The sequence below is a fragment of the Chelonoidis abingdonii genome, chromosome 9 (genome assembly GCF_003597395.2).
Source record: "Chelonoidis abingdonii isolate Lonesome George chromosome 9, CheloAbing_2.0, whole genome shotgun sequence".
Taxonomy (NCBI): Eukaryota; Metazoa; Chordata; order Testudines; family Testudinidae; genus Chelonoidis; species Chelonoidis abingdonii.
In genome coordinates, this window is record NC_133777.1 from 54070496 (window position 1) to 54142584 (window position 72089).

Consider the following 72089-nt stretch of genomic DNA (forward strand, 5'->3'; position numbering starts at 1 on the left):
TAACTAGTCTCTGTATTCCAGTGACATGCTGAGGCTGCTTAGTGGATTTTCCCCCTTTCAGTATCTGATATTCTTTTTATACTTAAAGTGGTGTAATGGACTGGACCAGCCCCCTGAAGGCAGTCAGATATTTTGCTTTAGAAGAGAGTGTCAGGAAATCCTCCTGTATTCAGGAAGTTAATTGAAACATGGTTACACACAAAAGGACTGCTTGTTTGTGTATCCTATGACTGTTTCATTCATTCTGTGTAGACGGTTAGTTCATTCACACTATCAGTTCTTGGTATTTATCAAGTGTGTTTTATTTCTGTCTGCATGTGTATGTAGGCAACCTCTAACCTCTGTAGCACTAGACTAGTAGGTCCATGTTACATAATGAAAGACCAAATAGCTGGGCATTGGTGTTTCAATTTAGAAATCAACTGAACTCAGTTCAGTGTGCTCAGAAAACTCGAAAGCTTGTCTTTAAATATTTATCATAAATGAAGGGCAGTAACATAGGTAGCAAATTGTAGTGCAGTACTTGCCCTGTTTGGTTGGGTTTCATTCATAGTATATATCCTACACTGCGTGTGTAAACACAGTGCTAATCCCACACTGTGTGTCTGTTAGCACTGGACAATCAGCCGAGTAGAATTTAGCCATAATGAGTGAAGCCTGACCAGGAATGGCGACTTTAGCAATGCAGGGTGAACAAAGTTGCCTTGAAACAGCTTTACTTTATTAGCCGGTGTCTATATTTAATAGAGCTTTTTCCTCATTGAAACTGCACCTGTAATTGTAGTCCTACCATGCATGCTTCTTTGGCACCATTGGCAGGTGTTCCTAGGAAGTGAGCAGACCACTCCCTTCCCTTAAATCAGATTCCACTCCCCTGAGACATTACTCTGTATTTATATTTAACTTCATGTGTAGCCTGTGGTCAATTTAAGAGAGTGGCAAATTTGTATTTTTCTCTGGGTCTAAAGGCTACTCTTCCCCCTGGGTTTTACATCAGTTTGGCTTGAACTCCTCTGTTCGTTTGCTAAGCAGATTTCCCTTAAACATCATTCTAAGGGGACAGCTTCACTTTCTCTTAAAGATGTGAATGTGATAGGCTCAATTTGTGTCTTCTTAGTTCTGCAAACTGAACAGAAACACCCAGGGTGGAAAAAAGCAGAGGCCAACTTAACCACAATGGATAGAGTGGAGAGACTTATTACATACAGCATTGGCCACAGCTAAACTAGAGCTGTGATAAAGGCCCTAATCCGTGTGTGTGTGTGTGTGTGTGTGTGTAAATAAGTTTGTGTTTGGGGAGAGGGAGAGAGGAGGATAAATATCTGGAATATACAAACAGGGGTGAGGAAGATTAGAAAAAAAACATATGTTGCAAGGGAGACAAAGACAGTTGGGACAGAGGAGAAAAGTGCCAAGAAGTAAAGGTTAATAGGTTAAATTTAAAAAGATAGCGGCTTCTGATAATGTGATCAAGAACAGGTGAAGAAATATAGAAAAAGGAAACACTAAAGGTATTTCTGTGAGGGGAGTAGTAGTTAAGTGAGAGCTGGCAGTGGATCAAAGCAGAAGTCAAATAGTAATATCAAGCAAATTAAAACAATAGGAGAGTTGGGAAGGTTGGAGGTGAAGAGAGGACTGAGTGAGGTCTGTGGTGACAGGGTAAACTGACAAAAAGGACACCCACTGTACAGTGCAGGAAGAGCTGAACTCAGGGCAACCGAAAGAAGAGGGAGAATCAGAAACTAGCACATAATACAGCTGTTTTTCCATCTGGAGAGCCCGAGAGCAGAAAGTTCTCTCTCTTGGATTTCTGTATTGGCATCCAGGAAGCTGAACGGCACAAGTGGCAAGATCATTGTTTGCAGTCATGGTGGTTGTGGTGAAACAGGACTCAAAATTTGACCTGAAGTGTTGCCTTTTATTAAAGAAATCATGAAACTAAACAACATGAAAACTAAAAACACCTCCTCTCCTGGTCCTCGTAGACTATGCCTGGCATCAGGGAAGGTGCACAGCTTCTCTGATCCAGCAAAGCTCCAGGAGGCAATCTGTCCTGGGGAGTTGCTACGCAGTCTGCCTAAGTTCCTGGGAATCACTGCCATAGTACCATCTTCTAGGCTTTGGGTAAAACATTCAAAAGCACCGTAAGAGAGTTAAGCTCCTAGATCCTATGTTTAGAAGTCACATAGGCATTTAGCCTAACCAGGGGCGGCTCTAGACATTCTGTCATCCCAAGCAGGGTGGCATGTTGCGGGGGGCGCTCTGCCAGTCGCCAGTCCCACGGTTCCGGTGGACCTCCTGCAGGCGTGCCTGTGGCGGGTCCGCTGGTCCCGCGGCTCCACCGAAGCCGCGGGACCAGCGGACCCTCTACAGGCACGCCTGTGGGAGGTCCAACGGAGCCGCGGGACCAGCAGACCCTCCAGAGGCATGCCGCTGAAGACAACCTGCCTGCTGCCCTCCCGGCGACCAGCAGAGCACCCCCCACGGCATGCCGCCCCAAGCACGTGCCTGGCGTGCTGGGGCCTGGAGCCGCCCCTGAGCCTAACTCTCATTGAACAAATGTTACTCCATTCGTTTGGCTGCTTGTGATAGTCTGTCTTGATCCCACAAGTTGGCTATTCCTTCTGCACTTCCATCACCTCACTTGAGCCAGTGCATGTTTTAAGCTAACGGTCTCTGCAGCATCAGGCAGCATCAGTGTTCAGGACCCTTTGATATCAATTTTTTGGTGAACCTACACCAATTTACACCAGCAGCAGGTCTGGCAATACATTTAATATAATATTCAATTCTGTATTATTCTAATTACATAGCTGCTTTCTTCTGCTTTCGTTGCTGCATCTCGCATTTGGGTTCTCTCCAGCATTCCCTGAGTTTCATTTACTTTGGTCTTATAGAGGCCATGGAATCTTGAAGACTGTTTTAAACTGAAGACTTTACAGAAGCTCTTTTACTGAAGTAATGTGATTGTTTCTGAGATCAAATCATGGATATGTAACTAATGTAAAAACAATCACATGCCGATTTACATTCTGGAAAGGGAATTAGCAAAGGATCTCTTCAAAATGTTTTTATGTTGTAGTTAATCTGGATGTCCTAGATAACAATTCACTTCTTCAGAAGAAGGTTTCTTTTGGAAACTGGCTCATATAGAGATCCTAATACTTGCAATGGGTAATAAGACACTCTGCACTTGCCTTATTTGAGATTTTTAAGAGTACTGAGCCGTTGAAAGGGGGACAGGATTCTAGAGAGTAGGGGTTAATAATGTAACTGGCAACAACCTGCAATAAAAGATGAAGATAAGTGGTCCTTCAGTTGCAGGAATAAATTTGGCCCTCCTGGCCAATAACTTCACTGATGGCTCAGCAAACACAGGAATATGGTGTAGTGTGTGTCCTGGTAATCTATTACATATGTGAAACCCACATGCAACACATACAGTATGTATGAGGTTTAACAGGGTTATGCATCTATGCAGAAGCTAGCCAACCTGCCTATAAATGGATTCAAGCTCCCTCAGGATAATCTCTCTCCCTCTTCTGGTATCTTTGGGAGTGATTGAAAATAGATAAGGGAGACAGATTATCTTGAGGGCTCCTGAATCCATTTATAGGGAGGTTGGCTAGCTTCTGCATAGATGCTTAACCCTGTTAAACCTCCTAATATGTATTGCAATATAAAATTACTATTATTCTAAGGACTTGTGGTGTATGTTTGATCTATAAATTATTTTACCAAACTGTCAGTGAGTTTTCTAAGGTCAGATTTACACTACAGAGTTTGGTCAATGTGAGGCAGCTTATGTTGACCTAACTCTAAGTGTCTACACTACAGCATTGTTCCCACCTATATAAGTCCCTCACTACACTTAACTAATAACTCCACCTCCACAAGAGGCGTAGTGCTTAGGTCAACGTGGTTAGGATTACTAACATCATCTGTCTGCTCCATGCAGATCTCACACTTGTGAGCCCCTCTGCCAGATGCTGCTAGTCCAGGCTGTCAGCTTCCCACACTGCCCCACTTAAGTGGGTGCAAGCGCTCCTGGTGAGGACACGCACCATGGGCAGAAGAAGGATAGTGTGGACATGAAAAAATGCAGTAACTACTGCAGTGGTATGTCAACCTAGCATAGGTCGACTTCATTGCATAGTATAGACAAGGTCTAAGCACCTGGGGAAGTTACCTGTATAGCTAAATATTCAGTACTGGGTGCTGATAGAACTGGCACAGAAAAGTTCTTCTTCGAGTGCTTGCTCATGTGTATTCCACAGTAGGTGTGCGTGCTCGGCATGTGCACCGGTGCTGGAAGTTTTTCCTTTAGCAGTACCCGTACTGTGGGAGTGCTGCTGCAACCCCTGGAGTGGTGCCTCTATAGCGTGCTATAAGGGGAGCTGCTCACTCCCCCCAGCCTCAGTTCCTTCTTGCCACCAGTGAGGGTGCATTGGAACTACTTGCTCCAGCTTCACTTTGCTGCAGCTCGTCCCAGAACTCGTTGTTCATTGTTAGTGGTACTTGTATTCGTTAGTTCAACAAGTTTCAGTTCAGTTAGTTAGCGTTCGGGCCAGGGCATGCCCTGTGCCCCAGGGTTTAAATCATGTGACTCTTGCAGGCTTTCAATGCCCAGAAGTGACCCGCATGCCAACTGTCTTTGCTGCTTGGGTGAATCCCACATTAGTGACCGCTGTAAGATCTGCAGGTCCTTTAAACCTAGAACTGAAAAGGAAAGAGACATTAGACTTTGGGCCCTTCTCATGGAGTCGGCACTGGCCCCAACATCGACATGAGCAACAAATCTCAAAGAGTGCCAGTTCCGGAACAGGTAACAAAGCATAGTTCTAATAATGCTCAGTGATTCAATATCATTCCTCTGTCAACTGCCTTGCTGAAGCTTAAGCTAATAAATGTATGACTAATGAAAGTTCATTATAAAATTTATATAACATTAGTAACAAAATCCTATGCCATTTCACTCTCCTTTCCTTCCTTGTCTGCCAAATGACCTCCCTCTCTCTCAATGCCTCTTTAAAAAGACTTTGCAGAACTGTATTTTAGTGTGAATGCACCAAACTTTAACTGGATGATTGTAAGCCTATGTCTATACTACGGACCTTACAGCAGCACTGCTGTAAGGTCTGCTGTGGTGTTGCTCTATGCTGGTGGAAAAGAGCTCTCCTAACAGTATAATTAAACCACTCCAATGAGTGGCGGTAGCAATTTGGTTGGGAGATGCTTGCCTGCCAACATAACGCTGCCCACATTGGCGCTTTTGTTGAAGAAACTTTTGTCCGTCAGGGGTGTGTTTTTTTTTTTCCACACCTGTGACCTACAGACATTTTATTCACAAAAGTGCTAGTGTAGACATGGCCTAAAAGACTTTGAGAATAGAACTTAATCACTTGCATAATGGGCCTCATCATGCTGTTACCTAGCAGCTCTGTGTTCTTGGGGAACCAGGGTGCAGTACCCACCCGGTCCTCTCAGATGTGCTGTTATTGTGTGTTTGTCTGATTGTGGGGCTGGAAGGACCCAGCCCTGAGGAACTTAGGTCCCGCAGGATAGCTCCATGGGGAGGGAACCTGCAGCAGGGAGAAGTAGAGCTTGTATGAGTGAGCCACAAGCAGCACATTGATGGAAGTACAGAACCCCACCCCCCTAAGAGTAACCCTAACAAATGAGCCTACCCCAAAGTAACAGGCAAAGCTGGTAACAATGCAGCAAGTGTTACTCCTATAGCTAAATTATCTGTTAGCAACTTCATGGCCTAGAGCACTGGAGTGGGACTATTGGGACCTGGGTTCTAGTCCCAACTGAGCTGGTAATCTTGGGCAAGTCAGTGTCAATTGTGCCTCAGTTTCCTCATATGTAAACGGGTATACCTAGCCTGACATCCTTTATAAAGTACTTTGTAAGCTATGGATGGAAAGCACTCTCTAAGAGCTGGGTATTATAAAGAATAGCCTGGTCACCCTGTGAACTCCTTGAGGGGGGAGGGAGACCATTTTCTCCGCAGTGCTTCACACAGCAGGCACCAGCTGAGGGTACTCGGTCGTGGTTAAGATCTAGGGGTGACACTGCCCGAGTGTCCTGACTTGCACTGGAGACGTGCCTTCCTGGGAGAGGCTGCAGTGCGCTTGGAGAGATGGGAGGCTGTGCAGCCTGGACACTAGCGATATTTAGCCAGGAACAAAGCGCGCCGATTGCCCGTAACTCCTCTGCAGCCCGAACCAACCAGCGGGCTGGGCAGTAGGAGCGGAGGCGAGGGCTCGACGCTGTTGCTGTGTAATGCCCACCCTGTCTGCGGGCAGCTCTCCCCCGCCCCGCTCCGCTCCGCTCCGCTGGAGGTTGCTAAACCCGGCTGTGCCCAGCCAGCGTGAGTCAAAAGGCAGATGAGTCAGAGTCAGAGGCAGCCTGGGGTGGGTGGGGCGCCTCTCGTCAGGCTGCCGCAGGCTGAGTGAGGGGCGGGGGAGAGGCTGGGAGTGCCAGGGGGTGGGACTAGGCCAGACTGTAGATGTGGCTCTGTACAAAATCCCCACCCAAACTGCCACCATCCTCCCTCTCCGAGTCCTGAGGAGCCCGGCGCAGCCTGTGCCTTGCCCCAGGTAAGTGCTGCCCTCCCCCAGCTTGGCTGCCAATGCTACCCCCTGCGGGGGGTGCACCGCCTGGGCATTCACTAGGGGTGTGTGTGTGTGGGGGGGGTAGTTAAGAAAAGCTCCCCGGGGGACTGCAGCTGAACGAGGCGGCTCCTTTTGCAGACGTTGTTTCTGAAAGTTTTTGTATTTGAAACAGACTCGCTGAGCAAAACTCTCGGAGCAAGAAAGTTTCCCTGCCTAGTATCTGCAGGGGAGCTGGGCAGTGTAGGGCTAGGAAAAGCACAGCAGTTTCCCCTGCTAGGGACACATCCCGCCTCTGCTTCTGATGTGCAAGATGAAACTTATTTTAAGGGAGCCAGGAGGAGATTTAAGGTAACTGTAGCTGGCAGGGAATTCTAGGGTCAGGGAGAGAGGGGCCGCATAAAACAGCCTTAGGAGGCAGTAACTAGCACCTGTAATAAAGTAATTAACACAATTGCTTATGCTGCAAATATCAGAATCTCTGCTAGACTGTTAGATGTCATGGCTGTTGTTCAGAGAATTAGCCAGACTGCAATGTTGGGTGTGGCCTCCAGCGGGTGGAGTGTTTCTTCCTCCTCCCTGCTTTGCTTCTTTTTTCTTTTTAAAATTTTTGCTGCACTATTCTCCCCCCTCCTCCCTTTTTAAGGTGATTCTCAGTGTTCTGTTGCACATTCAGGTGGCTTCAGGTGATCAGATCAAGTCCTGTTTTTAAACTTGTTAGTATGAAACTACCATATTGATATCTCAATATTATCCTTCTCTGGGGTGGAGAAAAAGGAGGTTCGTTTAATAACCCTTACCAGGAGGAGTTGGTCCCAAACTATTAAGAAGTCACTTAAGAACTAACTCCCTTTTCTTCCCCTGTTAAAGTACATTAAGGCTCTTTGAATGAATGAGTGGTTTTGCCATAGGCAAGATTCACTTTTTGACCAGAAGCTTTGCAGAGATTTATTTTAGACAATCAGCTGAGTTTTTAACTTTCAGTTTAAATGCAAGTTTGATTTAGGTATAACTAAGCTAATGTTAGACACAACAGAATAAAGTGTGACCCTGCTGCATAACCTGAGTAAATTGGCACACTTGTGGGGCTCTGGGTTACAGAAAATGGAATACTCACTCTTGCTTTCTCAGGGCGTGGTGGAGCAGTGCTACTGCAGCTATTTCAGCAGTTTCTGCCCCTACACTCTTCCTATATGGGTAGCTTTAGATAATGACTCTCCATAGCTGAGCCTCACTTCTCCTCTTATACCTTCTTTCCCCCACCACACAGATATATGTGCTGTCTGCCATGGAGCACTGTAGTGTGGCTGGGGTGCAGTTCTGTTTTATGCCCCATCCCCCCCCACCGTTAGCAAAATTGCTGAGGTTGTGCTGCTCTTTGGGCCTTGTGGGTAGGCTTTGCACTACCCCTGCTGTGGGTGGGGAAGGAATATAACTGGAGGAATACTGGGGTGCATTCAGGGAGGCCACGTATAGATCTGGCTCATTACTGGACAGTTACAGTGGAGTTTAGGATTCACTATTCATAAAAGTATTGAAACCATATGCATTAGGACTCTGAATAAAGAGCACTTTTGTACGTGGAAATATATGAAGACTGAAAGAGGTTACAGAATTACTCAAGGCTAATGTTCTATGAGACAGAGAGTTCAGTTGAAAGATGCACTTACTCCTATATGTGGACACTGCCTGCTTGTCCATTTACTAAGTTAAGTGGGCTCTGCAGGGTAGGTTTGTGGTAGGACAGAGATTTCCTTCTTGGGTTGATGTTGCAGGATTTGTGTTACTTCTGTTGCTTGGTTTGGTGATACTGAACAGCCCCAGTGAGTGTATTTTTCTAGTTGCTCTTTTATGGAATGTTTTTAATAGGTTTTCCTGCAGAATCTCAGGAATATTCTATTTTAAATATAGATCTAGAGAAGTCCTAGCTTTACTGTTGGTTAAGTACTCATGTATGGTATAGGCAATTGGCATATTCCTGAAATGGAACATCTGTAGCCCCTGGATTATGTAGTATTGACCGCTGGAAAAGAGTGAGTCTTAGAATATTGTGTGTTAATAGATCAAAATTATGTTTTTCACGTGGCCTATGAAAAATTTTCCTTTCCAGACAGGGGCTTCATTTGCCCTCCTAAACTCTGGGGTGTAGCTTGGGGACACAGCCTGACTTGCTGTATTTCCAGTTACTGTTGTGTTCAAATAAATGACTTTCGGTTCTTGTTCTATTCAGTTCAAAGACATTCTGTTCCTTTACTTCTTTGTGGTACTTTTCTTCCTCCTCCACACTTTTCCCCTAGCCCCTGGAGCAAAGCTCCTCTGTTGCCACACCCTGTCTTGGTTGAAAGACTTAAACCGAAGGCTCTTGATTGTAAGAGCTTCTATTCTCTATTTCTCTGCTCCATAAGTCTGGGAACACCCTTCCTTGTCATCCATAAAAGTGGTGCACGTCTTCAGGCTAGGACAATAGGTTAACTGTCTCCTCACATGATGATTGCTGCTTGTTTAGTTAACATCTGGCTTTTTTATTTTTTCCTGGAACTTATGCATGTTTTCTTTCATGACACATCTGAATTGTGCTCAGAAACCACGAGATCTTAGGCTGTGTCTAAATCAACATTAGCTGCTATAGCATTGTCACCAAATTGCCTGATGGTTGTTATGTGGGTGGGGGATCAGACATAGAGCAATAACAGTGTGGGCAATTGACCTGCAAGTATCTGAACTGTGTCTTCTCTCAGCAAAGAATAACTGAGAGCTCTCACTTCTCCGTGTATTATTAAAATAAAGAAAATTGTGATTCAGGGTCATGATAGCCTTCTGAAGAAAAACAGATTCTTCGGCTTGTCTACAAGTATGAAGTCTTGCCTTAAAGGTTTGCGAATAGAGGCCCAGATTCCTTCCAGTTTAAGGAAGAGCAAGACCGTGCATGTGGTTTTTATTTTAAATACATCCAGATCCAATCACTATTAGTCAGAACTTCACCAGTAACAAGGGGAGTTTACTTGAGGACTGCGAGAGTATCTTGACAGACAAGGGGCCAAAATTCTAATGAAGGAATTTGTGACTATCTACACATTTATTCTGTAATTGAAGATCTTTCTCTGCAACCTTGAGTTTACAGAAATCCCCATTATGCTACCAGTTTTCTTTTGATTGGCTTTTGGTTGTTATAGCATTATTTGGTAACTCCACGAACATACCATTTTCATCTGTACAAGAGGGTGAGTTAGCTCAGTTACTGGACTTGGTTCAAGTTTTGTGTTCCAACAAGCCTGATTCAGTGTGGTTTTTATTTGATTTAGAAATGGCAGGCTTGCAAAAAGCTGTCTGGCAACTGTTGCTGTGTGAAAGACTATACTGCAAATGCATTCACTTCAGCTTCCAGTGAAGCTTTTTAGTTCTTTGTGGCATGCAAGACCAAAGAATTTCTTAGTCACATGTCTTGAAGATGCTCTAAAATTGACCGTCAGTACAAAGATCGCCTTGTTTGTAACATTTACTTTTTTTAAGAAATAACAAGTACTTTTGGTTTTCATAATGATTAAGGCTTGTGCAAGACCTTAAGGCTTTCTCTCTGTTTCCTCTTTTTAGATGGTTGAACCTGGATTGTTCTGGATTTCTGTCCTAAGACTGATTATTTCAGTGCAGTTGATGTTATCCCAAACTTCCTCCCTTAGATACCATATCTTGATTATTCCATAGGCAAATGAGTGGAGTTTAAACTTTGTTCTTTTCTCACCTAGATTGCTCCAGACGATTTAAGGATTCTTACTGTTCTGGGTGCTTATAAGCATACAAGCTTTACAGACGCTTAAAACAAGCTAGGACAGGTTAGATAGGGATGAGATTACAGTAGCTATGTTAAGTGAAATAATGGAACAGCGTTCCCACTATTTACTGTTATAACAATACATTTTCTAATGAAAAAAGGACTGATACCTGGAGTACATATTGTACAGCATTCCATTTGGTATTGTTTTATCAAAGACATTGATGGGAAATAAGACAAGTTTGGAAGGAAGGGAAAATCATTCTTTACGGTTACAAAATTGTAACCATCACAATAAGCAGATCTAAGCGGGACAGCTGTAGAACAGCTAGGGCAGTTCTTTTCAGTTCTGTCTTGAACTCAAGCAACGTAGAAGAAAAAGCATTTGGCAAGTAGGCGGACTGAAGAAAAATACACATTCATGATGTCGTCTTAGCCAAATATAATACTGTCGCTAAAAATAGGGTGCTTGGGGGGGATATGGGCAGAGGTAGGTTTTATTTTTGTATTAAAAAAATGTAAAGCCTTATTTCTTACCTTATGTAACTTATTACACCGGGCCCCCTTTTTCAGCAATAACATATAGTACTGCAAAGATACCTAGGGACCAATGCTTATTTTCTTTTGAATGTTTTCCTGAGAAGATCATCATGTTCTTTAGCAGCACTGGCTGATTGTATCTGCTCATCCCATCTTTTGATGATCTTGCGTGACAGAGAGGGTTGTTCTTTGCTTGGTATCGACTCTTAGAACTTTCATCTGCTTTCAAGAGAGCCACACTTGGAAACTGGGTACTATATTGTAAGGGGCTGGGATGTACTAGCTCAAGGATGAGGGAGAGTTTCCAGCAGTTTGGAAATGGATGAGAATTCTTCTAGAGGGAGTCTCACCACGTATCTCTCCCGTTTGGAACTCCTGGACCCTCTCAGCTGAGCTGCCTCCTGAGTGAGGGGCTGGCAGTTGGAAGACTGACTGAAAAGACGTGGGCAGGGTAGGGTGTCTGGGAACAGGGAGATGGATTGGGGAAGTGAGGTAATGGGAAGGGGAGAACTGGCAGTAGGAGGAGGATTGCTGAGGACCCAAGAGGAAGGGAGAGAGAAATTCAGAGTGAGTTGAACCTACTCTCGTTCAGTTTCTTGGTCCGGTGTACTGAGGACAAATATTCTGATCCTATATGTGCTAAATTTGTGCATGTGGGTGATGTACAGGCAATGCTATTGGTCTAAACATGAGAGTGTCTAGTTTCCAACACCTTAACATAGCATAATGCCTAAGATTAGTGGTATTAGCAGGGGACTATTTCTCATCTATTAGCAGAAATGCCTGTCTAATCTAGCTAGTTCCTTTTCCCTGTTTGACATTTCCACTAGATTTCTTGGTGCTGGAGTCCTTAGAAGGCAACCTTCAATTTTAACTGATGAAATAGTTAATGCTTATTTCAGTGGCACCATCAGAAGGTGACACACATGGCTAGATTTCTCTCCTTGCTAGTGGAATTTGGGAGTGCCTACCTTCCTGCCAGAATTTCAGGAATGCAGTGATGTTGCCCAAACTTCTCCCGTTTACACCCCTCAAAAAAAATTCTCCTCCTCCTCTTACTCATGATGATTTAGGACCCTCCCAGTCAAACAATACTACTGTTCAGGCAAAGAAACTAAACTTGTCAGGGAAAAATGGTATAATGGCAACAGTTTGTCCAATTGAAATGTTCATTTTTGTAGTTTATAGGATCTATGCACATTAGGCTTATTTTTCATACAGCTAGAAGTATGATCATATTAGGTGCTTAAAAACCAATAGTCTTTGGAACTTGGAAAATTTCAGCATGCTTAGTTTCCATCACCAAGTATTGCTGAGCCAAGGCAACAACTTCCTTCTGTGTTGTGAAATGGATAAGCTTTTTTTTTTTTTTTTTTTTTTTGTCCACAGAAGCTATGCCCCACAATTATGCAGATTATCCTACTCCATTGCATTGTTCCTTTTGGAGTCTGTATTTTGATGGGGTCCTTAGTATTTGTGATCAGATACTCATGCTGCTAATCACTATTTGTGTCCCTGGCTTGTAATTTTTATTTTTTAGTAGCAATATTAGGAACTGTTAAGCCACTAAAGTAGCAAAGTTAGGAAAAGTGTTCTGGCTCAAGCGTTCCAGATCAAATTACATCAGCTGCTTCTGTAAAGTACAAATAACTTAAATTCACAGAGGCCATTTCAAGACTTGTGATTTGAGGAATTTAGCCTCTGAGTTGCAGATCATTTGCCTAAAGCAGTTGTTTTTAATTGCTTTTTGGCAGTTGTCTGGGCCGAGGGTACGGTTTCTCTAAAAGAAATTTGTTGATACTAAAAAAAAAAAATGTTGATCAGTGTCTCTGTGTTCAAAAAATCATTAATATTCTTAGTGTGATGGTATTCTAGCAAAGCGGTCATTAATTAGTCATGACTCAGATCAGATTTTTAGGAAATGGCCCTCAGTTGATGAGTGGTATTGATTTTGAAATGTCTGAGGTTTTTTTGTTTGGGTGGTGGGTTTTTGTTTTTTTTGTTTTTTTTTTTTTTGTAGGAGTTCTTTGACTTACTGGAGACCTGACAAGTCTGCTTTCTTTGCCTGGGTAGTAATAGTGTTTGACTGAGATGGTCGTCCTAAATCATCATGAGGAGGAGAATTCTTTTTGAGGGGAGGAATTTAGGCAACATCACTGCATTCCTGAAACTTAATGACTGAAATTTAGAAGTGGACATCAGCAAAAGTGATTAGAGTAAAAATAGTCTGCCATATAGGAGAGCGAAGGCCAATTCCTATCCAGGTGTGATACTCCCTTACTTGTTACTTCAGCTCTTGCTGCAGGGGTGGCCAACCTGTGGCTCTGGATCTACATGCGACTCTTGTATAGGAGGGTGGAGCTGCAGGCGCCAACTTCCCAATGTGCTAGGGAGTGCTCACTGCTCAACCCCTGGCTCTGCCCCAGGCCCTGCCCTCACTCCACCCCTCCCCTGAGCCTGCTATGTCCTCTCTCCTGCCCCTCCCCCCCTGCCTCCTGCATGCCTCGGAACAGCTGATTGGGAGGGAGGGGGAGGTGCTGATCAGCATAGGAGGTGCAGGGAATGGGGAGGGGGGGTATTTAATGAGGGACTGCTGACCTATTACTGTGGCTCTTTGGCAATGTACATTGGTAAATTCTGGTCCTTTCTCAGGTTCAGGTTGGCCACTCCTGTCTTGCTGGATTGTCCCAGCTTCGGTGTGATGGTATAACAGGGCTAGTTTAATCTGCTGTAGCATGTTGTTACAAAAAAAATGTTTATGAAGTCTTTCTCTTTTTCCCCCTCTCCAGTTTCCTTTCAAGATGTCCACGGTTCATGAAATTCTAGGCAAGCTCAGCCTTGAGGGAGATGTAAGTATCACTGAGGAGCTAGAAAAGAGAGATGATATGACTTTCTCTTAAATGCCTGTCTTGTTTCTTTTCCAGGACGCCTTTGTTAGGGTTGAGACTGAACTGTACTGATTGTAAGGTGTGGCTGTAAGACTCCACATACTTGAACTGACCCAGACTAAAAGCTAGGTCGGTGATACTCCGTCTCTGGTGCTGGAGACATATGTGACCCGTAGGGCACCACTCACATTTCTTGAGCAGTCCCTGGATTTAATTAAGGCTTCTCCAAAGCTGATGGTGTGGTCCTGGTGCTGCTCGAAACGTTAAACGCAGGGAACACTGAGCAGACAGACAAGAATTGGTGTGACTCCTCCCTACCTCTCCAGATGGACAAGAGCATTAGAAGCAGGAAGGGGAGAGAAATGCCCCCATAGTTTATGCCGTCCAAACAACAAGAGAGGTGGAGAAGAAAGAGAGAGAGACTGATTGGGCCAATTCCAGAGCTGGTGTATAAGTGGTGTGAGTTAGAGCTGGTCCGGGAATGCTTTTTTTCCTGCATAATTTTTTGATGAAAATGGAAATGTTTTCATTTATGTCAAAATGCTCAGCTTTTTGTTGAAAAACTAAAAAAAATTTGAAAAACCTGAAATATTTGTTTTTGGTTACTGAAAGTTGAAGATTAGAAAAATGTTCAATTTTGGTGGGTTCTTTGGTCAAAACACCAGATTTATCTCCCCCCCCCCTCAAAATTTCCATTCTCTCCCCCAAAGTCATTTTCTGTACAAAACAAAACAGTTCCCCTGCCCCCCAGTACAAGAGTTTGGACAATATTCTACCAGCTCTAGCATGAGGCCATGGATGTTAGCTTACCCCATGTCTGCATTTGTATTAGTGGAGCAGTCCCAGAAAGCCACGGGTGGCTCTGTGTGCTTCATGATGTTGCAATGGTACATGATGATATTATCACAATGAACAGCAGACTATTGTGCCATGAATTTGTTGTTGCCTGTGATTGTAATCAGGGAGGACGTGAATCCCAGCTCTGCAGTTCTGACTACCTTCTTCTGGCTGGGTACGTTTTCATGGCTGGTACCTGCAGCGCTGTATTGGGTAGCCACAAACTTTTTTGCCTATTTTTGGCGCTTGCTCCTAATGCAAGTAAGCAGTAGAGCTGGGTTAATATTGCAAAAATATTCACTTGACTCATAAAAAAACTTCCTTTGGCCATTCACATCTAACCGATACAACTGAAATCCTAAATAATAGCAGAGAATTGTCAAGTCAAACCAAACATTAAAATTAACCCTCAACCAGACCCCCCCCCCCCCGCCTCCAAATCAGGTAATTTCAAGTAATGAATACTGTGACACTTCTTGGGGTTGTGAGGCACCTTGCTACCATCTGCCCTTAGTGTGAGAGCCTTGTCTGTGCTTGCTCTGGGTCAGTCCTGACTCCACCGGTCCTGGTCAACACAATGCTCTCCTCCCTACACAGACTCTGCTGTCTCTGTGCAGGTTATGGATAGGATGTTCCAACCCCCAAGCCCTCTGAGCATCTCCATTGAGTGTCCAGCCCCTGGTCCACTGGCTACTCACAATATTCACAGATTTGCTGCTCCCAAAGAAGCAGCACACTCCAGTTTCACTAGATCACTTACTCGGATCACTGCTCCGCTTAATACACTGCACTTTGTAGTGAAAACAAGCAGCAGTTTATTTAACAAAGAGAAAAAATTCAAATGATCTCAAGCAGAAGTAATGGAAACATGTAAAATTCATTGGCTGCATTCTAGAACCTAGATGTAATGAATATTTTAATTTCTTATAGATCAAGGGTCACCCCAAAATCCTTCCAATTTTTTTCATGAGACGAAGTGTGCTGCCAGTTTGTCGCCTACATAAAGGCTCCTGGGTGTCTCTTTGCAACCTCTGATATACCAAAACAGTCCTTTGATCTTTATTCATCAGCCATACACCCTCTTGCTCTGTGCTCCTTCGTATAGATTTCACAATCGCTTGTCGATTTCACAATCTTGATTATCTGTTGGCTCAGTTCGTAAATAGACTTATTGTGAGCCACGATGACCAGACCGAAAGATAACATCTGCTGCCAGAACAGAACCTGTTGAAGGCGGGTCACCTCCTGGTGACCCACTTCTAATTTCAAGGCTTCAAGGACATAATTTCCAGTGTAGATACATAACTTCTTAAATGTTGTCCATACAGATGTTTCACAGTGGTTAGGATGACTAGTGAACTGCTGTCTTTGAGACCTCACGTGCCACCTTTGGTGCTTACTGAGCATTTAACTGACCCAGAGGATCCCTGTAAAACTCTGTGCAACCTCTATGCCCTCTGCCAGTTGGCATCAAGAGGTCTCTGGTTCATGAGGATCTTATGCTGCTCTCAAGTATTCCGCAAGCACTAAAAGAGGCTAGAACAGTTGAATAAATTGTTGAATTTTAATTATTTGCACTGGTCAGCCCAGTAGAGCAATTCAGCCAGTTAGCTCACACTAACAAACCAAAACAAGTCTTTCCTGCACTTATTTCCCCAAAGGGAATTTGCCTCTTGGGGTGTGCAGAGGGCATTAGTTGCACCAAAAGGAATTGAACAGATTGGTCTGACGTGGTCCAGACAGTGATATATGTGCCTTTTGCCTCAGACCAGTAGGGAGAAAAGGTTTTTTTTTATACATGAAAGTTAATCCAGAATAAGGGAAATGTGACTTCAAAGTGAGTTAACTGTTCCTGACTAACTGTGTGGAAATTTATTCCAGACTAAGCATGCCTTATTCCAAATTAGTTTAATCCACAAAACTAATTTAGAATAAGAGCATCTGCGTATGGAGTTAATCAGGAATAGCTATTTAGAATCATAGAATAACTCCCTGCATAGACAAGCCTTCTATGAGGAGACCCCCTTGTTCAAAGGCATAATAATGCCCATTTCTCAGGCAGCTGTTCTTAAGGATGGTCCTGGCTTCTCCTGTGGAACTGGATTCAACTGCTCTCTCCAGCCCTGCAGTATCTCAGTCTTATCCTATATATGCTCTGGAAGGAGGAAGCTGAGCTGAAGTTAAGTCCATGACTGCTGGTAGAGTCTGTGTCCTATCACAAAGTTTTCAGAGGCAGCATTGTCTTGTGGTTAGGGGAGAGCACTGGGAGTCAAGAAACCTGGATTCTCCTCATGACTCTGCCACTGACTCAATGTGGCTTTGAGCAAGTTGTTTAGGCCACAGTTTTCAAAAGTTACTTTTGATTTTGGGTTCCCAGTGTCAGCTGTCTTTAAGAGACCCTGATTTATGACAAACGCTGAGCACCCTCCCCCTCTGAGAATTAGGCTCCTTGAAGATTTCTCAACCTGGGCACCCAAAAACTGAGGCACTCAGTATCACTAATTGCTTCTGAAATGTTGGCCTTAACCTCATTTTCCACTTTGTAATGCACTATCTTTGTGAAGCATTTGGCGAGCCACAGCTGAAAGGCACTGTTTAAGTAAAAAGCATTATTTCATTCTCTGCTTTGGTCTTACTCAAACTGCCCATGTGCTTACACTTTAGGGCTGAAATTCTACCATTGGATGCACAAGCAAGACACCTGTTAAAGTCAATGGGAACTACTTGCATATCCAAGGGCAGCATATGACTTTGAGTGCCTGAGCAATTCAGGAAGAAACAGTCCTGAAACTTGAATGGGCCCTATTTTTCTCCATTGCAGATACCATTTGTCAGCATAATATTCAGTTCCAATGACTCACACAATGCATAGGGAGTGAATGAGATACCAAAGTGCCATCTCACCTTGGTTTTTGAAATCTAACTCGCACAGGCTAGCTGTACCAGGTTGTCCAACTATGCCAAATTAATCAGCTGAAACATTCAAATTTGTATTGTGTAACATATTGGCTTTATGGTAGGAATCTTTCAGGCACACAGATTTCTCCAGGAGTGCATTAAGTTTTTCCGTTGACTGTTGTTCGCAGTTAAATGTATAGATTCTGGGAAATCATGCATCCTGTGGTGTGGCTCTGGGCCAAATTCTGGCTGCTTTGATTGAAAGGGCTGTTAATAATAGGGACAAAAATGTGTGTTTCTTTTCCATAATGTTTTTGCTTCCCTGTCTCTGCAGTGTAGCTCAGATTTTCAAAGGAGGGCACAGTCTGTATACCAGTGTTTTTTATCCTGGGTAGCTAGTTGTGCAGATATCATATCTGTGGACAACTTCAGTGATGCCTTGTATACATGCCCTTCTTTAACAATTTGACCTTAAAGCAGTGGTTCTCAACAGGGGGTTCATCAACTCATCTAGATATTTACCTAGTTTTACAACAGGCTACATAAAAAGCACCAGTGAAGTCAGTACAAATATCATACAATGATGTGTTTATACTGCTCTATTGTACATTTCAGCATATAGCATATATTTATAATCAAGTTGATTTATTTTATAATTATATGATAAAAATGAGAGCGTGAGAAAGTAAGCAATTTATCAGTAATGCTGTACTGCTTTTATATTTTTATGTCCAGTTTTGTAAGCAAGTAGTTTTTTATGTGAGGTGAAACTTGGGGTACGCAAGACAAACCAGATTCTTGAAAGGGATACAGTGCTCTGTAAAGGTTGAGAGCCACTGCCTTAAAGAGTTTGAAGGTACAAAGAAAGTAAGTGTCCTTAAGTGTTGAAAACCTTTGTCTATTATGTGAACCCCCTGCTGGTGAATTTGGGAAGAACTCAGACCTCAGGCATTTCAGAGCTCCCTGTGTGATTACTGGGGTGCTTTCAAGTTGCAATATACCCAGAAAATGAGAGAGGTTTTTTTGATCCTGTAAAATCCATCAACTGTGTGGAGCGCAGAATTTGGTCCACTGTACGTACTTATTCACTACTAATTCTGATTCCTTCCTCCACCATAGTATTGTGAGTGATAGTCTGCCTTTGATTCATATCAGCTGTAAATTTGAATTTTCCAGGTTTTGTCATTTTGATTCAACTCTTTTTTTTTTTTTTTTTTTTTTTTAAATCTTTTCCATACTGACTTTATGGAATGAATTTCTTTGAATTCTAGCCAGCACAATTTGTTAAGGTTTTTAACATTTTAACGTTAATGGGTGAATTGTCCTCAGAATTACAGTGTGATTTCCACCATCAGTGATGTTATGCCTATTTGCATGTGCTTTCTCTAATGCCAGATGCACGGCTGTGGGCAGATTCGTGGAACAATAATACATTTAGAAGATCAAATGCAGTGGCTCTTAGCTGAATTCGTTATATTAATAGGATGTCCACGTGTGCATATTGGGGGGGTGGGGAAATATGACCCAATGATACTTCACCTTTTGGGAATAATACATTAACCACAAGCTAAGTATAAGACTTGAATTTTGCTGCTGCTTTTTTTTTATCTTAGCATTCTCTTCCTCCGAGTGCGTATGCCACTGTCAAGGCGTATGCCAACTTTGATGCTGACAGAGATGCTGCAGCCATTGAAACAGCCATCAAGACCAAAGGTAGGAGAAATGGGTCTCTCTCTCTCTGCCATTATACTTGCGAATGATAGAGCTGATATAATATCAATAGGTGCTGGGTTTCTTGACCTGCCACTTACTGTCCTTAATCCAGGGCATTTATTTTGGGTGTTCTTCTTAATGACTTGTGCTATTGAAATCTTGGCAGGGAAAGACTTAAGACTGCCAGCAGAACAGTCTTAGAAAGAGAATGAAGTTTTGTAATTAAATCTGAATGTTTTTAGCAAAGGAAGTTTGGGCTAGTCTATAAAAATCTGCATTTCCTTCCCAAGGTTTAATCTGAACTTTGAAAAAAATGATTAAACCAATTAAACAGTACATTTAAATCTTTTGCCTTCTAGGATAAGGAATTCATCATTTCTTTTCCATGGAAAAATGGTCTAATATTTTGAAATGTTTCGTCCCTTTACTTTTACACCCAACTGGAAAGTGATATGCCGCAATGGAAACAAGAACATCATTTTATTGTTGCATAATTTGATGATTCATTATTTGCATTCAGTTAGCACCTGGTGGTCCCAACTCATTGTAGGGCCCAGTCATGCTAGGGGCTGCACAACTGTGGGTGACAGCCCCTGCCCCCAAAGAATTTACAATAGAAATTAAAGAGTTACATAGCAGATCTCTGACAGAGCTGAGAATGGAACCCTGTTCTTGTGACTCTGTCTGGTGCTGTGTCCACTGCCTCTACAAAATATTACAGCATTGAAAATGGCCTTTTATGTGGTTACCACATCCCTGCGTATAATTAAATCTCTGCACTGGACTTTTCCCATTCAGATAGTCTAACTTTGATAAAAGGTGACCATGCCTAATCAGAGCGGTAAATAGCAAATGGGCAAGATGCTGAAATGTTACTGTATCATAGGCCCTGCCTGTGCTCCTCCTCCAACTTCTACCTGAGTTAGTAACAAGTTTGTTTGGTTAGCTCTGACCATGGCCACGAGGATAATAGTTGTACCCCAGTCTTACAGTTTGCTGCTGCTGGGTGCGGTGGCATGCACAAACTAAACAGTTTGCAGGATTAGGGCCTTGGTTAGTAACTATGGTAGGTAGCCATGCATCCCCTTGATTAGAGAGCCCACTGCAGTATGATTGTCTTCCAGTAATTGATTACTGTTTTTTGCTGTGTCCTAAGGGTGCCTGTGTAACCAGTTTGGCAGGTTTTCCATCTTCCCTGCTCTCTGTGCAAGAAGGTGTTCAAGGCTGCTGGTTAGGGCTGGTTGAAATTTTTCCATGGAAACTGTTCTTAATGGAAAATTGGATTTTCAATAGGGCTGGGTTTTTTGGAGGTGGTGTTTTTTTTTGTTTTTTTGTTTTTTTGTTTTTTTTCTTGGTTGTAACAAGTTTTTTTTGCAAAAAAATTAGAATCCGTGTCCAAACAAACAGGAAAGGCCTGGAAACCAAAATATTTTGATCTGTAGTGTCTCATCGGAGTTGTAGTTGGGGTGCTTTGTGCCAGTGTTTTCTATGGACCAAGCTCCCCAGCTGCACTTCATCTCCCACAATGTAAAGTGGCCATCTGAATACTGTGGGGAGACTGGTGCATTATGGGAGAAGTCCCACTGGAGACCCCAGTTTACAAAGGAGAATGGGGAGCATGATGCACCTGAACTGCAACTCATGTTGCAGTGGCATTTCAGTGTTGAAATATTTCAGTTTTTGGCTGAAATAATTTTTCAGCTTTTCACCAAAAACTCAACATTTCCCATGGAGAAAAACCCTTTTTCTGACCACCTCTGCTGTTGGTGCCTCTGTGTCTTGCAGGTGCTCTGTCCCTGCTGAGGCCCTGTGGAGTGGTTGCCCAGGTTTTCACAGAATGCAGATACAAATGCAGCTAGGCAGCACGGTATTTTTGTTGTGGGGAAAGAACTGCCTTGTGGACACAACTCCACCCTGTCATCCCAAACTGGTAACAAAAGTATTCCATTGTACCTATAGTCTGGACATGTAGGGCAGTAGCAACTTGGTCTCATCCTCCTTCATAACAAAGAAGGGGTGTGGTTAAAGAGTCTCCTCTGCTCAGGATCAGAAAACAAGGTTGGGTGTGGCTGGAATTGCTGAGGTTTTGCCAAGAAGCCAGAACAGAGAGGCATTAATAAAAGCTGAGCCATTTATCATGTGAAGGAAATGCTGAGTTTCATGAATCTGAACAAAGTCCTCTTTTTATTCCTCCGCATTGTGTCCAGGAAACTTAACGAATCCTGAGATTAAACCATTGCCTGTTCCTCAGCATGATATTTCTATGTGATGGAAACTTTTTAAAAAAGTTACAAGGGTTATTTTGTAATTAACTATGATAAAAAAAAAAAAAAAAAAACGCCACCAGATGCCACCAAGCAGGGAGAAATAATAATTTCCCTTTCTCTAAGAGCTCATCCTACCGAAGTAGGAGTGGATTTTTTTAAATCTGAAATTCACATTTGTTTTTAAAACAAACAAAGCTTCTTGCAAGGGAGGGCTGATGAAGGGTATGTGGCCCTGCTGTGTGTATGTGTAGTTTTGTGTAGCTTTAATCAACAATATTTTGCAGTGCTGATTATAGGGCAACTTTTAACATTTCAAAAGTACTATGAAGCCTTCTGGATAAAGACATTTACTTTAGCATATCAAGCTGTTAACTATTGTAATTTCCATTAATATCCTAGGAAATGGAAGGGCTTGTCTTGTCAAGAAAAGCCAGGCTAATGTTTGTTCACTTTCTTTGAACTAGAATAATCAATTTGCTGAATTTGTTTTGACGATCTGGGGAACACACCTGCTTAACTGTACCAACAGTAGTGCCTGATCCTGCAGATACATAAATAATAAGGAAACATACTCATACATAAGTGGTGTGCAGGATTGGGCTTATATCTGTTATCCAGAAGTCGCTCAAGGTAATAATGTGTGGACTTGTAAATGGAGACTCTCTGGTTTTGATGTTGACTGTTCCATTTTAAGGACAACTACCCAAAGAGAACATGCCTAAGGGAGATAAAGCACAAGAATTCTGAAAACCCTATCTTTAAAGTTCCATTTCTTTGTAGTTTGATTACTTGAATATGGATCTTGGGCTTTTGTTACTGTAGAAGACCAGTAGAATTTCCATTTGCCAACTCTCTAAACATATGTTTGTTTGTTTGCCATGGTGTGTCTGCCAGACAAGAAATGACCTAATAGAAAAACCAGTGTAATGACAAGATTAGGAATTACTTCTGCAAACAAACAATGGAAAAGATTTGTGGGATTTTCCAGATCTTTAATAAGAAAGACTGATCATTTATACACTGATAAACCTGCAGGCACCTATACGAACTTGTTTCCACCAAGTATCACTGATATTTATGTATCTCAGTAATTATTGTTTGTAAAGTGCTTTGAATGTGTAAAATGCTGTATAAATGGATCATGGAATTAAAAGAGAATAAGTCTATATATTCTATTTGGATTGTTTTAAGATGAGCAGAAAGCTGCAGCTTTCATAATAGACTATATAAATAGCTAAGCAAACAACTGGATTATGTAGGTAACCACTCACGTTGTCCAGTTCAATAAAGCATGGAAAGTTAAAGTGGAGATTGCCCGTCATGGTTTCTGGCTTCAGAGCATACAGAAGAGGATTCATTGCAGCTAAAGCCACACCTTTCTTTTTGATCCCAGCCTATGGGCAACAGTACTGCTGTGAGAACGTTGTGATACTTTTATAATTCTTGGGATGCCCTTTTTCCTTGTAATTATTTCATAGCAGTACTATTGAGAGTGCCTCCCTCAGAGCCTGACATATTCTGTTAGGAAACATCTGGGTGTGGTTTTGGCACTGGAGTCCTTTTTTTCTTTTTTTCTCAGTGTTCTTTTGTTAAGGAATTAGAATGCAACAGTAAACCTCTGTCAACTAATCTGAAAACTGACTACAACTAGTCCAGTTGTTGCCTAGAAATCCAAGCAGCATGAATCACATGGCCATAGTTCTCTAATTTGGTGGTAATTTATCCTACCTCTGTCTTCCACCTAAATCAAAAGCATGTGTAGTTTAATGTATAGAATGCATGCACCTTCTGTAGATTACAGAAATAGCATAGCACAAGCATTTCATCTTTCTGATTAACAACTCAGCTTTTAGGCCAGTATATGTAAATCTGGGATTTACCTTCTGATAGAAACGCTGGCATGTATCCCCGGGAAACTGAGCAAATCCATGCAAAAATATGACTGAGCATGTAAGAGTTTGTTGCTCTATATATCTGATTGGCCTTGGATTAAATGCATGGTAAACTATCCACAGTTGTGCTGTGCATTCTGTGCAAGTCCAAAAACCCAGAGAAGAAAAAACCATCTAAAATAGAAAAGAGTGAATCCAGATTACATAAAATGGCTTGTAATTAACTGCAACACAAACCCAGAGTTAGCATAAATGCCAATAAACCGATTACCTCTGGTTTATTCCCATGTGTAATAGGACATGTTTATTATAGAGGCCAGGCTTCAATTTTTTTACAGTATTCATTTCCTTGGGAAAGGACTGAGGAAATCATTTGGGACCTTACATGTGCAATGTAGGTGTTGGCATAGAGCTTCGTGGAAAATTGGCCAAGTACCTCTGCCTGCTGATGCATGGCTGCACGTGTTACATTGGATAATACAGGTATCCAAACCTAGATACCTAGATGTGCATTCAGAAAGTCAGGTTAGAGAAAAACATATAACTTGCACTGAATGTTTAATTAGCAAAGTATGTTTACTATTTGCGTGTGTGTGTGTGTGTGTGTGTGTGTATATATATATATATATATATATATAATGCACATATACTGTTTAATTCATGAAAATGTGTTGTATCTATGCATACTTACAATTCAGAACAGGTAATGGAGTTGGGTGAAAAATTAATAAATTCACAACACAAATTTTGCCTTTTTTCCTTTTGAGAATTGAGCACAGTAACTGACTGTTTCTTGAAAATGTTGCTGAATAATTCTTGTTCTTTGGCATACTTGTGGGCAGTTGGTTTTGATGTTTAAAATTCAAACTGTGACAGACTTGTAACCTAAGTAACATGATATATTTATGTTCTTTTATTGGATGAGCTGATATCTTACAGTTCTTTGTGTGAAAGTGCTCACAGAATAAGCATTCAATACATTCATCTTTTCCAGAACCAGAGGAGTGACTGTGTCCCCTAATACCTAGATTTTTCCATAAGATTGTATTCTGTATGTGGTTAGTTCTGCATGCCTGTGCATGTTAATGGTATTCTTAATGTGTGAGAATAAAAGCTTAAAGGGAATCTCCGTTGACATGGATTTATGAAAATCTAGCCTAGCATGTTCTGGGAGAGACTCCCTGATATCTACAAAACTGCATTGAACAAATATATTTCTGAGTGTTAATAGTAGCAGCAAAGAGATTCAGTGCTGTAATATACCTCAGAGAGAACCCTACAAAGCAAAATACAACAGGAGAAATCCTGGCCATATATATACCTCACCATTCAAATCGGATAGTCCCAAAACAGTTCAAGAAGCCTTGCAGCCAGATTTACGAAAATATATTTAGGTGCCTAAAGCTACAGTCACAATAGTAATGCTTCCCATGCGCTTTGTATGGTAGAGTCATCTGATTGGCATGAAATAACACACTGGAGGCTTAGAGTTAGCACCAACTTAGCTGCAAATCTGAATGAATTTATTTATTTGTTTATAGTATTGTATTTTAGGTTTAATGCCAAAACAGCATCCCTGGCTTCCTTCATTAACATACTAGCTTTCTCATTGGTTCACATTACCCTTAACAATTATGAATGTTATTCCTGTTTGCCCTTATCCTCCTATAAGCTATAAAAGAATGAGAAATTTTATGTTGTTAGTTAGGAAATCACGTAAACTGGGCGCCATCTTGTTGCTATCTGTGGTGCATTGCTAGCTTTTAAAGCCATTTGGCTAACCTTTGTATTTATTTAGTTCTATCGCTATCTGTTACCCCCCCACCCCCCAATCCAACCAGAGTTAAGAAATTGATCTTTGTACCTACCCAAATGAGAGCTGAAACCGTGGTGGCAATGGCTGTGTTTAAACAAGGTGGTTACTGGGAGTGCAATTTCCCTAACTGGGGTAGACCATTTATTTGTTTTGCCTGTATGGCTATGCGGGTGCACAGTTCTCTGAAAAATCATCCCTTCTCAGCACTGTTATTGCTAGCGTGGAGTCAGCCATGGGTTGGGTAGCTGTACAAAGCGCAGTGCCCTTTTTGGATTTGAAGTACTTAAAAGTTGAAGGGTTGCTGTCAAAACTGGTAAGCCTGGACAAAGTCCTGTATTCAAAGACTGCAGAGATACAGTCCCCCGCCATTTCATCCAGGCTGTCCTTGAAAATTAGAGGTAAAACAGATTCATGATAAATAAACTGATGCACTTATGCTGCCTCCTGCTGTAAGTGCCCTACAACTTTTTGCTGGGAGACAATCCAAGTATCTGCTGGCTTTTCTGGTACCTGGATGCTTATCAAGACAAGCCCATTCATAAGTGGCCCTTTTAAAAGCCAAAAAAAAAAGGGGAGGGGGGCAAACATAAGTCAATCTGTTCATTTACACAGCTGAGGTTTTTACTTCCTCCTTTCTTGCTGATAAAGCTGCAATGCTGAAGTCACAATGGCAGCAGCAGGCCCACTTATATGACAGAAAAATTATCAGTAGGTGAAAAGAAAATTTTTTTGGTCATAAAAAGTTAAAATTTTCAACTTTAAAATGTCTGTTTTCTGAGCCTGGAAGGAGTTGTCATGCTAGAAAAAAAGTACAATATCAAAAGTAACATCATCAACTTTGCATGTTACTCACGAGTAGAAAAATACAAGCGAAATATGCTCAGCAAAAATAAGTTTGCTTTTAATGAAGATTGAAGGAAACAAGCTTTAACTTCCAGAGCTTTAGTGAGCAGCAAAGTGAGATCAGCCCTTCTGCCCCACCCTGTGTTAGCAAATGTGAGTCAGTATCCTGTTCAGAGCCGTTATTAGCTTCATATTTCTCTGCGCTGAATTGCAAGCATGCATTTTCCATGAAATGCCAGAGCAATGAATAGACTTGTGTTTCCATCCCCAGAGCATGTGAACAGGAAACTTTAATGTGAATATTTGTGGCCTTTGTTCTGTCACTTTTCTAATGTTTGCAGACTTTATTTTTCCAGTTTCAAATGCTAGGATTGAAGCTGTGTTTCATCAAACAGTTTTAGAGGTTGGTTGAGTGCTGCAGTGAATCACTGGCCGAGCAGAAGCTGATACGGTGTCTGACTGTAACCGGGCTGGGCTGGGCTTCTCCCCAGTTCCAAAGCACATGCTGCTATGCCCAGTCTTGCAAGGAAGCTTATTTTCTTAACTGAGGTTAGCAAACACACAGAACAACAGTCTTTTAACTCACTCCTTAGCCTGAGGCCTCCCGGGGGTCTCTGGCATACCTGCTCCAGGCAGCTTCCCTGTTGGTTAGCTCTGCTCCTTATCTGGAGCACCAGCCCCAGGGCTGCTTCCCTGGTCCCTTGCTCCACTGTGGTGTCACTTTGCACCCTGGGGAGGGAATCTCCCAGTTGCCCATTAGCAGCCCTTTATAGGCCCAGGTGTAGCCCAGCCCTCTTTAGTTGGCTGGATTGGACTGCTCTGTTCTGGTTCCAGGGGAGGTGGGCTTAACCTGTCCATAGAGACCAGCTACCCTGTGACAGTGACTCCTGGCCTAGCAGAGATTGGGGGAGAGGGGGCTTTTCCTGCACTGGGGCAGTGAGTTGCGTTAGGAAATAGTCACGTTTAAAAACACATTGTGGGTAACTCAGGGCTTGGCTACACTGGAGAACTGCAGCGCTGGTGGTGGCTTTACAGCGCTGCAACTCACTCACCGTCTACACTTGCAAGGCACATACAGCGCTGCACCTCCCTGCCTACAGTGCTGGCTGTACTCCACCTCGGCCTGGGGAATAACAACTGCAGTGCTGGTCATGCAGCGCTGCTCCGCCAGTGTGGCCACCAAAAGCGCTGTTGTTGGCCTCCAGAGGTATTCGGAGGTATCCCAGAATGCCTGTTCAGCCACTCTGCTCATCAGTTCGAACTCTACTGTCCTGGCCTCAGATGACCCGCCCTTTAAATGCCCTGGGAATTTTAAAAATCCCCTTCCTGTTTGCTCAGCCAGGTGTGGAGTGCAATCAGTGAATCTTTCCAGTTGTCCATGCCTCCACTTGCCAAACGAGCCCCAGCATGGAGCAATGGCTAGTTGCTGGACCTCATCAGTGTTTGGGGGGAGGAAGCTGTGCAGTCCCAGCTGCACTCCAGCCGTAGAAATTACGATACCTATGGGCAGATATCAAGGGCCATGCTGGAAAGGGGCCATGACCAGGACACACTGCAGTGCAGGGTTAAAGTGAAGGAGCTGCGGAGTGCCTATTGCAAAGCCCATGAGGGAAACCACCGCTCCGGCGCTGCCCGCACGACCTGCCATTTTTACAAAGAGCTGGATGCGATACTTGGGGGTGACCCCACCGCCAATCCGAGGACCACGATGGACACTTCAGAGCAGAGTGGGGGGGAGGGACCGAGAGTGAGGGTACTGGGGTTGAGGGAGACACCCCGGAGTCCTTGGAGGCATGCAGCCAGGAGCTCTTCTCAAGCCAGGAGGAAGGTAGCCAGTTGCAGCAGCCAGTACTTGGTGGAGGACAAACAGGAGCGGGTTCCTGGTAAGTGGCTTTTATTTTCAGGATGGAAATTTTTCGGGAGAGAAGGGAGGGTTAGGGCTGCATGCATGCGTGCCTAGATGTGGAATAGACCACTGATGTGGTCTATCACGTCGCAGTAATCGGCTTCAGTAATCTCTTCAAAAGTTTCAGCGAGAGCATGAGCAATGTGCTTGTGCAAGTTTATTGGGAGAGCCACTATGGTCCGCTAACGCGTCCGTGCCACTGTGCCGCGAGGGGTGGGGGGACCATTGCAAGACACAGGCAAGCTGCATAGGGGCCAGGGAGGAATCCGCATTGCCATAGAAGGCCCTCCCGCTCTTCCCAGGTGACCTGCAGCAGCGAGATATCTTCCAGGATCAACTCCTGTGGAAAATGTTGGGAGTGTGTTCAGTGTAGGTGCCCCCTGCAGCTGTTTGCTTTCCCCAACGCACAGAAACCCCGAGGACAGTACAGCTCTGAAGCAGTCAGTGCCCCTTACTCACCATTTTGGGGCTCCTGTGGGTTATGTGCACTCTCTTTGGTATGGGAAAATTATGCTATTGTGAAGACTGTAAACTCCTTCACTGTGTGGCAATAACTGTCTGATATAAACAATGCTGCCTCTGTTAAGTGTTGCCTTTTTTGCCTTTCCACAGGCAACCTTGAGATCTCGGCTGCCCGTGTTATCAACAGCTGAAAGACTCCAAAACCTCCGGAAGAAGCCGCAAAAAAGCAAAGAAGACATGCTGCAAGCAGTTATGGATCACTCTGTCACAGAGAATCAAAAAGTGCAGGGCTCGAGGGAAAGGGAAAGCAGCATCTGCCAGAAGAGCACAAAGCAGCTGATAAGCATCTTGGTGCTCCAAGTGGACTCTATCCAGGCGCTCTTAGCCATGCAGGCAGAGCACTATCGCACCGCCCCCCCGCCCTGTCCCAAATCTCTTTCCCTTGTGCCCCAATGTGAGCTCAAAACCCCCTTCCCCAGCATCCAGGTTCTTACCACCACCAGCTGCCTTCAACACCTGAATGTTCACCAACCAGCTCTGAGAACTACGACCCTTAGCCTCTGCACTCAATCCCCATCACCATGCAGTATAGACATCCTGAAGTGCAGCAGTCATTGCACAACATTCCAGACAGGACATATTCAAACCTGTGACTGTACAGTTCCCCACCCCACCCCCCTGCCCTTTTTAGGTTCCCAATATGTTATGTGTCTGTCAATAAAGTTATTTTCTTTTCAGTAAATGAATTCTTGGCTTTGAAAACAGTCTTTATTATTGCAGAAAGTCAAAGATACCTTAGCCCAGGAAAGAAACAGGCATTGCAAATCAGCTTAGGAAATACAGATTCCTACTAACATTGTAACCACTGCACTTTACTCCCGTGCAAGGCACCAAACATTACTGTTTGTTTTCAGCCTCAGATTCCTCCCTCAAGGCCTCCCTAATCCTTGTAGCCCTGTCCTGGGCCTCTCTAGTAGCCCTGCTCTCTGGCTGTGCAAATTCAGCCTCCAGGCGTTGAACCCCAGAGGTCCATGCCTAACTGACTCTTTCACCCTTCCCTTCACAAATACGGAGGGTACAGCACATGGATATAACCACGCGGCTGCTGCTTTCTCCCAAGTCTAGCTTCCCATACAGAGAACGGCCAAAAGCACACTCCACAGTCATTCGGCACCGGCTCAGCCTGTAGTTGAACCGGTCCTTGCTCTTGTCAAGCTTCCCTATATACGGTTTCATGAGCCAAGGCATTAACGGGTAAGCGGGGTCTCCGAGGATCACAATGGGCATTTCGACGTCCATCTTTCGGTGCTGGGGAAAAAAGTCCCTGCCTGCCAGCTTCCTGAACAGGCCAAGTTGTTCGAAAGCGTGCGTTCATCATGCACTTTCCAGGCCAGCCTGTGTTAATGTCAATGAAACGCCCACGGTGATCCACAAGCACCTGGAGAACCATAGAGAAATACCCCTTCAGATTAACATGCTCGGATGCTAGGTGGGGTGGTGCCAGAATAGTAATATGCGTCCCATCTATCGCCCCTCCACAGTTAGGGAAACCCATTTGTGCAAAGCCATCCACAATGACCTGCACGTTCCCCAGAGTCACAGTTCTTCTTAGCAGGATGCGATTAATGGCCCTGCAAACTTGCATCAACAGGATTCCAACGGTCGACTTTCCCACTTCAAACTGGTTCCCAACCGATGGGTAGCTGTCTGGAGTTGCCAGCTTCTAGATTGCAATAGCCACCCGCTTCTTCACTGGCAAGGCAGCTCTCAATCTCGTGTCCTTGCGCCACAGGCTGGGGGTGAGCTCCTCACAGTCCCATGAAAGTGGCTTTTCTCATCCGAAAGTTCTGCAGCCACTTCTCGTCATCCCAGACTTCCAGGACAATGTGATCCCACCACTCAGTGCTTGTTTCCCAAGCCCAAAAGCAGCGTTCCACAGTGCTGAGCATTTCCGTGAATGCCAGAAGCAATTTAGTGTCATACGCATCAGGTGACTCGCTATCATCATCGGACTCCTCATCACTTTGGATCTTAAGGAATAGCTCAACTGCCAAACGTGATGTGCTGGTGAGACTCATCAGCATACTCCTCAGCAGTTCGGGCTCCATTTCCCACAGAAATCGCACTGCACAGAAACTGTTGAGAGAGTCAAGATGGCGCCAAACTTGGACGGAAAAACAGGGATCGCTGGGATGTGAAGCAATGCATCACAGGGCGTTGGGACAGGAAGCAGAATGACCCGCCCCCTTCCCACAACCCACAGCACCAAAATGGGACGAGGTGCTCTGTGGGATAGCTGCCCATAATGCACCACTCCCAACACCGCTGCAAATGCGGCCACACTGCAGTGCTGGTAGCTGTCAGTGTGGCCACACTGCAGCACTTTCCCTGCACAGCTGTGCGAAGACAGCTGTAACTCCCAGCGCTGCACACCTGCAAGTGTAGCCAAACCCTCGGTTAGTATGTATTTGTCTCTACAACATGCCAAGAGGTTCTTAATAACCATAGTTAAAATGTGTTAGCACGCTTTTTACTGCAACTCATTTTTCCCAATGTAGACAAAGCCTATGTGAGTAAGAGGAAGAGAACTGATTTTTATCTGCCTGGGCTATTAGCTCATAATAGAATCTGAAAATGATTGCACTGGTTTAGCAAGCCTGGCATCTTGTCATTTGGATCAGTTACAGACTTTGTTCTTTTCCTGGCGAAAAAATGGAGTCAGGAAAAAGAGAGAGAGAGGGAGCCTGAGTGGTCTGAGCTAGACTGATTGTTCAGGTCTGCAGCAAAAGGTGAAATGGCCACATTATCTCTCTCCTAAGGAGCTGAAAAGAGCTTGCCCAAGACTGTCTACATATATCAAACTTGATGTGGAGCAGGTTGCTAAACCTCACCTTAAAGGCAGGCTGCTGGAATTTGCCCTACCCTGCCTCACTTGGAAGTTAAGCCTCAAAGGGATAACTTCCCAGGGATTTTTGTCCCTGGATGTGTACTTAAAAGTAGAAGGGGAGAAAGCAGCCTACGATCCGCAACCATGAACCATTGTCACTCTCTCTCAGAGCCCTGTTGAGGCAAGAGTTTCTTCGCATGTGAGTAAGGAATCAGGGCTGAACAGTGAACAGATCACCTTTTACTGGGACTTGTTAGGCTTAGAGTAAACACAGAGTTGATCAGTTTGAATTACTGCACCAAGCAGGGTAAGTGGTGGTGTAGATGGCTCTCTGTGAGCTCAGATCAAGTGCAGTGCTTGCATCTCGGTCAGTCAAAGAGCTCCTCTGTTAGGTCATCAGTTAAATGAATTCTGGAACTATGCAGTGTAACTGTAGCCATGTCGGTCCCAGGATATTAGAGAGGCAAGGTTGGAGAGGTAAGATCTTTTATTGGATGAACTGCTGCTGGTGAGAGAAGCCAGCTTTTAAGCCATTAGCTCACCCACCTTGGCATTCTGGACCTGTAAGTTTAATCTAATGAGAGTTGACACATCGTGAACTTTCAATGTGGACACTTCACTGAGCTCATTGATTTCAGGAATCGGAAATGAAAAGGCAGGCTTCCTTCTCCCACTGGCGCAGAATGGAGATCCAAGGGAGTTGGGTGGTGGGGTAACAGTAGTCAGAGACGACAGTTTAGCAGTGATGGGCCTTATCTTTGTCATCCTTCAAGCTAGACTGGAAGTGAATGAAGTAGTGTGTAAAGTTTGGAAACTGTCTCTTGCTACCCATTTTTCACAAGAATCTGACTCCTTGGGAATCCTGAAAGATACAGTCATTGCATTCCGCTGGCAAGCGAGGACATTGTAGTGTTACTAAGCTTCAGCGCTGCTATGAGGAAACAAGTTGTGTGCAGGATTCCCAAGGAATGTTGTGGGTTGTTTTTTTTTCCAGTGTAATTTTAAGAAGTAAAACAATGGAAGCAGAAGAAAAGTCAATGTAAGGAAAGTGTCCTGTTTGTTTTGGCTTGTAGAAGTTCCCCTTAATTGTCTTTTGTAGCCAGCAGCATTTGTATAATTTTATTTTCTCAGGCTTTCCCTCTGTGTCAGATGCTGCACCTCAGTGGGTATTTACTGGGTCAATAATTCTGACAGAACACTCAGAGAGTGGTTGTTACCAGCTAGGTTTTCCTGAGAGTGGGTGTGTTCTGTATGTAACTACAGTTCTGTTCTATAGTCTCCTGTTTGTATTACAGACACCATTGTATGCACCACAACGTCCACAGTTATGTAGGAAGCTATTTATAATACTGTTTTGGAAAACTGAGCATAGTAAAGACTTTGGTTCTGTTTTTCAAAGCTAGCATCTAAGTGAGAGCAAGCCAATTCTGAATGTGGGCTCACAAATTGACACACAACTCCCAATAAATACCTATTTTACATATCAAAGATCCGATTTGAGTGTCCAAATGCAGAACTGTGCCCCAATTTTAGACACTTAGGTTTAAAAATTGGATTCTCTGTATATAGATTTGCCTCTTCTAAGCCCCAGCCTCTCAGTCAGACAGTGCAGCTACAAAAGGCATCATTACATCCATGACGAGGATCAAATAATCAGCCACTGGAGCGCAATCAAATGAAAACTTTAGCGTGTTGTTGGAACATAACACTGTGAGCACCTTTTTGACTCCCTTTTTGGCTGTCTGGACGTATATATACTATGCTGCTATGTTCTGGTTGGAAGAATTTGATATCTGGATATTTCCTACAACTGTAACATTCTACTTCTGTCTTTCTTTGAGAGGCAGGTCCAGACAGCTATGCTTAATCACTACTGTACATCTGATATAAATGGACAGTTTATCTAGGGACTGATTTGCAGCTGAATTGTAGTATTAGGGACACAATTAAATGGGTGCTGGACATTTTGGGGGTGGACTGGTAAATATTTTCTGCTTCATACAATCCAGTCCAGGTTGGAACAGGTATCCTTTCTCCTCTGTAAATCAGATGTTCTTATTAAAGGGAGGCGGAATGTGAAAATTAAATTAGAGATGCAAGATTCTGAATTGAAAACAAGGTTTCCCTTAAACAACAATATATCTTTACCCCAGGCCCTGTGAATATTTGACCGCTTACCATATTTGGATCAGAATGCTTTGAACTAACCTAACCTCTGCAGATCAGTTCAAATCCACTCAGCATCAAAAATGTGACTACACCAACTCTTTTTTTTTTTTCTGTGCAAATCTCATTAATCCCTTGTTCCCGGGAAGCTCCAGTACTTTTTGTTAATGATGGTGTGGTGGTGTTTTTTTTTATTCCCAATGACTGGTGGCTAATGTTTTTTAAACAATTGTTTCTTTTGTCCTGTAGAGGTTGGGTCACTGTACACGCAAAGACCTTCGTTTTTACATGAAGAGATCCACCAAAAAAATTAGTTGGGACAAAGGTAGTGCTTAGTGGCTGTAATGTAAATACAGCAGAGAATCCTGTGGCACCTTATAGACTAACAGACGTTTTGGAGCGTGAGCTTTCGTGGGTGAATACCCACTTCGTCAGACGCAGCCACGACCTGCGTCTGACGAAGTGGGTATTCACCCACGAAAGCTCACGCTCCAAAACGTCTGTTAGTCTATAAGGTGCCACAGGATTCTCTGCTGCTTTTACAGATCCAGACTAACATGGCTACCCCTCTGATTCTTGACATAATGTAAATACTGATTTTTCTGTTTGAGTGAAGTATTCAAAGAGTTAATGCAAGGAAGCCCCCATGCATCTATCTGAATACATTAATAATCAATTATTAAAATCCCTATTGATAGGCAACATAAAAGCATGGTGAACGGGTTTAACTGCAGTTCAGTTTCTTCCTCCTTTTTCAGATGTTTAGGGGAAGGGCTAGGGACCTGATCCTAAGCCCATTGAAGTCAGAGAGAACTGTGGCAATTCATTTCATTGGTCTTTGGACTGGGATGTATAAGAGAGTCTGTTTGCAAGGCAGAGGGGTGAGAGCCCTTTGGGAAGGTCAGGCTCCATGCTAACACTGTGGGTTGACTAGCAGACCATGGAGTGTTGGCTGGTCAAACCAGGTGCCTCCAATGTAGGTTCTGTTGGCAGGCAGTGAATCCAGCCCTGTATGTGAAGTCTTGCTGTTAATGAATCCAAATTCTCCTCTGTATTGTACGCACACTGATATGGAAACCTTCATTTCAAATGTTACTAAAACGTCACTGTTTTGTAGCTCAACTGCTACGAAAGATAGACTGGATAACTGAGCATCTGTCCTCTAGGGCAAAACGTTAGCCTGCGTCAGGAAGCAATGTGTGTATATAACGCCATCCAGTAGCTATCAAAGGGTATGAAAATGTTACTAAATCTAATGTTAAAATGATACAATACACAGGTTGAGAAAAGAGTGTCTGTACATTTGGGTATGGTTCTAGAGTATCCACAAATACAAAGTTGGTTTTTAAAAGTCCTAAGATACATACAGTACATAGCAGCAATAACCCAAATTTAGGTGAATACATTTAAGACTACAAGTTAGATATTAGTATCCAAATCTACACTGCAATGTAAACCCCAGGGTAGTAGAACTGAGCAGACCCGGGGCTTTGAGTGTTTATGCTCATTTGTAATCCCAGGTTAGGAATTGTTGAATCCTGGGTCCCAACTTGGAACTCCAGCATAATGCATGATGTGTGCCCAAGTCCAACCATCCACATCCCAGACTTCCTAGCACCTTCCCAAAATGTGGCTGCTCTTGCTCTTTGTGGTGCAGTGTCGGAAAACTTGACTGTCCAAAGGACAAAAGAAAATCAGCCCATAGGATTGTGGGATACTTTTGGTAGACTTGCAGAGTATGTCTACCCTGGAATTAGACACCATGCCTGGCCTGTGTCAGCTGACTCATGCTCGCTGGGCTCGGGCTATGGTGCTGTTTAATTGAGGTGTACACTTTTGGGTGTGGTCTTGAACCAGAACTCTGGGGCCCTTCCCACCTACACTGCAGAACAATAGGCTTGCACTCCGGGTCCCAGCTTGACTTGAGCTCAGACTCTGCACCCCTTTAGGGTCCTGGGTCCAAACCCTAGATTAGTGTGATTTGTGTTTAGATGGAAGGGAAGTTAGGCTTGAGCCTGAGTTTGACCCTGGGCTTACATTGCAGTGTAAACATACAGAGGCCGTAGCCTTTTGAGCCTCTGGGCTGCTAAAAAAAGGGAAGGTGGTGGCCTTTTTTCTAATCACTGTGTTTGGAATATTTGTGAAGTGTCCGGGGTGAACTGGAAAAATAACTGGTTTATTAAGAAGACTAATTGAAATTGCTGAATTGAAACTACATGAGCAGGCTGTAATTAATTGCATTTCACATCACTTTTACAGGAAATACTCTAACATGACTTTTCTAGCAGGAGACTGAGTGACACACATTCAGCCAAGCAGGAGATAGAAGTAGCACATCATCTTTGCATTCCAGGTCCAGTTTTTCAAACAGGTGCATTCTTGAGTGCACCCACATTTCTAAGTCCATGCACAAATAGATTTGCACGCGTTATATGTGCACTTGTTTTGAAAACTGGTACTGTCATCGGCTGCATTTACTGTGAGTGCAGGATGTTTTTGATAGTAATGAAGCCCGTTGTGGGTTGCATACACTACATTTCTAGCAAATCATACTATTTTAATAACCAAGAGACCAGTGCAAGATGGGATTTCTCAGTAATCCTTTGCCTTATATCTTTGTAGGTGTGGATGAACTCACCATCATCAACATTTTGACAAACCGCAGCAATGAACAGAGACAGGATATCGCCTTCGCCTATCAGAGAAAAACTAAAAAGGTACCGAGAGCATCAAGACTGGTTTATGATTGGTACTATTCTTCACATTCGTAGTTAGGTTTGAAGTGATTATACTGTAATTGATTTCACTGGGAGGACCACTTGCTTTTACCATGGCTGAACTTGGATCAAGATAGTTTGAGAAATAGCTGGTGACGGTTGATGCATTACTCCTGTGGGTATTCCAACGTACCAGGAGTGCTGCTGATGGGGATATGCTACCATCGCTCTAAAGCCAACCTAATTGCAGGCAGGTTATGACACTGTTGGAAGCAAAAGTTTTGCCTCTGCTGCCAGATTTCCAGGGTTGCTAAGCATGCACACCTGTAACTGAAATTCCCTGGAGATGGGGTTCTTTGCACCTCCAAAACATCAAGCCCAGTGTTTTAACACAGCCAATCATGTTCTCCTCAGTAACGTAGCTAGGGTGGGAGCGGGACAGTGGCCACTCTCCCACTGAGCACAAGTGGCGCCATTTTAATTTTTACTCACCCGGGTCTTTGCCGACACTTCGGCAGCGGTCCGTTCACTAGCTCCTTGTGTCTTCGGCGGCACTGAGGGACCCACTGTCGAAATGCCACCAAAGACCCGCGGAGCAAGTGAAAGTCTCGCCGCCGAGGTGCTGCCGAATACCCAGAGCGCCGCCCCATCAGTAAAAGTGCTGCCGAATAAGTAAAAGCGCCGCAGCGAGTGGTGCCTTTTTTTGATATCACTCCCCCTGTTCCCTCCACCTGGCTACGCCACTGGTTTTCCTATGTTGCAATAAGAACAGGAGTACTTGTGGCACCTTAGAGATTAACAGATTTATTTCAGCATAAGCTTTTGTGGGCTACAGCTCACTTCTTCAGCCCACGAAAGCTTATGCTGAAATAAATTTGTTAGTCTCTAAGGTGCCACAAGTACTCCTGTTCTTTTTGTGGATACAGACTAACACGGCTGCTACTCTTAAACCTATGTTGCAATGTCATTCTAAGCAGTGTCCATTGTGTGCATAGCAGTATATGTGCTTGGGTGTGTGAAAGTCTTTTTTGTTCAAGTGACATTCTGGGATCCAGTGAAAGAGAGAGGAACTGAGGAAAGATGATGCGTGTTCACGTTGCTTAGCGGAAGGAAACTCTTCCAGCTTTCATTCGCAAAGTCCGTCTATACGGCGACTGCACTTAGTTATGCAGTGAATCGTACAGGTACTGAACAAAGTCAGCTCACCGGCTAAACTATCACCAGCTGTTATCCTGACAAGACTATTCAGTGTACCAAGCTGTTGATGAAAAGGAGCCTATAAAATATGTATCACTGTCTGTAAAATGAGCCTTGCTAGCAGGGAGCTGAGAGATGTTCTCTTGAACAAGTTTTAAAATCTTCCTCTAATTGAAGTTTTATACCCACATAAAAGAAGGAAAAACATGTATAGATTCCCATGGGGTTCTGACAGCTGTATCTCTTTCGGATTTGTCAGACAACAGATTGAAGCCATGAAATCTCAGCTCAAACCAAATACAAATCCAAAGCTACGTTTTCAAAATTCACAAACTTTTGTGCATTCCTGATTTAGACGATCTTCAGAATTTTTATCCAGATGTCAATTCCCTTCACTTATTTTCCACCCTTTCCCAGCCCACAAGCATGCTAAACATACCAGTTAAAAGATGGGATTGCGTAGGTGCCAAAGGTAAAGTGGCCTGTGGAAACAATGGAAACTAAGAAAACAGACCTTCCAATGCAACTATGAAAACAAATGAGTCAGTGTTAAGAGAGCAGGAAACAGCATGTGAATCCATGCATCCTGTCTGATGATTCAGGGCTCCCCCTGCCCAGTGCTTTCTAGGGATATTCTTATGTGGATTTCCTTGGAGACTGCTTATATTGCTAAAGTAGAGTCCCTCCTAAGGTGGCGTTGGTACATTATGCATGCTGTGTCCTGTTGCTTCCAGCAGAGGTCCTCAAACTTCTGTTAATCGTATGGATCTCTGTTTTAAAGGGTGTGTCTCATGAACCCACCTCCTTTCCCATTCATGAAAACGCAAACCTGTTTGGACCCTCTTTCTCTTGGGGACCAGCATCCCTTGCCCATGTGGCTGCTAATGCCTCCCTTTCCAGATGTGTTCTGGAAGTTATCCAAAGCTGCCTAGGGCCTTTTCTGTGTATGTCTTTGCACAGAGCTCTGCAGCCCCTACCCCTTGTAACCCTATAGGGAATCCGTTCGCCAACAGTCGTTTGGGATTGTGCTGCCATATTCTAATAATCTGGAAAAATTTTCTGGTTGTAAGTGTGAGATTTAATAATGAGCAGCTTGGCAAGTGTTTGCTTCCTGCTGTTTCCCTTTGGGTTCACTTCTAGTGGTGGCAGAGAATGGCAGGAAGGATCCCCTGCTGGATATGTAGGAATTATGCTGCTGCTGCTAGCCAATCTTACCACTGTCTCCCTACAATTCCATCACTGCAGTTAGAAATAAGGATGTAGGCAGAGTAATTTCCAGCCCTTCCATTAGCATTTTATCCCAAACCAGGGCTGTACTAATGTATCTTTGGCTCAAGTGAATGAACACTTGTCTGGTTCTCCTAAAGGATCTAAGATGAACAGCTAACTAGAGATCTCTCAAAGACAGACCCCAGACCCTGGAAACTCACTTAAACTGGCACCTACAGTGTGCATAACACACAGTTTTTCTGGAAAAGAGGCTTTCTGGCTTCACAGCAGATTCTCATGGTCAGCTAAAAGCTCTGTTTTCCTGAGCCCAACTGGTCAGGAAATGCCAGTAGCATTGAATGAAGCTCCCTGAGCTAAGGGATCACTTACTGTAAGCAGCAGAGAACATTACTGATACTTCTCTCCACATCTGGCTAGGGAGCTTCACTTATGATAGACTTAGTCCCCAGCACTTCATATACCTAGCCGTGGTGCTCACGACCACTTATTCTGGTAATGACGGCATGTGCAGGGTTATGGCATCATTGCACTTGGCGCACTGCTTTGAAGCTCTGTGTAAAATGGCTGGGAGATGTTTAGATGCATTCTCTCTTTGAGAGAAGAGCTATAAAACGAAATATTAACGCACTTAACTCTGGTCCCCATAGGAGTGTTGATGTGCACTTCACGTGTCAGTGTTATCCTGAAATTGTGCCTGATTTGTTGCTTCCAACACTGAAGCAGAAATTTGTTTAAAGGAAACTAAGAGCATGTGTATATGGTGCAGCAAAGCAAACTGGAAGGGTGTTTTCTAGTTGCCCTGTGTTAACATCTGCTGGTGTCCTTTAATAGTGCTCGTTTGTGTCAGCATAATCCTGTTTGGAACTGGATTCCCATCAGCACAAACTAGGTGCCTTTTAGCGTGCACCAGGAGTGTCTACATGGGGAAATTTATTCTACAAATCACTCCCTTCTAGTGTGCTTTGCCAGTGCCATGTAGACAAGCCGAAAGTTGGAAAGCCGAGGGGAGAAGAAAGAAATAAACACTCCTAAACTCATTTGAATTAAACTGTTTTTTCTAATCCCATTGCATTGGGTTGTAAGCTTTTTAACCTTTACACTGAAATGCAAAGATTAGACAGCACACACAATTAATTGGAATCGATCATACTCTGCTGGAATGGATTAAAGAGGCTCTTTCTCGCTGTCTGAGCTGAGCTTCTGCAGAACTTGACTGAGGTCATAATAACCTTTCTTTTGTTTCCTTTTTACCAAAACTTGTTCATATGAGACATCTAACAGCTGCAATGAACTCAACTGTGTCCTTTTGAGAACTCCAAATTAGGGAGGTTACTGACTGACTTGGGTCCAAAACTGATGATAAGGATTAGGTGTTTCTTAACTGCATGGCAGTGCAATTAATCTGTGTAATTTAAAATAAGACCTGAAAACTATAAGATAATGTGAACTCTAAGCTGTAGCTCCCGGAGTTTCACCATGTCCTAGGAAATGGACACATCTATTTATTATTCTCTCTAGCAGCGAGGATTAGTGCAGACTGGTGATAATTTCCTTTAAAGAGGTGAAGGAAACTCCGCTTGCCCCATTTTTCTTCTCTCGACCTCACTGAAGAAAGACTCTGTCTTCTGTTTCCTTGTCCATTCTCCAGGAAAAGCAGTAACAATCTTAGAGATTCACAATCACTGAAGGCAGAATTGTCTGGAGGTCAAAAGTGAGCTTTAATCTTTTTCTCCTTTTATTTTTGTGAAGGAACTTCCTGCAGCACTGAAGTCAGCTCTCTCAGGTCACCTGGAGGCAGTGATTTTGGGCCTGTTGAAGACACCGGCTCAGTATGATGCTTCTGAACTGAAAGCTGCCATGAAGGTAAATGAGCACTGAAATAAAAGTTGCTCCAAGTCTGTCATCATCCTTTGGAATTGCCACCTAAGACCATGATTTTAAAAAATGGCCATGTATTTTTAAGTGCTAGAGTTTTCAGGTGTCCAATATAAGGCACTCAAAATCGGTATCCACTAGTTAAATTCTTGGGCCAGGTGAGATTTTTCATCTAAATGTTTGTCACTTATGTTTTTAAAATACCTTTGAAGAATGAACATACAGTTAAGGACATAACTGATCAGCTGCTTTGAATAGGCACCTGTACAAGAACATTTGGAAAGCAAACTACTTTCCTGATTGCATTTCTACATTTTTTTAAAGTGTTTACAGTATTAAAAAAAACAGAGAAGTTGTTAGCGAAAGTCAAAAACTCTGGTGGTAGAACATAAATCATTTCCAATTACTGGGTCACATCACTGATAGTGAGAGAGTGTCTCATACCTAGTCCTTTCCCTCCATAGAATCTGAAGACAGGGACACACAAGTCATATTTCGTATGCACCCTTAGGAGCCTCTGAAAGGACGGTTTTGAAAACTGACTCTAACTTCGTGCACATGCAAAAAAAATTGTGAACACCTACCAGTGCCAGGATTTGCTTTTAAAATCCTACAAGAAAACTCATGTTTTGGCTTTCATATTTCTAAATGTCACTTAAATTTTTGTATGCAATGTAGTTGTAGCCATTTCGGCACCAGGATATTAGAGAAACAAGATGAGTCAGATAATCTCTTTTATTGAACAACTTCTGTAGGTGAAAGAGACAAGCTTTCGAGCTACACAGAGCTCTTCTTCAGGTCTGGGAAAGGAACTGCCAGCATCACAGCAAAATGCAAGGTGGTGCAGATTGTTTAGCATAAGTAGTTAGAACCTATTGAGAGAATAGGTGCCAACTTTGCCTGGCATGGGTGGGTGTTCTTGCCCCCCTGCCCCACCTCCACCCCTTCCCCGCCCCCATTCTAACCCCTTCCACAAATCCCCAGGTCCACCTCCTCCCCTGGGCACGCCGCATTTCCCCTCCTCCCCGGCAAGGCTGGGAGGGAGTGGGGAGGAGTTGAGCAGCGGTGCACTCAGGGGAGGAGGTGGAGATGGAGTAGAGGTGAGCTGGGGGACTGCGGGAGCTGCACCCACCAATTTTTCCCCATGGGTGCTCCGGGGCTGGAGCACCCACGGAGTCGGCGCCTGTGGTTGCAAGGGACCATTCAAGGCAGAGTGGCCCTTGCTGGGAGTTCATTTACTAGGCCTGAAGAAGAGCTCTGTGTGGCTTGAAAGCTTGTCTCTCTCACCAACAGAAGTTGTTCCAGCAAAAGATGTATTACCTCACCCACCTTCTCACTTAAATTTTTGATATTCTTGGTTAGGTAAATTTGGGGTTTTTTAATTTATTTTTTTCACTAATTAAAAAAAATTGTGTGAACAATTTATATTAAAGTTGGAAGCAAGAGACTGAACTAGTTAAGACATCCTCACTCATAGAAAAATGTCAGGTACAGGTAATAACAAAACCATTTAATAAATCAGTCAAAAGTTGATTCTTTTGGACAATCAAATGCTGCCCTCTGCTGGCTGAAACAGATACCGGTCTGTGTTTTATTCCACATCGTATATATATAGAGCAGGGGTCAGCAGCCTTTCAGAAGTGATGTACCGAGTCTTTGTTTATTCACTTTAATTTAAGGTTTCACGTGCCAGTAATGCATTTTAACTTTTTTAGAAGCTCTCTTTCTATAAGTCTATAATATATAACTAAACTATTGTTGTATGTAAAGTAAATAAGGTTTCAGAATGTTTAAGAACTTCATTTAAAATTAAATTAAAATGCAGAGCCCCCGGACTGGTGGCCAGGGCCCAGGCAGTGTGAGTGCCACTGAAAATCAGCTTGTGTGCCGCCTTCGGCACCCGTGCCATAGGTTGCCTACCCCTGATATAGACGCTTGGTTTTCATTCTATCTTCTGATTATTTATGTGTCTCTAATTATGGACAGTCACTGTCCCAGTACTATATTTGTAGCCAGAAGATCAGGCTGCGAAGCTGTCACCAGAACCACTGCTTGTAGCATTGTGTAGTTGTTATACTTTCAGTGGATGACTGAGTACTTGTGTCCTCTTCATAAACTCATATGTCCAGCTCTTCCCCTGATCCAAAGCTTATATCCTGAGCCTGCTGTTAGAGTTTTCAGCGGTGGTTGTTAAATGCTGCCATTCATGTAGGAGCTTTAATTTGGCTTGAGTCATTAAAATTTTTTTATTTGAAGCTTGCTTAATAAGCCAAATCCAAGGAGAATTTTAGATGAGGAAAGAAGAAATCCCCACAGAATTTATTCATAAAAAATCATTATCATGTTCATTGAAAAATATTTATGGGGAAATAAAATACATAAAATCCCCCATAATAACTAGCACAGAGAAAAATGACCACAAAAGAAGAGAGGATGAGAGCAATTTTTGGTATTAATCCTCATATTGGACCAAAAATCACTCAGCTGTTTCTGTATGGGGTCTTGGAGACCCCTCGTATGTCAAAATTGGGAAGAAAAAGCCCCACATGGGATGCAATTAAAATGGACACTGGTGTAACCAGTGAACTGTGAACAAGTTAAAACTCTCCTAGATTCAACAGCACACTGCACAGTGCTTGTGTTGGGGGGCTAAGTGTCCCCATGATCAAATGCATTCTAAAGTAAACCACATATTTCACAGGTGTCAGAGTCTAACTGACTCCATGTTTAGACAATAAAAATAGATAGCAACAGTAACAATATAAACGCCACAAAAACATTGAAGAGGCATTAATGACCTAATACTTTGGACAAATAGGTGACGTGTTCTAAACATACAAAGTTTCTACCCTTTGCACATTTTGATGTGCTTTTCTGTCTCGTTCTCTGGAACAGATGCAACTGTTGTGCTGTCTGGAGTGGCTCATGACTGTGTATGCCTGTCTCAGGGCAGAAGATAGTAGTGTGTTCTATAAATAGATTTCACCAAGCCATTAACAAATATGAGCTTCTTTAGTGACTTCTGGTTTTCTATAGCCAAAACCCCAAAACAGGTAGGGTGATGAAACCAGTGTGGAAAGCTCGATCTCATCCTACTTTGAGAATACCTAATGTATGAAGAGGCAGAGGTTTGGCACCGGAATTTTGTGTTTACATTTGTATGCATTGGGATCAGATATACTCCAATACATTAGAAGGGCTGATCTAATACTCTCATTTGGATATGTTTAGCTTTGGATATCACTATCTTAAAAACAAGGAGCACCAACAAATTGCCATGCACAGGGCCAAATGTTCAATTCTGACTTTAAATTAGCCTTAAAATGCAAGTGTAACTCTTTTTGTATGGATGAAATCCACATTTGTCCATGTAAACAGGCATGTACATGCACAGATCAGGCAGATGGGCCTCAAACTCATTTATTTGTGATGGCACATGCAGGTTTTGGGTTTGTTTTTTTTACCCGTAAATAGGATGCAACCAAAAATTAAGATGATTTGTTAAGCTGGCTGAAGATTTGCCCTACACAGTCTCCTGGAGTTTCAGCATTAAGGGTACTTTTTCTAAAGATCTTGAGGGTTTGAAACCGGGTGGGGTGGGGGTGGGGGGAGGAGAAGGTCTTGTTAATATGTATAGCCTGTTTTATTCCAGAAAAAGACTAATGTTGAGGATTAGTTTGTGGTAACTACAGTATTATCACAATTCCACCCCCCTGAAAAAGAGAATGTTTATATGAACATCAATATATCTGAAAGCAAAACAAAAATATAATAAGTATTTTTGTTATAATCTCTACTCCTTCCCCAGACATTTATTAGAACAAACCTAGTGAGGAGATTTTCCTGTTTCTGTTGTGTGGGCCTTTTTGTAATTTGTTTGGTATTAGATTCTTCTTGTTTTTTTCTATTATTAAAGTTGTGCTTACAGAATGGTAGGTTTCTTCATAGTTTACTCCATTTTTTAGATGTAAAATGATGCAGTGTGAGAAGTCTCTTCCTGGGGTTGTGACCTGTAGACAGATAACCTTTGACTCTTCTGCGTGGCTCAGGCTAGAGGTATACCCTGACTCAGAAAAGGCAGTAAGAGGATCAAAAGCATGCCATCTAAGTAATGGAAGCTGTTAGAGGCAAAAAGGCATCCTGTAAAATTGTGGATGTCTTATCCTAATGAGGATAGTAGAAAGGTGCACAAAGTCCAGCAGGTTCAGTGTAAAAAATATAATAAGGCAGGACAAGAAAGAATTTGAGAAGCAACTTGCTAAAGATGCAGAAACTGATGGTAAGAATTAAGTTCATCAGAAACAGGAAGTCACTAGATGACCAAGATGTTAAAGGAGCACTCTAGAAAGACAAGGCCATTGCAGAGAAGTAAACAAGGTTTTAGAACACATTGCTCAATTAAATGATAAGGCAAAGGTGGTGGAGTAGCCTTGTACATCAATGATGAGGTGAACTGTAATGAAATAAGAAGTGATGGAATGGATAAGACGGAGTCTGTCTGGGTAAAAATCACGCTGGGTAAAAAAGCTACTAGAGCTTCCCCTGAGATAGTGCTTGGGGTGTGCTACAGACCGCCGGGATCTGATTTGGATATGGATAGAGACCTCTTTAATGTCTTTAATGAAGTAAACACAAAGGGGAAATGTGTGATTATGGGAGACTTCAACTTCCCGGATATAGACTGGAGGACGAGTGCTTGCAAGAATAATAGGGGTCAGATTTTTCTGGATGTGATAGCGGATGGATTTCTTCATCAAGTAGTTGAAGTACCTACGAGAGGGGATGCCATTTTAGATTTGGTTTTGGTGAGCAGTGAGGACCTCGTAGAAGAAATGGTGGTAGGGGACAACCTTGGTTCGAGTGATCATGAGCTGATTCAGTTCAAATTAGATGGAAGGGTAAACAAACGTAGATCTGGGATTAGGGTTTTCGACTTCTCGAGGGCTAATTTTAAAGAGTTAAGGAAATTAGTTAGGGAAGTGGATTGGACGGAGGAACTTGTGGATTTAAATGCGGAGGAGGCCTGGAATTACTTTAAGTCGCAGCTGCGGAAACTGTCGGAAGCCTGCATCCCAAGAAAGGGGAAAAAAACCATGGGCAGGAGTTGTAGGCCAAGCTGGATGAGCAAGCAACTCAGAGAGGGGATTAGGAAAAAGCAGAAAGCTTACAGGGAGTGGAAGAAAGGCGGGATTAGCAAGGGAAGCTACCTTAGTGAGGTCAGAACATGTAGGGATAAAGTGAGGAAGGCTAAAAGCCGCGTAGAACTGGACCTTGCAAAGGGAATCAAAACCAATAGTAAAAGGTTCTACAGCCACATAAATAAGAAGAAAACAAAGAAAGAAGAAGTGGGGCCGCTATACACTGAGGATGGAACGGAGGTTAAGGATAACCTAGGCATGGCCCAATATCTAAATAAGTACTTTGCCTCGGTCTTTAATAAGACTAGTGAGGAGTTTAGGGATGATGGAGGGATGACAAACGGGAATGCGGATATGGAGGTGGATATTACCGCATCTGAGGTAGAGGCCAAACTTGAACAGCTTAATGGGACAAAATCGGAGGGCCCGGACAATCTCCATCCGAGGATATTAAAGGAACTGGCGCGTGAAATTGCGAGCCCGTTAGCGAGAATTTTTAAGCAATCGGTAAACTCGGGGGTTGTACCGTACGACTGGAGAATTGCTAACGTAGTTCCTATTTTTAAGAAAGGGAATAAAAGTGATCCGGGTAATTATAGGCCTGTTAGCTTGACGTCTGTAGTGTGTAAGGTCTTGGAAAAAATTTTAAGGGAGAAAGTAGTTAAGGACATTGAGGTCAATGGTAATTGGGACGAATTGCAACATGGATTTACTAAAGGTAGATCGTGCCAAACCAACCTGATCTCCTTCTTTGAGAAGGTGACGGATTACTTAGACAAAGGAAATGCGGTAGATCTAATTTACCTCGATTTCAGTAAGGCGTTTGACACGGTTCCGCATGGGGAACTGTTAGTTAAATTGGAAAAGATGGGGATGAATATGAAAGTTGTAAGGTGGATAAGGAACTGGTTAAAGGGGAGACTCCAGCGGGTCGTACTGAAGGGTGAATTGTCAGGCTGGAAGGAGGTTACTAGTGGAGTCCCTCAAGGATCGGTTTTGGTACCGATCTTATTTAACCTTTTTGTTACTGACCTTGGCCCAAAGAGCGGGAATGTGCTAATAAAGTTTGCGGATGACACGAAGCTGGGGGGTATTGCTAACACGGAGAAGGACCGGGATACTATTCAGGAAGATCTGGACCACCTTGTAAACTGGAGTAATAGTAATAGGATGAAATATAATAGTGAAAAGTGCAAGGTCATGCACTTAGGGATTAATAATAAGAATTTTAGATATACATTGGGGACGCATCAGTTGGAAGCAACAGAGGAGGAGAAGGACCTTGGGGTATTGGTTGATAGCAGGATGTCTATGAGCCGCCAATGCGATATGGCCGTTAAAAAAGCAAATGCGGTTTTAGGATGCATCAGGCGAGGTATTTCCAGCAAGGATAAGGAGGTGTTAGTACCGTTATATAAGGCGCTGGTGAGACCCCACCTGGAATATTGTGTGCAGTTCTGGTGTCCCATGTTTAAGAAGGATGAATTCAAACTGGAACAGGTTCAGAGACGGGCTACTAGGATGATCCGAGGAATGGAAAATCTGCCTTATGAAAGGAGACTCAAAGAGCTTGGCTTGTTCAGCCTGGCCAAAAGAAGGCTCCGGGGGGATATGCTTGCTCTATATAAATATATCAGGGGGATTAACGTTAGGGAGGGAGAGGAATTATTTAAGTTTAGTACTAATGTAGGCACGAGGACGAATGGGTACAAACTGGATATTAGGAAGTTTAGACTTGAAATTAGACGAAGGTTTCTAACCATTAGGGGAGTGAAGTTCTGGAACAGCCTTCCGAGGGAAGTAGTGGGGGCAAAAGACTTATCTGGCTTTAAGACTAAGCTTGATAAGTATATGGAGGGGATGTTATGATGGGATAGTTTAATTTGGGCAATTGATTTTGGATTATCGGCAGATAAGTCTGCTCAATGGTCTGTGAGGGGATGTTGGATGGGATGGGAACTGAGTTACTGCAGAGAATTCTTTCTTGGGTGCTGGCTGGTGAGTCTTGCCCACATGCTCAGGGTTTAGCTGATCGCCATATTTGGGGTCGGGAAGGAATTTTCCTCCAGGGCGGATTGGCAGGGGCCCTGGAGGTTTTTCGCCTTCCTCTGCAGCGTGGGGCATGGGTCGCTTGCTGGTGGATTCCCTGCAGCTTGAGGTCTTCAAATCTCAATTTTGACGATTTCAATAACTCAGTCATGGGTTCGGGGTTGTTATAAATGTGTATGGGTAGGGTTTTGTGGCCTGCCTTGTGCAGGAGGTCAGACTAGATGATCATATTGGTCCCTTCTGACCTATGAGTCTATGTCACCAGGACCAGATGGCATTCACCCCAGAGATTTGAAGGAACTCAAATACAATATTGAAGAGCTACTAATTGTAGTATGTAGTCTATTGCTAAAACCAGCCTCTGTACCATTCTAGCAGTCTGCTCATTCTTAGTGTCAAATGAAAATTTATCTGTGTTTCAGGGTTTGGGGACTGATGAAGATACTCTCATTGAGATCATTTGCTCCAGGACAAACCAGGAGCTTTGTGAAATTAACAAAGTCTACAGGGAAAGTAAGTATGTGTTAGTGTTTTCAATGCAGTGAATTTTAGGCCCTTCCATTTTCTCTTTTTGGATGAGTGAGGGGAAAGTTTGGCTTTCCTGGGGATTCTCATTATCCCTAGTGTTTTGGTCAAATACAATGGGCAAAGGTATTTATGCTGGCATAACTGATGAAGTTTTCAGTGTAATTAAACATGACCTGGACAAACTGCCTACCATAAATACTGTATCTAAGACCTTCTGATGTGTGGACCCACAGATGTCAATGGAGCCCAGGATTTCACCCGCTGCCTGCCCTTTCTAATAACCAACGATGCACAAATTAAGGTGCCATGATGGCTAGCTGGAATTATGGCTTCCAAATGTTGTTTTCACTTAACCTTTTTGCTTTGAAATTAACTTGAATTCCAGAAGCATTTTCCATGGAGAAAGAAATTTGTCTCTAAAGGTTTGGTGCCTTGGAATTAACTGCAGACCTTGTGGTAAACAAGTATCCACCAATCATTTCTCTCATGTGAAAACAGCTGCAATAATCTGTTTTCTACTTTTATTGTAAGGAAAACAGAATCAGAGTAAGTGAGAGCAAAAGCTTAGTCATAGTTTCGGTCCATATCGAGCAGCTGATTTTGGAATCTGTCGAAGAAGCCTTTTTATCACCTTAATTGGTAGAGCTGCCAAAAAAAAGGCATACAATGAAATCTGGATAAGACTTGATAAAAGCATGGATTCTCCCCCCCCCCCCCAACTTTGCTGAAGGATATTATTCATTCCTAGCTGCATTTCTCAGTTGACAGTAACCAGATTTAAGTGATTTGAATGCAAGTTTAGTATCCAACTTACATTCCTTAGTATTCCTTAAGATTTCTTACGACCCTTTCATGTTTCAAGTCACATTCATCACAAACAGTAACAAAGATGTCCAGTGTGTTCATGGGTAGCAGCAAGTGTCTTATTTAGTTTTAATTGGAGAAAATTGTCATACATTTTGTTCTTTGATAGCTGCAAACAATTCTGTAAAGTAGCAGTGGCTGAATCAATAAAGTATTAACAAAGACAGCTGTGTGTTAATGGCATAAGATGAAAATAATATAGTGACGAATTGGATGAAACCACGTAGATGGTATAATAGAGGGATCCAGGCATAGATACCTGTAGAGCTCCAGAGGGAAAGTAGCAATGCAGAAAATTGCTACTCTAATAAGAAATAAAATGCTTTAGTGCCAGCCAGAAACACAGACAGCACTCTTGTATTTAAGCATATTTATTTAAACTATGGCTATTTTGCATAAAATTGTCTCTTAGCTGCAAGCAGTCTAAAAAATCCATGATTGATGATCTGAATCTGCTGTAATAAAACACTTACCCAAGAACCTAGGTGTGGTGTGGTTGTATTTAAATAATAAGTGCTGGCAAAACAAGCCTGGATGGCATCAGGGATCCCACAATACCACCCTTTGTACAGCCTCTTGCTGTGTTTTAATAGACTAGCCGGTTATTCGTATATGTCTTCCTAATACAGTATCTAAAGTAACTTGCAGCTATCATCCCTCCAGTTAACCTTGATAAGGTGTGGGGTAATGTTTGTGGGTCAGCAGTAAATAGAAAAATATTTACTGTGTTCTAGTGTACAAGACAGAACTGGAAAAGGACATTGTGTCTGACACCTCTGGTGACTTCCGCAAGCTGATGGTTTCCCTGGCAAAGGTAAGATATTCTGAGTCGGTATGTGTTTTTTCTCTGTCTAGTTTTCCTTATTCTGTCATGTTTCTCAGTCTACTCACCAGTTGTGAAAGGTCATGTACATTGATTGTGACTAGCTGTATCAGAAATCCAACCACCTGACTGATAGCAGATTTGGATTCATGTGCATCATCACTGCGTAACTGACAATTTGAAAGAATGTGATGCAGATGCTGAATGACAATGCAATTTGACAAGAAAGTAACTAACATAACTGCTCTTTGTAATGGAGATGGGACATGTTGTAATGCTCATTTGGCAAATGTTGGCTGACATGAACCAAGAGAAAAAAATGTAAATAGCAGCTTGCACTGTTTCAATTTGGATACCTTTGCTAAATGTTTGTTCTTCTTGTTTGAAGGGTAAAAGGTCTGAGGACACTTCTGTGATTGATTATGAGCTGATTGACTTAGATGCTAGGGTAAGTGCTGGTGATGAGTGGTAACCGAACTCCCCAAAGCATACTATGTCTTTAAAATAAATCTTGGACAACTCTGAATAGACGATATAAAAATGTTGCTTACTTTTTCACATAGAGAGAGGTGCATGTATTCCCTAGCATACTATGGACATAATATTGGTTTCAGCATGCACTACTCATGATCGAGAGAGCTCAGCCATTTCCATGTAGGGTCTTCCTTTCCCACCGACACCCATACACAGCTGTCTTATTGCTTCCATGGATACGTTGACAAAAAGAGACTTCCTAGTGGAGTTTCATAATAGGGCAGTGGTCCTCTGCTGAGATTCAAAAATGATGATGCCCAGACGATTCCGAGAGAGAATCTGGAGAAATCTTTCTTTTAATAAATTACATTTATTGACAGTTTTATATAAATGTCCCATTCACCTGTCACCATTATACCCAGGACCTGACTGTTCTATGGGAGGTCAAGAGTAACTTCACTGATGTCAATGGAATTATAGTAAAGTAAAACCTGTATTAGTTGAGAATCAGGTCTGTAAGTCCATTCCTTCTGTATGCATTCCCTTAAGTGGTTAAGTGTCTACACTTAACCTCCCCCTCTGATTTGGCTCTAGTAGGACTTGAGACTGTCTAGTAGGATAGTGGCTCCTTCATTTTACCCCTGGTAGCTAACATAGCACTTTTTATTCTAACCACAGGACCTCTATGATGCTGGTGTGAAGAGGAAGGGAACTGATGTTCCTAAGTGGATTAATATTATGACTGAAAGGAGCATTCCCCATCTCCAGAAAGGTACTGTTGAAAGAAAAAGAATTCCATAGCAGGGAGTTAGAAGGAGATGGTCATTGCTTGGTTGCAATAATGATTTCATCAAGCTTAAGAACCCAGGAAACAGGAAGATGTTTGTGAAAAGTTTATCTGCTGAGCCATGACTACTTAAAAAGAAATGCATTTGTATCTCTAGAGTAAATACATTTTATGCCCCTGTTCGAACATGCATACACACCCAGCAGCAGATCTTAAAAGCTACACTTCTAAAATTGGTCTCTAAATTCACGCCTGCAATCTTGTGCAAAGGCCTACATTTAGGCACACAATTGCTGTATGTAAACATCACACATGTAAAGCTTGTGTCAGTGGATCCCAGGAGTGGCCTCTGGTGTTTGCATAACTACCATCCAGGAAACTCCTTTGAGAGGTTCTTTTATTTCTGAGGGCCTAAATTCTACAGTGCTAAGCAGATGCAGATTGGACCAATATCTATCTGATGGACGGTCTGTCACAGTGATTTTCATATATCCTAGTGAGAAAACCAAGCTAATACATGGTGACATTTTCCCAAATCATTGATTAATTGAGAACTTCCTGAAATGTATCTGTTCCTTCACGGATATGAAAAGGAGGTAGCGTAGTATCTAGATATTGGTGGTCAAACTTCTTAATGTCCCCTGGCCCCTCTGTAGTTACACTGTGCAGTTTTTTGTGCACACAATCTTTCTGCTCCCCAACTCAGGTACACTTCTGTTCTTTTAATTGTTTTCTTCCTTATTATAGTGTTTGAGAGGTACAAGAGCTACAGCCCTTATGATATGTTGGAGAGCATCAAGAAGGAGGTCAAGGGAGACCTGGAAGTTGCCTTCCTTAATCTTGGTAAGTAAACCATCGTTAAGATTATTAAGAGTGGCTTTCAGTGAAACCTTTCCAAGGTTCTCACAGTCTACTTACTGAGATGAGGCGGAACCCAGCTGTTTAAAGTGGATGAGCTGCTGTTACTTCATCTCCAGTTTATAATCTTCATTGGAGACTGAATTGTTCCTTCAGTTCTTTGTAAAAAGGGGGTATTACAGCTCCAAACTGATGCATTAAATATTTGCTTGGGGTTTGTTCTTTGGAAACCTGGAGAGCTGAAAAAGATTGGAGAGGGTGGGTGGCTGGAAGGGGGGAATGTGTGTGTTGTGGTGAAGCCAGTTCATAGATTTTGGAGACTAGAAAATGGAGGTTGATTTGGGACTAAAATTCTATGAAATGGACAAGAATGTAAGGGTGAATGTGAGGTTTGGCGTGTGGAATGAGATTGAGGTGGTGGCATTTTGGTGGAAGGAAGTTATGGCAGTGAGATATTTGTTTCAGATACACTGAGTTGTTAGAAATTATAGTAGACCCAGGCTCTAGTTTAAGACAAGAAATGAAGAAAAGCCAAAACCATGAAGAGGAAATCTATTTGGGTATCATCTGCATTAACATTTTCAGAGAGAATGTGACCAGAATGTGTTAGACAAGTAGAGTATGGGTCAAAGACAATCTTGGGGGGACACCACAGTGAGATGTGATAGCAGTTTGAGGAGAACAAATACTTTATTTGGTTTTAGGGAGCTAGGGTTACATTGCAAACCTTCCTTGGTACAGTTACTTAAACATATTAACTTCTAGGTAACAAATGTTTCAGACACAAATCATTTGTCTCTGGGGTTTTGTTGGTTGGGTTGGTTCTTTGGGATTAGGAAGCCATATCTTCCTGAAAACCCTCTCCTAGTTCAACTATCCGATCTATAAAGGAGGAGTCTAAGTCATTTTAGTTTGCAGATCTGAGTGTCTGCAGTATGTTTTACCAATAATATGTTCTTCACTTTGCAGTCCAGTGTATTCAGAACAAGCAGTTGTATTTTGCTGACCGATTGTACGACTCCATGAAGGTACGGTGGACTAAAGAAGGCCTTGTTTCTTAGTACTGAATTCTTTTACTCCTCTTCATAGTCTAACTCCATTTTAATCTTTAGTCTTCATTACATCTGTGATTGTTTAGATGGCACTGGAATGTCGACTGATGGCATCATGTCTGGCCTTCTTCAAAAGAATGCTTGAAGAATTATATGCATAGAGAAACTAATCTAAGGCATCTTGTCCATTCATGTCAGCAGACGTATTCAGTGCAAAAAATAAGACTAATGGCATCTGCTTACAAAAGTAGAACCCGCAACAAATGTTGTTTCAAATCTTCTATTGTCATCAAAGCGTAGAGCAGTGGTGAACATCAGTTAGTTTTTCCACGCTCATCTCTTATGTGCATGTTTTCCCTTAGGTCAGGAATGTATCCCTTGAAGAAATATTAGTGTTCACTTTTTCCAGAATAAACTTAGTCTGGAGTTTCTGGGTTAAACAGCAGTTAACGTAGAGGAAAGTGACAAAGCTGGAGTTACTTAGGTAAACTGAGAGTGCAGATGAACAAATAGAACAAAGCTTGACACTCAAATTAAGTACAAGCTATAGCGCAATCCAGCTCCCACTGAAGTGAATGAGAAATGTATCTGGCCCATAGGTAGGTAGGAGTCAGAAGAGACACCATGCACAGAATACATAGCAAGAGAAAGTGAGCATAGGAATGGAGTAATGAAATTTTGGAAAGTGCATGACTACAACCCAGCAGTTACCAGAATTCTGGGATGTTAAAATAAAGGCAGTGAACACAAGTCACAAGAAATTGTTTTAGAGCCCCATTACATGTTAGATCACCTTTGTGTCCTGGTTCAGTCACCACACTGTAGAGAAGGTGCCCTAGGATGAAACAAGATAGATTAATAGAAGAGGAATATTGTTTTATATAAGAAGGCTATAAAAGCTCTGTTATCTAGAGAGAGAATTATTAAGCAAGTATGAGTGAAACTTTCCAGATGCCAAAGAAATTAGCGATGAGTCTCTTTGACCTGATGGTTTAACCTTAGGACTGTCAGATCCATGTGCTTTAAATGGGTTCCATGGAACACTGTCAAATGGTTAGGATTCAGACTGACTTAGCTGTAACTTAAAATTGTTCTAATGTTTGGGGGGATGCCCTTTGGAGACTAAATATTTTTTTTAAATTGCTCCACTGAATTACAGTCACTATCGTCATTTTGGGGAGGTGACAATGAAGGAGAGTGCTTTCATAAGTTCTAGAGTAACAGTTAATTAGCCTTCACTGAACAAAGAAACTGGGAATTAAACACACATCCACACCCCAGAAATAAAACCCTATTAAAACAAAGCGCTAAATTGCATGCACTATTCTCCCCGTGGGGAGAGAATGAGAGACCACATGGGACAAATGTTAGCCATATGGCATAATGCATTACTGGAACGTGCTTAGATAAGATGATGAAACTATAGACTAGAATGACTAGAGAGCAAAGCCAGTACCCGGCTACAGTGTCAGTTCCTGCACCAGCTCCTGGTGTCCCAGTGCTGGTATCTAAAGAGATAAATGTACTGCTTCTGCTGTAACGGAAAATGCACAGTAATATATTGACTAAATGGAGGACAGTATTGTTTGGAAAATAAGCTTAATCCTCAGGTTTTTAGGAGGGTGTTGTGAATGCAGAAAGAGGTAATTGATTGTGACCTTTTCCTGCAGCAATGTACAGCTCATCAGTAGATTCCCTCCCTCCTTACAAGACACTGGTTCTCTTGTTTTCTCACTTCACCGTACTCCAGCTCTCAATGTAAATCTGCTTTTAGGGCAAAGGAACCCGTGATAAGGTCTTGATCAGGATTATGGTCTCCCGCGCGGAGGTTGATATGCTGAAAATTAAGAGTGAATTCAAGAGGAAATATGGAAAATCCCTCTATTATTTCATCCAGGTAAATCACAAGGCTCCTTTTTATAATCACTGTATGGAAAAATCCCACCCTTAGTTTTTAGGTGCTGTACACTCAGAGTCTAGCCAGCAAAATTATATGCAGATTTTAGGCTCCATATGCTGACTGTGCACCAGTGTGGGGGGAAAATGTCCACATCCCTGGGGAAAAGCTGAGTCTTCCCAGAAAGCCAAACAGATGGGGGGGAAAGCCACAGACAGGCTTGCTCTGGAGCTGCCCAAGGAAGAAGAGGTCATGTAAATTCCTGCCTGATTCCAGGCTGTGCTGTCTGTGGAAGTTACCATAGGCCTAGAGCTAGAGTAACCGCTGTCTGTGGCCCATGAGGAGTGGGGGAAGATAAGTCTCTAGCTATTTTTTCCCTTCATAAATATTAGATGGAGAACCAGGAACTTTGTTTCCCTGGTTACTGGCTCACAGCAGCAGCGGCTCGTGCCTCTGATCACCAGATATGTTATGGACACACACACACCTGTCACCATGTTATGGGGACACACACGTCACCATGCAGGAGTCTCAACTTCCTTCCCCCGCCCAATATTTGTATGAGTGGTGCCTGGCAGTGAGGTGAATTGAAATCAGAATCCTGAATCCAACAGGCCCATTCTTTTACCCTCAGTGGAATGCTGAAACAAGATGTCCGTTCTGGGTGAAGTGGCACCTTATAAGATGACTTCTGCTACGCTCCATCCATCCATGCACCACCCACTCCTGCACTATTAGTGCACTCTCCTACAGCATTCTCTGAGACTCTGGCCCTGGGAAAGAGTTAGTCCTGGGGGCAGCATAAAGCTGAAATAAGTATGTGGGTGCTGGTTTCCAAAAGGGGAAGTACCCTCTCAGAGTAGGCAATGGTGGTCCCAGCTGTGGAGCCGCCCCAGAGACAGTTTGGGTCAGATGGTCCTTTACATGTTGTTGTTCAGTGCCCATCCAGTTTTCACTACAGAGTGAGCAGCGATGTGGCTGACTACATCTTATGTTCTTGGTTCATATACAGGAGGAGTTTCCCTGTCCCTCTTTACTGGCAGAGAGAGCAAACATCTTTCATTTACACTGAGTCTCCTAAGAAAAGGGCATATTGTTATATTGGGGAGTGACATGCAATGTATTCCATTAGGGACTAGATGGATATTAAACTGGTTCACACAAGGATTCTAACCACCACTTAAATACTAAACTTTAGCATTCTGTTATGGCTGTGTATTCTGGCCAAATGCCCGTAGCAATGGAACACAGTCTGCTAAAACTCGCAGGTCACCCAACAATAGGGCCCAAAATATTGTTAGGCTACTCCAGCTCTGCAATAGACTTACTGGGTTGCCTCAAGCAAATCATTTACTTTTTCTGTGCCTCTGCTCCCCATGGAGCTACAGGATCGGAAAAAAGGAGGTAACACTATCCATCTGGTCTATTTAGACTGTAAGAATGTTAGGACAGGAACTGATTCTTACTATGCATATGCAGAGTAAAGATCAGTTCCTGTCCTAAAGCTCTTACAGTCTTAGAATCTATGGGATTGTCTATGCTTTAAAATCCTGTAGTGTCTCAGCTGTGCCACTGGAGTGCTTCAGAGTAGAGACTGCCTGCTCTGACAGGATGGATTCCACCTCCCTGAGAGACAGTAACTAAATTGATGGAAGAATTCTTCCATGGACCTAGCACTGTTTACACAGGGAATTAGGTTGGCTTAACTGTGCTGCTGAGGGGCCATCGATTTTTCACACTCCTGACTGACTTAGTTTAAATTACCTAATTTTTTTGTGTAGACCAGGCCCCTTTCATGAATGCTACATTGTTTTCTTATTGATTGTATTCCAAATAAGACCAGGGCTCTATCCAGTATTCAGGAAAAGGGAAGAGCTGTGCAATTCCACATCCTTTGACTTAGAATGGTAGAAATGTTTTTTGTGTTTTGCTTAATTGAACCAAATTGGAGAGTGGGTGGGCAGATGAGGGTTTGATAAAGAAGCCTTTCTGCCAGGAGATTACTGATTCAAATCTACCCCAGGTTGGCAGTGATCAGAAGAGGTTAGTGAATAGCCAGTAGATGGTAACCATAGAACAGAATTGAACCATGTCCCTTTGTGCTCTGCCCTTAGGTTGTTAATTTTATACCAACATTCCCCTTACTAGTCCCACTTTTATCATAGTACATGCCAAACACTATGGAAAGCTTCAGCCTACAAATAGACTCCAACTTGAACTTTGTCCTGCAAGGCCATGGTAGAGTGCAGTCACCCTGGGACATCATGTAACCTTCATTGCTTCATAAAGTTTCATTTTAATTTTTCTTCCCTCATTTTGCAGCAAGATACAAAGGGTGACTACCAGAGGGCGCTGCTGAACCTGTGTGGAGGAGAGGATTGAAAACTGACCAAAGAAATCCATGTCCACAGATGTGCTTTTCTCCTCTTCATCTTCCTATAATCCTCGAAATCTTGTAATCCTCGACTTGCCTAGCTAACTTGAATTTGCCTCTGTATTTGCGAGACTGATGGTATTGTTTGCTTTCTTGCACTTCTCTAGATGACAGTGCATTGCTTGGCTTTACCAAAGTTCTTATAAGCGAAAGGTCAGAGAAATGACCATTCCAAGGATAAAGAGTTGAAATGTGTTTGTGAAAGACTCTGCCTTCTTATTATAAAGTTTCTGTTAAAATACAAATAAAACTGAATTTTTACTTTAAGAAAACAGGTCTTTCTCTTGGGTGCCTTGTTTCATAGCCTGGGTTGGTGTGTCAACAACCATTGTTCTCTACCTGCTTTATTTGCTCTGTGGAATCTTCTCCATGTTACCCTGGATGAGCAATATACATTGCTAGACCAGAGGCAGTCAGTGTCTCATGATGATGTTGATCTAAAACCAGGAGCTTTATACCGTGAAGTATTGGCGGGAGGGGCAAGGGGGTTCTAGAAAATATTTCAGAGGAGGATCCAACAATCCGCAGAGGGTCAAACCATGTAGGAATGAAAACTGAGGGGTTTTTTCATTTGGTTTCAAATGTCCCTCTTGAGCTGGGAGCATTCAGTGAGTAATTCTAATCTTGGCATTTTTCATTTTCTCTTTAACATGTCCATGTCTAATTTTAAAGGGGAGCATGCCCTATTTTTCAGATTATTCTTAATTCATTTAGGAAGAAAACTGTCCCATACTGGATTGTAGGCAGAGCTACAGTCAGTGGTTAATTTCCTGGGTATTCTTGATCTGGAGGCTCTTTCTAACCTTCCTTCTGGTCCCCTTTGACACACTTCAAGTGGTAAAATTAAATCTAGTAGTGTAAACTGCCGAATGAGTAGGCATCAGAAACCAAATCATTTTATCAAATCTGACTTGTAATTAATTAATAGCTAACTTTCCTCTCTCTGTTTTCATAAACGTTTGTAACTCACTTCCCCCATCCAGCAGGCTCTGCTTTATATCAGTTCTAACATTTTCTAAACTGTCGGTGTTGCAACCCAATTGTCAATAAGGGCGATGGGTTTCCAGTCCTGAGGGAGATTCTGGACCAGATTTTCTGAGCAGGGAGCAAGGACTACTTTTGTCAGAATCCAGGCCCTCTCTACGCCTCTCATTTAGCTCTGACCCCAACCTCAGATCCTTACATTGATGCCCTAACTCCAGGAATGCAAAGTAAAACATTTGGCAGGATGCACAGTTCTAATTCGGGGAGAGGCGTGTGTCACTGAGGGGGCGCTTTGGAATTGGGGTTACTGGCCGTCCTGCTCCTGACATCTGGGCATCATCCCCTCACCCCAAGTGGGACCGAGCCCAGCTGAGCCCAGAAACAGAATGAACAGTCATGTGGCCCCCCACAGAACAACTGCCCCAATGGTGGGGGCAAACACTTCCACCACAGGGAACCACTCTGTAAAGCAGCCACCATGCTCACATGGACAAGGGGGAAAGTTGAGGGGTCAGGGGAAGCATCGGAGGGGCTGTCGGTCACTGCTTGGGTGGGGGTATCAAGGACTGGAAAGGGGAGAATGTGGGGGATTAGGAATAGAACTCTGCATGGAAAGCAAGGGTTGCTACTGAGACTGAGGGCACAGCTGGCTCCAGACTGGGAACGGGGGTCCTCATGCTTCACAGCTATCTTGCCAGGGGTAGCTGCTCTCAGCCTCCAATCACAGGCGCAGCAGTGACCACTCTAGCCTCTCCAGCTCCTTCTCTTGCCTCCATGCCCAGCAGCCATGCGGGGCCTGAGTCATCACCCAGCGCTGTAGCACTCGCAGTCTCTGTCCTGGGGCACAAGGGAAGTTCTGAGCAGCACATTGTGACGTGCAGTATGTGGAGGTTGCTGCACAGCCGCATGGTTTGCAGGGAATGCTGCTGTGATGTGAGGGGGCCAAAGCACAGCTGCCTGGCACCTTGAATATGACAGACCTGAGCTAATGCCTAAAAGGAGCTGGAGCCCTGGCCTGCCCTCCCGCTTATCATTAGAAAGGGGCTATTTCCATCTTCCCAGTGGGAGACGCGGCACTCTGCCAGCCTTGGAAGGGCCTACGATAGCAGACTTTAAAAACAGAAACACTTTGGGGTCAGAAAAGCTATTTTCTAGCACTGTTTTAAGGTTTTCATGACACATTTTGGGCCTTATTTTATCCCTCCATCCCCAGGGCCTGATTCCTTGCTTTGGATGCTTCTCTTCCTACCAGCTGGAGTCTTTTGTCCTTTATACCAGTATAACTACATCTATGCTAGGGAGCCGTACCACTGTAACTATATCGGTAAAAAATCACAGCTCTTACCCACCCTGTTATACAGATACAAATCTGTGTAGGCAATGGGCTCCAACCCTGCAATGATGCACTGGGCCCCTTGTGGCCACAGGGAGCTCTATAGGGAGGGGAACCCCAGTATCTCAGTTCAGGCTCAGGGCTTAACCCTGTATACTGTTTGGATGCCGTTATATATAATTACACAGTGCTCAGCAGAGAGGGCCCAAGCCTTGTGTGTGTGTTTGCGTGTGTGCCTGGGGCAGGGAGGGGGGTGTAATACATATATTAAATAGTTGTAATAGCTGCTAAGGGAGGACATAGGCTCTCCTGTGTCCCTCAGATGTTACCTGACCTGTAGCCTTACTGCAAAGGCTGTTCTACCTGTGGGAGATATAATTTAAGATTTTTTTTTTTTAAATCGACTTTTCTGAAAGGCGACGATGCACCAGAAACAGTAGCCTGGTTCACGTTGCTGTTAAAGCATGAAGCGTTTTTTTTTCTTGCTGACTTACAGTCAGCTTTACACAGAGCTGAAGATTTGGTGTGGAAATACTGTCTGCAACTGCCAAAATTCAACTGCAATCTCGGCATCCGCATGCACAAATGTAATAGTTTTTCAGGATCACTTCCAATTTAGTGCTTGATGGAGCATTGTCATTGACACTTGTTTACAAAAACACCTTTCCTTCTAGATTTGTACATTAAAACTACTTGCTGAGACAGCAATTCATTAACTTAATATAATTAGATAAGTCAGCTCTATAAACTTTGCTTTCTCAAATGTGGTCCTTTAAAAGAAATCAGATGGCAGACATTTTTCCAGTCGATGGAATGAGCAACTAGAATTTGATGGCTAACATGTTCTGCTTCACTGCAAGAGGATATTCAAAATTCCCCTCTCTGGAATTTCCATTAAAGTGGTTAATGAGAAGCAAAGTTAAATAAACCTATGTGATTTAGAAAGCCAGTGTCATTTTGTCTGAACATGGAGCAGAAATAAAAGCAGCCATGAAAACAAGACTCCCCCCATTTCAAAAAGGCTAAGAACCAACTGCCTCAAGCATCTTTAGTTTAATGCAGGTTTTCTTTTTCCTAAAGCACTTTTCTCAGTGTTTGCGGGGAAAAAAAAAGTTCAAGCACAATCCGACTGTAGTATAAAAAAGCTTTAATTAAATATATATAAATATTTTAGCTTCCTTTTAAGTGCTGGCATAAGTACAAACCTAAAATGTTTGTTTTAAATCATGCTGTTCATACCTCCACAATAGTTCCTTGGTGAGACTCCAATATCGGTGACAAATTTGCAAAAGCTGTTCCTCATCCTACATCTGATCCATGCAATGCAGAGTGGGTCTCTGTCCCTAACGGACTTATTACAAGATTAGGCCTCTGTGAGATTTGAGAGTTAGCGTTGTAGGCTGGACAATGCTGCAATACTTCACTAAAAATTTCACGCTCTTCAAGTCCGGTACCTAAAACACATGTATAAATGCAACTGCAATTTTTTTAAGCAGTATAGTTTCAAGCCCTATTTTATCAAAACTGGCCACTAAAACATTTGCCATCCACTTTGCTTGGAAGAGACATTTAAAATATATCCTTGCAAATCTGTGCCATCCCAAGCATAGACAAGGCCTGGCTGTCATGGCCTTCAGCAGTTAGTCAGCAGGGCATTCACGCTGGAGTTCCCCTCCCAAAGGCCACAGAGAACCCAAAACACTAGCCTAGCAACTAATAGTTCTTTGCAGTTCAACAGCCCAAACTGCAGCACAATGAGGTAACATCTTCTGGGGGGTATTAGACTTTTGATGAGTAGGGAAACTGAGGACCTCCAAGAGTAAGTGGGTTAAATGGAGATAAGGAAATCTCCAGTGCTCTTCATTCTGCCCTGTACCTGTCTCTGAAGGCCATCCACCCCTCTAGCTAGCCACAGACCTTACCAGTCCCTCGTACTTTGAGAGCTGAGCACGTCACAGTCGTCAATGTGTTTATCCTCCCAATGCTCCTGTAAGGAAGGGAAGTGCTAGTTTCCTCATTCAACTGAAGGGGGATTGAGGCATGGAACGACTAAATGATTTGCCCAAGGTCCCACAGGAAGGCTGTAGAGGAATAGAAAACTGAACCTGGCTTTCTGAAGTCCAAGGTTAGGGCCTTAACTGTGGGGGGCTAGCCTTCCTCTCCAATTAAAATACCAGTTTCCCTAAAACCCCAGAGGTGAACCATCCTACCCCTCCCCCAGCCAGAGGACAGATGAATGGATTTGAAATGTACGGCAGGAAAAACAAGTATATTGTGACCATGATACAATGTATTACGTCACAATGATCATATTCACCTCGAGAGTCTTGCGTTACGTGCTTTGTCCACAAAGCCAGACCGCCAGACCCAGAGCTCCTGAATGAAATTGGTGGGTAGCAAATCTACGACTAATCACCAACCAACCTACAGGTCCCATGGAATAGGCAGGGTTACAAACTGAAATGTGGTAGGGCTCCTCAGAGAGTGAGCCACATGGGCAGAGCTCTGTGAGTGTATAAAGGCTTTCACAGGCAGGTTCAACCATCAGTAGCCCTTTCCATTGTCTTAAAATATTCCTCTCGCTCTTAAAATTGAGGTAACCATATGATGTCCTACTCACAGCACATAGTGTACTCAAGAACTTGTTACGCAATAGAGTGTGTTTTGACTATAACATCCTTGGGACAGAGCTAATGGCATCTTATGTGCTGGTACAGGGCTGAGCACAACAGTGTGCGAGTCCTGCCAGGCCTCTGGTAGTGAATATAACATGTTTACTAATAATAATGATGATGATGTAGCTGTGTAGGCAACATGACTCTAAAGCAGTGGCTCCCAAATGTTAACAACCCGAGAACCCCTTTCACGAAAATAGCAAAGCTCATGAAACCCCACCTAAAAATGAATATTTCCAGGGATTTTTCTCCCTTACCGGACTTAAATTATAGAGGCAGTCATCTTGGAAAGAATTTGTTTTTTTAATGACATGCTTATTACAAACTATTTATTATTTATCATTACATTATTAATTTTATTATATTATGAAAATGGCATCTCTGCCAAGATTTCACTTTTGTAGCTCATATCACTTCAATTAAGCATCCTACATGTTTCATCAAGGAGTACCAGACATGAACCAGCACGAAGCCAACTCAATTAAAGTGTTCCTGCCACAAGCATTTGGGTCTTAAGCAGTCTAGGCAAACAACACAAGACTACAACAAAGCTTAAACTTGTTCTGCCAGGAAGTCATGGGCCATGGGCTGCCAGCCCCCACAGAGCTTGGGCTGTTGGTCCCCAACTCCAGGCGTCCCTAGAGACGGCTCTTGTCATAAACAGATAGCTAAGGGTTAATGTTTCTTTTACCTGTAAAGGGTTAACAAAGGGAACCAAACACCTGACGAGAGGACCACTCAGGAAACCGGATTTTTCAAAGCTCAGGGAGGGAATTTTTGGGTGTGTGTCCTTTGTCTTCTCTCTGTTGCTCTCTCGGCTCTAAGAGTGATCGCTCTATCTTCAGGCTTTCTAATCTTCTGTTTCCCAGTTGTAAGTACAGATATAAGACAATGTAGGTTTTTATATTGTTTTTGTATTTACATGTGTGTAGTTGCTGGAATGTTTTAAATGTATCTTTGGATAAGCTGTTTATTCATTTTTTCTTTTAAGCCAGGATCCTTGATACAGAGACCATTTTATGTTTTTTTCTTTCTTTTTTATAAAGCTTTCTTTTTAAGACCTGTTTGATTTTTTTTTTCTGATAAGGCTAAGGAACGAAGGGAGGGGGAAATCTCTTTGTGTTAGAGTTACTAAGTTTGAATTTGTATAGCCTCTGGGTGAGGGGGAGAGAACTTGATCTCTCGGTGTTTGGGTTTCAAGGAATTGAAGCAGGGTAATCTCCTAGTGTACCAGGCGGGAAGATCTGGGAGGAGGTAAAGAGGGGAAGGGAAGTGGGTTATTTCCCTATGTTGTGAGACTCAGGGCATCTGAGTCTTGGGTCCCCAGGGAAGGTTTTGGGGAGACCAGAGAGAGTCAGACACTGGAATTTCTGGCTGGTGGCAGCGCTATCAGATCCAAGCTGGTAATTAAGCTTGGAGGGTTCATGCAGGCACTCACATTTTGGACGCTTAGGTTCAGAATTGGGACTTATGCTTATGACAGCTCTGTCCACCATTACAGAATTTTTTCCAAGAACCACCCTGATACATTTTGCCAACTCCCAAGGGTTCATGAACCTCAGTTTGGGAACCACTGCTCTAGAGGCACAGGCGGGGCCAGACTAAAGCATTGCACATTGCTGATATAGCCCTTCCTTAATATGGGCAGTTGTTCTTAAGTCCTATCTAGGTAAAGACACTGCTCTATAAGTAAAATTTAAGCATTATTGGTTGAAATCCTAGAAAAACTCCCATTGATGTCGATGGGGCCAGGATTTATCCGTGATGGCTGTTTTTTTTCTCGCTGTGTTTCTTTCACAGATAAACAGTCAGGCCAATTTTCAAAGGTATTTAGTCACCTGAAGATGCCGCTAGGCACCCAATGAGATTTATCGGTATTTTTAGGTGCCTAAGTACCTTTGAAAATCTGGCCATCAAGCCTTACTCTTTCAAGCCATTGCTCAAGTGACCAAATGCTTGTCTACACTGGCCTGCAGGAGTCTGAATAGCAGGGCGTGGCAAATCACTGCGCTGTAACTTCCCCATGTGGCTATTGGAGGCATGAACTAAAAGGGTTCTTGTTTGCTTTAACATAGTTCTCATCAAACATGATTACATTAATAAAATATGGAGTAGGACCCTTTCAGTTTGCACCCAAGGGTGTTACAGCGCAGCATTTTCATGTGCACTGCTATTCCCACCCTGGTAGTCCCAATTGCAGGGCAGTGTAGACAAGCCATTAGCCGCTTGAGCAAATGGTTGAAAGAAGGCAGGGCAGTATAGACATGGGCTAATACACCTTTCTCAGGTGACGTGGTCCAGTGAAGTCAGATCTCCTGCAGGTGGACAGAGTGGAGTAACACAGGAGATTGATGGCCCAATCAGGCACTCAGGGCAAATTGGGGAAACTAGATAAAAGAGCTAGCTGGGGTTAGGTACAGGCTGGAGTCATTAGAGGCTACTTGCTAGAGGGAGGTTTGGGGAGAGAGAGAGAGAGAGAGAGCGAGCGAGCGAGCACGTGCACGTGCACGTGCACATGCGTGTGTGCATGCGTGTGCATTTGTGCACGCCAGCCCCCCAAAAACAACCACCACCACCACAACAACAACATGTTAGGTTTGCTGCTTAGATTATCTCATATTATCATGAGAAATATGGGTTAGTTGGTAACTCTACAGTCTTAGGTGCTAGTCTAGCGCCCCTGTATGCAATGAGCATTCTGTCTTTGATTTCAGCATTCTACTGCAATAGCCCACTGCTGTTAACGTCCACTTTCTCTGGTGAGGTACCCAGTGCTGAGGCAAGTGTTTTTCACTCTTATTTTTCTTCTAAGTGTTACTCAGGGTGCTGTTAGGTTAAGAGTGCTAAAATACTTGTAAGGTTTTTTTTTTATTGGTGTCCAATCACAATGGTGTGTCACCGCTATTTGACATAGATGTGATGGGGCATCTGCCCCAAATTGACCTGTAAGGGTTAACAGAGTCTTAGGGAGGCTGCCTGAAAAAGCAGCCAATAGGAGAGGGCCTGTCAGGGCCTAGCAGATCCATATAAGAAGAGCTGCAGGACAGAGTAGGATCAGTAGCTACCTGAAGCTCAAGGAGGGAAAATCAGGCTCCTAGTAAGAAGGAAGGTGCATCAACACCTTGGACAGGGCAGTGCTACTAGCAGGGACTGGGGATGTTAAAGAGAGCTCCTGGCTGGCTGCTAAGACTGGCATTCTGAGGTAAGGGGGAAGAAGATACTATGGCTATGGCTTAGGGAAATGTACTGAGATGTTGGAGGGGATATAGCACATAGCTGCCACCTACCGAGTCCCTGGGATGAGATCTGGGTGTTGTTCCCCCACCCTTTGCCACTGAGAAAGTGGCTGGTCTGTTGGACTACAGAACTGGCTTCTCGAAGAGGGGCAAGCAGGCTGTGGCACAGCTGGAGGGCTGTGTCATGAAGAGGATGCCAAAATCCTTGGAGTGATGTGGGTCCAGGAGAAGAAGTAACAGTGGGACACTGCTGGCCTGTGATGTTGATCCCCAAGATGAACAGTAGGAGGCAGGAGCATGGTGAGTGGTGCCCCATCACAATAATTATGCTTGTTTGTGGCTCATGGCTCTGTCTGTCTAGGTGTTTACAGAGCTCCGGTTCTTGTACTTGAGAGCTTAAGGGCCAGGTGCCTAAATACTTTTGAAGATCTGGGCCTCAGGTAGTAAGTAAATCACAATCACAATTCCCTGGTAAGGCAAAGGTGGTAACCCAATATTATAAATGGGGAAACTCTGGCACAGAGGGCTAGAGTGGCTTGGTAAGGAGACAAGACATGCACAGCTTAGTCAAGAAGCAGACCCGGATTTCTGCATCGCGGTGCCTACACTGCACATTTGACCTAAATCAACATCTACTTCTTACATTAAACAAAAGTAGACCTTTCGTGCTATCAGGTCTCCAAATGGCTTAAGTTATGCCTTGTTGTGAAGGACAAGGGTTTTTCTGCACTGTGTAGGCAGGAGCTGCTCTCCACTGCTTGCCCTTAAGTCTTCAGGTTTGATTTTTGCTGAGTGCAGTGGGCACTGATGAGCCCCACAGGAGAAATGTCAGTTAGGAACTATTTTCTCCAATTTATATACAGAAGCCCCAGAAACTGACCTGTTCCCCTCTAGGGACAAATATTTGCATTCAAATAATACTCTTGGAACCACAGCTTGGTGTTGTCAAGACCCTTAGGGGCATGACACACAAACAACTAGATCCAAAATTGCAGCTCGTTGTTAGAGATGCATTTTAAGCAGTTGCTCACAAGAGGGCGCTCAGAGAAAGCTTCAAGCTTTATCTATCTTAAAGAAATATAAATAAACCGTGAACTCCGGTCTCCACAAATATTTACATGTTCAGACTCTTGACTAACCTTTTCTAAAGCTTAATGTAAAAGAAAAATACTGTTTCAACTTAATACTTGCCCCAGAATGTAAAATTAAAACCATGTTTAGTGGGAATAATTACCCCAGATGCTGATAATTGACCTTTCTGACCCTAGTGTAAATTATAGGGTTTGGAGGCTCATTCTAAACAAGTCCTTTCATTCTAAACATTTTTGTGTTGCTCAAAAACAAGAGGGTTTTATAAACATCCCTTTAAAAAGCAAGCTAATAATGGCCCCAGTTACAAAGGGACTCCTCCTGCAACAAGCAGTCTTTGGAGGCAATGTTTTTGGTCCTAACAATTATTTGAGGCTTGCTGATGGAAACAGGTTCTTTCAAAAGGATTCTCATTCTTGCTTTCTCAGTGGGAAATTAAACACATCTTCACTTCTTTTGCTGTATTCATATTAGCAGTTGAGGGTTTAATTGCTAACAGCTGAATATCCTTTGCACTTCTGCAGTCTTTACTGATAATAAAATTAGAATAATTTATGTGCACATGTGCTATAAAGTGAATTTGCTAAAGAAGATGCCCCCGATTTTTATAGGGACAATCCCCGATTTTGGGTTTTTTTCTTATAGGCTTCTATTACCCCCTCACCACCAACCTGATTTTTCATACTTGCTGTCTGGTCACTCTAGTTCCAATTATTCATGGCTGTTAATGTGCTTTGCCTCCCCACTCAGTGACTTGTTTACACTCAGGAAACCCTTTTTAAACATTTTTAGTAGAGAGAGAGAGAATTCATTTAATTAGGCAGAGTGCCTTGTTTATGCCCAGGTTATATAGGTTAGTGTCTTAATGAAGAGCTGCATCTTTTCACTGTGGCTTTTTAAAGATAATTGTACTTATTTCTTAATGGGAAACTCGCATTTCACAGCTCAAAAAGGTTGATCAAAAGTACAGGTAGGTTAAGTGTACTGTGTGGTTTCCTGTGTAATGGCTGTCTAAATCTTGCCAGAAAGCAAAGTTCTAGGAACGTACTATTTTATACATACTCATTTTTAGGTAATAGTTTGCTCTTAAACATAGTATTAAGAGGGCTAGACTTCAAACCAATTTTTTGAATATACAGATAACTGTCCCCTGAAGATCTACTTTTTGTTTACTTTTGTTTTTTTGCAAATGATCTGTTTTGGTGTGGCACCTTCTAACCTATGAATGAATTGTTCTCCTGTTTTTAAAGATAGTCTGAAGGGGGGGGAAACCAGAGTGCTTGTAAAATATTAGTGTATATGCAGAGATTATATTTATTTTCAGAAAATATAAACTTAATATTACTTTCATTGGCTTTTCATAGTTATTACAAAATGAGACTCAATACTTTTTATCTTACCGAGATAAATCTAATAAGCTTATCAATTCAAGTATCTCTACTTATGTATCTCTAAGTAAATCAGTAATGCAACAGCTACCTGTTTTAGTATACTGTATAATGGTATAATCTTAAATATCTGTGCTAGAAGAATAAATGCTCCTATGTGAGTTAGAGGATTTTTTTTTATTGTAAAGCTAATTCTGAACTGCCTGTCCCCAGTGGAACACAGGGTATTCCCTTGGAGGAGGAAGGGAGAGGTAGTTTGTGTCTTTTTTTTTTTTTTTTGTAATTTAAAAAATTGCTTAGTTGTTCCAGACAGTGTCTATTACAATTGACGGATTACTAGAAGATTGTTCTCAGGACATTTGGAAACCTATAGTTTGTCAATATATTATTAATCACAAAATGAAATGCTAGTTTAATATCCTCTGTGTTCAAGAAGAATACCCTTTCTGGAAATGGGTGGGATGGGGGACGTGCAGGGGGACAGTATAACAGCTTAAGTTAATATTAGATCTGTGGGGTGGGTTGGTTGGTTTTTTTAAAGCAAAAAACACCACTAGTTGGTTGGTATTTTTTGGTTACACTAAAAGCTTGAATGTTAAAAGATTTTAAGTGGGAGGAGAGGAAGCTGTTCCTCCTCTTTCCTAGACTAATTTATTTTAACAAGCGAACTGTTGGCCTATTGGTTCAAGACCTGCCTGGGTGACAGGTGGTTGTGTGTGTGTCTATATATGTATATGTATATGAGAGAGAGAGGAAAAAAAATCTAATAAGGTGGGATTTGGTCTCTTTATTGTTTTTGTGCTGAAAAGACTAGGACGTACTGAGAGGAATCAGAAGAGCAGTCACTTCAGGATAAAGCTGCTTTTTCTAGAAGTAGTGGTGATACTGATGCAGTGTTTTTACTTTAAAACAAAAAAACCTGTTACAGGAACTGGAAAGGTGCCAAAAGGCTCAAAATAATGAACTACAATAAACTAATGGATGGACTGACAAATTATAGCTGCATTGGAGAGTGTCCCATTTGCTGTGTCTCATGCATACAGGCTACAGAACAGAGCTTGTGAGATTTAGCCTGAATGCCTTTTTATAAAAATCAATCCAAACCTGTATTTAGTGTATTCTGGATTAGTTCAGGTCAAAGCCATGAAGCCAACCTTGAGTTAGCTAAATGATCTGCTCTGATGCCTCTCTCAACTTCCGGAGCTAGAAATCAGATTGAAAGGGAGCTAAAATCACAAACAATGGAACATTCACCGATACAGATGAGTTTCTAATATTGGAAAGAGCAGATTATTTTTGTGTGGTTTAATAAACAAATGAAGCCCATGAAGGTGTGAATAAGAATATTTTTAGCCCGAGCATTGTTTTGTGTTAAGCCATAAGCATTTGGGTGCTGCATAAGATATAGCTTACCAATACAGAGATTGGTACCAGTTTAACTCAAAGTGGGATTTTTAAATTGATCTAGTTCAACCAAAGCAAGAGGCAAACTGAGTTACTATCCAATTAAACCAAAGTAAATTAGGAAAACCACACAGAGGTTTACAGCAGTTGATCTAAACCAGTGCAAATTTGTGTGTTGGGTAGGCAGGGTCTGGGTAGTGAGGGTCTGGCAATGTAACTTTCTACCACTTGTAATCCCATTGGTGTTAATGGGTGTACTCTTCATGCTAAGCACAGCTCCCACAAGTGTTTGCAGGACTGGACTCGCAATTTAAAAACACTTACAGAATGGAGCTTGTACTGACAAAGATCTAGAGCAAATGCTAATGCACAGATAAAACACAATAAAAACTATAACTGCAGTATGAGTTAGAGGACAGAACAAGAGCTCTTAATTTGAACAATATTGTCCCATTCAAACAGTTACATTAGTGTGTCACTTCTGTCTTCGTTCACGCTTGGCAGGTTAGAGCCCTTCCTACAATTGGTATGAATCGTACAATTAGAAAGCACTTAAACTGTTCCTAATATTTTTTTTCTGGATGCTTAAACAGAAATAAAAGCTTTCCTCCTACCTCTGTTTTTATAACTGCATGTTTGATGATTTGGAGAAGACCTGATGTAATCTAAAATGTCTTTTTTTTGGCTTTTTCTGGCATAAAAGTGTGGAATGAACAGTGCAGAAGGGAGTTAGATGAAATCACTGGATCTGAGCAACATTCATTCTCAGCACTGAGAAATACTGTTTTGTATCTCCCACCCCATCAAGTGTGTAACCAAGTATTTATTTCAGCAATATTTCTGCCACATGCATCCTTTCTCTATTTCATTCCTATAATGGGCGGATTAACCTCCAGTTCTTGTGAACTTTACTGTCTAAACAAGCAGCTTTTGTACAACAGAATGCAACACTTTGGTCAGTTCCTAGCGCTCCTCTTTTTTTTGGGTATTTTAGGTCCTACAAGTCTGTATGTTTGATCCTAAATGTATTGAGATATTAACTGTCCTATGTGAACTTCGGCATAGAAATGTAGGGCTGTAAGGAATCTTGAGAGGTCATAATGCAGAATATTAGCCTTCTTCCAACATTGTTGGCTCATATTCAATTTGTGATCATACTATAACTCCCAGATCCTTTTCAGCGCTACTACCACCATCTTGCCATTTATTTCTCATTTTGTAATTGTGCATTTTTCTCCCTTCTTAAATGTAGGCATAACGCACTCATTCATATCTACACTGGGGAAATGCATCATGTTAGAAAGCATGTTAACTAATGTGCTGTTCAATATGATTTAGCATCAATTGTGTAACAGGACAAGTTGTGCCTAAAACTGTCAGCTGGTCAGCCCTACAGATGTAAAGCAGAACTGTACTCGTTTTTTACTGGAGGCAAAAGTACATGTTAATGCTTTCTAACAGGATACATCTTCCAGTTTAATCAAAACTACGTGTTTTAGTATTAAGACCATTTTAGACACTAATAATCAATGTTAACTCATCAATTTGGAGGTAGCAAGGTCTTATTAGTGTCTGAGAATCTGGGTTCTTGGAGTCTGTTTCCCTCTTTGCTCTAGGGCTTGCTGTGTGACCTTGGGTGAGTTACTTATCCTGTCTGTCAGTTGCTCCATGCAAAAAAATTGAGATAATGTTCGTCTTTGTGAAGCTTCTAGTAATCTCAGAGTAAGCGTTTTATAAATCAAACTGATTCCAGTTGTGGTGCTAATTTATTATAATGGCCTATATACCCTTTCATTCTCAGGTCATAGGCTGAGCTCCAGCCAAGGTCTGTAGTAACAGGAATGAACTGTCAGTCATCTTTTGACTCAAACTGTTTCTGTGATTAGTTTTACAGCCTCAGTCCAATTCTCAGTGAAAAGGACTTAAATGCTTGAATGTGTGCCTACTATGCATGTATGTACGTCTGCCCCTCCCTAACTTGCACAGCTGGGCTTTCAATATGGCTTTGAGAATTTAGAACATGTATTTAAAAGCAACAACACAAATTGCACTGAGTATTTGTGACCTGTTGGTGGTCTCACTAGAGAGGTCAGGAATTGAAGGAACATGTAAGCCATATTTCCCACTCTGACCTAAAGGTCACCCCTCCAGAGCAGGGCATTATGGGGAAGTTTGCACTGTTATGTTGATGTTGCACACATTGAAGATCATCAAGACAAATATAATTTATGCTGCATTGCTTCATAACATCAGGTGAGAAGCAGGCATGACTGGCATACACCAAGCAGTATTAACGCACACGAAATGGGCATTACTTGGCAAAGTCGGGGAGAAGTATGCTAAGAGGCGTAGAGTTGCACTGAAGGGTTGTACCATACTATTGAACAAAGAGGGAAGTGTGAGCTCCAACAAGGGTTGAGGAAGACAAGATGCTTTTAGGCAAAGATGAAGTCATTTGTCTGTCATTTTAATTTAGATAGACATAATAGGCCAGACTTTCAGTTGGTTTCCACAGCATCATGTGTGCCAGCATCTTATGTGCTCCAACTGAAAATA

At 42.7% G+C, this 72089-nt stretch overlaps 1 protein-coding gene across 1 annotated transcript; it reads left to right on the top strand.

The window, feature by feature from the left end:
- Nucleotides 1-6511: 6511 nt before the first annotated feature.
- Nucleotides 6512-57698, top strand: ANXA2 (annexin A2). The gene is made up of 13 exons (XM_032798530.2): nucleotides 6512-6605; nucleotides 13716-13775; nucleotides 19163-19262; nucleotides 36124-36218; nucleotides 40395-40508; nucleotides 48130-48220; nucleotides 49834-49913; nucleotides 50311-50370; nucleotides 51075-51168; nucleotides 51931-52026; nucleotides 53011-53069; nucleotides 54868-54990; nucleotides 57313-57698. Exons 2-13 carry the CDS (start codon nucleotides 13728-13730, stop codon nucleotides 57370-57372), a joined length of 1020 nt encoding a protein of 339 aa, XP_032654421.1. The 5' UTR covers nucleotides 6512-6605; nucleotides 13716-13727; the 3' UTR covers nucleotides 57373-57698.
- The last annotated feature ends 14391 nt before the right edge of the window (nucleotides 57699-72089 follow it).

What these genes read in the sequence shown, in the direction of transcription:
- ANXA2 (XM_032798530.2), top strand. Translation starts at nt 13,728, where the DNA reads ATGTCCACGGTTCATGAAATTCTAGGCAAGCTCAGCCTTGAGGGAGAT. An exon ending in AGCTCAGCCTTGAGGGAGAT is followed by an intron (nt 13,776 to 19,162) that starts GTAAGTATCACT and finishes TTTTTATCTTAG; the next exon opens with CATTCTCTTCCTCCGAGTGC. An exon ending in AGTTGCCTTCCTTAATCTTG is followed by an intron (nt 52,027 to 53,010) that starts GTAAGTAAACCA and finishes TTCACTTTGCAG; the next exon opens with TCCAGTGTATTCAGAACAAG.